The sequence below is a fragment of the Lactuca serriola genome, chromosome 5 (genome assembly GCF_051521515.1).
Source record: "Lactuca serriola cultivar US96UC23 chromosome 5, Lser_US96UC23_V15, whole genome shotgun sequence".
NCBI classification, from domain to species: Eukaryota; Viridiplantae; Streptophyta; class Magnoliopsida; order Asterales; family Asteraceae; genus Lactuca; species Lactuca serriola.
The window spans coordinates 260,540,974-260,613,062 of NC_136412.1; the positions used below are offsets into that span (position 1 = coordinate 260,540,974).

The following is a 72,089-nucleotide window of genomic DNA, read 5'->3' on the forward strand; positions in this document are numbered from 1 at the left end:
ATGAGTTAATATGATTAAAATCAATCAACTTTGGTCACTTTCCCTATGTAGTAAATGGAGGAATCATGGACATGATGCCAAATAAAGACATCATTACGATAAAAAAATAATTATCCATCATATATAGTAAGGGTAATTCCATTAAAAAGGTGTTTCATACATGTATCAGAATCTTTGTTGTCGGTGTCTGGTCATCAATAAACAAACTTGTTGAATATTGTGGAAATCCTCTTGAATAGGATATCATGTGTGTATGTATGTATATATATATATATATATATATATATATATATATATATATATATATATATATATATTTGTGTGTGTACAAGTTACAAAGGAGCCCTTATATTATACATAATGAGATATAACAACCAAAGAAAACAAATAATGTTTAACACACCCCCGTAGTTGGAGCAGGAGGTTGACGAATGTCCAAACTATGTCTAAAATCAAGAAATAGTAGTGTAAGTAGATCCTTTTGTAAATATGTAGACACATACGAATAGGCAATGGAACATGAAGAGCACACACATGTCTAATCGTAACATGGTCCCTAACAAAATGTCAATCAATTTCCACATGTTTAGTTCTTTGGTGTTGAACGAGGTTAGATAAAAGATACATGACATTGACATTGTCACAAAAGACAACAGTGGCACGAGATGACAGATAGAATAACTCGAGGTGAAAATTTTGAAGCCAAGCAGTATCAACCACCACATTGGCTACCCCCAATACTTGGCTTTAGCACTAGAACGAGAGACACCATGTTGTCGTTTGGAGGACCAAGAGACGGGATTATCACTGAGATAAACACAAAACCTATATGTGGATCGGCGTGTGTAGTAGGACAGCCGACCTAATCAGCATCATAGTAAGAAACCAGGTGATCGAAATTAGACGGTCGAATGAAAAGACTTTATGTCGGCGTACCTTTAAGGTAGAAAAGAATGTGATACAAGCTACCACACCTAAAGGAACATCTTTCAACATGCACATAGCACATTGCATTTAGATGATTTGAAATAATTTGATAATTTGCAATGCAACTTCATCATCAAATCAACCACTGGATAGATAATGTAATTTAAAGGAGAACAATCAAAAGTACAACATAAAGGGTATACCATATTGGAGACTACACATATGAAATACGTGATAATATGGTGGACGTTAACGTTAACTAGAAGAATTGGCTCGTGCATACAAGACTTGAACGATTTTGTCCACCTTTTGGTTACGTGATAGCAACATTGACATCATTAAATTATGTATAGTGTTGGAATTAGGTACTCCCTAGTTCATGTCTAAGTATTATCAAACTACATACCACAAGAGAATGTAATATATTGATATCCTGTTAAATGATATGTGATAAAATGATGATAGTTAAAATCATAAACATCAACTATGAACCACAATCGTAATCCATCACAATGAAATGGTAAAATAAATAAAATATGCACTCGATGCCAATAGAGTTGGCATACTCACCGTAATTCACCATAATTGTACATCTTCATTACTTGTAGGTATGTCAATGTCAATGTCAATGTCATAGTGTTAAGTAGGAGTATGAGAATGACTTTTTGTAGCCATTTACAAATTTAACGGTATCTAAGTTTGATTTAAATAAAATGACATAATGTTATTCATTTGTCGAGTTTTTGTTTGGTTTCAATATATTATATGGTTTTTAATTATATAAGACAAAATATACCAAAAAATAACAAAATTAAATTTTTTTTTTTTTAATAAGACGAAATGCATTATGATTTGAAAACACAAAAGCTTCTCTTTAAATTGAATGTTTTCATTCAAATAAGAAAAAAATGCACCGACTAGAGATTGAGTTGTTGCATCTACAAAACCGGGTGAAAACTTCCACGATCTAAAATGTAGATCGTAACCTTCAAAGTGAAAGAATATATGTTGCTCAACCAAATGTTGATCTTTTCCTCAATCATCTAAATGCAATTTGCTATGTGCATTCTGAAAGGTTTTCCTTCAGGCGTGGTAGACTTGTAGCAGGTGCCCTCTAATTTAAAAACACAATTACTCTTTAATTTATATTTTGGCTTTTAAATCAGGGTAGTATAAGTACAAGCAATTGTTTTCTTCATTATTTTACACATTGACAAATACATAATTTGAGCTTTAAAAAAATATAAATTAAAAGAATAACATGTTATAAACATCTGTAGCTACTCATGCATAAGGTGGGTCTTAGGATCTATATTTTTTCTTTTTTAATACAACAATTATATATAAGAAAAACATAAGTAACTACCTTATTTTTGTCAAAAGACCTACATTTTCATATTTTTTTTCCGTTTCATTTATATAAGGAATCACGTTGATGTTGATGTTGATTTTGATTCGCCACTATACATATTAAACTGATTTCAGCATTTTCTTTGAAAAGGTTAAAACGAAAATGAAAGGTTGGATAAATGATTGCAGCACTTTCACATACTTAAAAAGAAAGTACGTGCCAACTTTAGGTATTTTGATGTTTTTTTAAATACTAAATTTGGACGCTTTACTCAAAAGAGTTTAACATTTACAAGAAATCAACTCTTTTGCTTTTCTTTTTGATTCACCATAATAAACATGTTTTTATCCAGCAAAATTAATTTACTATTATAAAAATGTTATCTAACCTCCCAAATAAATTATACCTCCCTAAAATATAACGCTTCTTATATATATATATATATATATATATATATATATATATATATATATATATATATATATATATATATATATATATATATATATATATATATATATATAGGGCTTAGGGAATATGTGTTGTTATGTACTTAATATTAGGTATAGAACCATCAAAAACTACATAATATTTAACAAAATGCAAGCAAATCTCTCTACCATCTTTCTTCTATCCTCTATTTAGACTAGATGATAGGTTTTGTACATATTTTTATAGATGTTTAAAATATTTAATTTTGCACCACAAATCATATATAAAAATACACTATCGACTACCTATAAGCCTTCATATTCAAATTTGATATAAAAAACTATAATGAAAGATTGAAATTGGTCGTTAAAAACTCAAAAAAAATATCTTCCCATAACACATCAAAAAGAACCTTGCAAGTATACATATGATAGGTATCAAAAAAAAGTTATGAAACCTATTAGAGGTCTAATATAAACAATACATTCAAAATACATAAATGTTGGGGATACATTATGGAATAAGAAATAAGATGAGCTCAAAGGCAATAAGAAGAAGCTAACAATGAAAAAAAAAATATGTTTTTTAATCTAAATGAAGTTAGTTTTGATGGTTCTATACCTAATATTATATACATGACAGCCACATATTCACTTTTCTCATATATATATATATATATATATATATATATATATATATATATATATATATATATATATATATATATATATATATATATATATATATATATATAAACAAGTGCTAAACATGATAAACATTGTTTAACTTATACACAAGTCATAGTTGTCCAATTTTGAAGTCATGCATGAAATCTTGATTTCTTGTTTAAAGTCATATAACAAGAACGGAAAACTATTGCAATAAGTTACTATCTATGATAATCATTTTAAACGATTAAAATTCCAACAAAAAGTATGGAGTATACATGAGCTCTCGATTTCTTGTTTAACCTCATATATCAAGAACGGAAAACCATTTCAATAAGTTATTATCAACATGATAATCATTTTAAACAATTAAAATTCCACATAAATGCATGGGGTATACATGAACTGAACTCAATGTTGTATTTCAGACTTCACAAAGAAACAATTTGACAATTAGCATTGTGAACTAATATTGAATCGTTACCAAAATCAAAGGCAAACGAGGTCACAAATAATATTGAAAATTATATATTGAATCGTCACAATAAATAAGATTATTATTACTTTATTATCAAGTTTCATCAAAAAATCATATTGATCCTTTCACAAGCAGGTATGATTGTAACCAAGTTGGTCCTCGGGATTTAAATATTCTCAAATGTCTATGATGTGCCAGAAAAAAGGATCTTTATCGTTATTATAAGTTCATATATATATATATATATATATATATATATATATATATATATATATATATATATATATATATATATATATATATATATATATATATATATATATGGGTAAGTTCAAATGAGAACACTATTTAATGTGAGAACGTGAGAACACTACTTTATGTGACTATTCTACTATGAATTTATTATGTATAGTATTGTAGTAATTATAATATGAATATATTCAATTTTATATTGCTATTCTACTATAATATATATATATATATATATATATATATATATATATATATATATATATATATATATATATATATAGTAATTTAGTAAATTCTAATGTGAATGTTAAATATGTGATTGTTCATATATTATAATGTCATAAAGTTATACATGACAAAATTTAATGTGTGATTGTTCGTATATTTGTTGATGAATAATGCAATATCGTTGTATATACAAAATTCATAGTAGAATAGTAACATAAAGTAGTGTTCTCACATTCTCACATTAAATAATGTTCTCATTTGAACTTAACCATATATATATATATATATATATATATATATATATATATATATATATATATATATATATATAAGTTAAAATAAAAATAGTAGATAATGTGAAAACATAAAAACATAATGTTTATGTTATTATTCTGCAATGAATATTATATATGTGTATTGTTAAAGTAATTCTAATATGAATATTAACGTTTGATTATTTATATATTCATTAGAATGTTATTATTCTATTATAAATTTATATATGTGTATTTTTGTAGTAAATTCTAATTTTAGTTTTAACCCGTGAGTATTTATCTATTCATTGCTGAATAATAACATAAAGCTGTGCATACAAAATTCATTGTAGAATAATAACATAAAAGTAGTGTTTTACATTTTTCACATTATTTACAGTTTTTATTTGAACTATCCCCTATATATAGGAAGAATTCAATTGAGAAAAAAAAGTTGAGAACGAGCGAATGAATCTGGGTCACTCATTTTGAATCTGTCGTTTAAGCGTTCCAGCGTACCGAGTCGACGAAACTGATCATAATCATTTATGAATACATATGAACAAATGTATTCATATATGAATACGTATATTTATATGTGAATAAGTATAGCGGAAGTTATTATTCATATATGAATATGGCAACGGTGGGTGGTGGCGGGGATAACGATTGTTGTTGGTGGTTGGTTATGGAGGTGGTGGTAGTGGCGGAGGTCACAACGGTGGTGGTGGTTCGTAGCGGAGGGGAGGTGGTACACTTATATTTATATTTATATATGAATATCACTCATCCTCCGTCGGCCTGGTATGCCAAAGTGTTTTGCGGAAAAAATAAGCTGAGAATGATTCCCCAATTCTCAATCTATTTAATTTTATCAATTGAACTTATCTTTCTCTCTCTCTCTCTCTCTCTCTCTCTCTTATATATATATATATATATATATATATATATATATATATATATATATATAACAAAAAAAATTAGGTCATTTACACTTGTCTACTTCTTCCCCCCCCCCCCCCCCAACAGCCCCATGATTATAATATAATATATGTGGAATAATAATTTTCTGTTGTCAGACGAATTAAAATTAAAATATGATACAAAAATAAACCTAGAGAAATTATTATTACTTAATTACTAAGTTTCATCAAAAACTCATATCAATCCTTCACAATCAGGTCATATAAGTTAAATCAAGAAGTTATATCGATCCTCTACAACCGATTCAGATTGCAAGAAATGTAGAAGAATAATGTTTTGTTGTTAGACGAATTAAAATAGGATGCAAAAAGTTAAAATCTACCTGGAGATCACTCTGACTCAGCTCCCTATGATGTGACATGTATCATGCAAAGTACACCTAAATTGCAGCATTTTGCGAACCTCGCGTCATCAGTCTAACTAGGCGTAAATATGAGCTTGGCCCATCCCTTAATTTCCATTAAAGCCTCTGAGAGTTAAAGATGAGAAAAACCTTACAGACTCTTCTGTAGTTCTCTCACCCATGTTCGTGGGACAAAGGAAAATTTGTCAACTTGCAATTTAACCCTCTCTTTCCAACAGTCACCCACCAAGTTGACAAGTTTTCTTTCACTCGTAGAATTTAATGTCACGAAGATTAAACTCTCGTTTAATGTGGACAGTCAATAAGAGACGATTCAATGGTATCTTATAGATTTAACCCAAGAATTTTGTGGCATCTCCCGTTTACCCGCACACATCACCGGTCATCTTTGTGATCTCACTGAGCGTGAATATAGCCATACACTATAAAACCTTTTCATGATCTTTTACAATATAAACCACTAATCTTTATTTGAGACACTATATATCATATAGGTAAAGTTTTACTACATCTTTATTGCTTAGATGTCTCTAAAACTTTGTTAGTGTTTTAACTCAACCTCATTCTCAACAAAGTATTATCCTACCTTACATGGATCCATCATTATTAATAGCATTTTGTTTCATTAGTGACTTCATTATTATCTTTTAAAATTGAGAATTAGAAGCACAATTTTAAAGTTGGGTTTCCATATTCTATTGTGATTTTAGTAGACCTACCTCTCATGGTAGTTCCAACCAACCCATGTGATTGTGCTAATGGATTGACTAACATTTATGGTGCTTTGGGGATGTTGTAATATTGGTGCATATCACGTATCAAGATTCAAGATGTATTACGATGTTATATTAAGCAATGGAAATAACACGTTACAAAATGACCTAAATGGAACATCTTTTTTAAAAGTACAGTGACTATGCTTGTAAAAAAAACAACAATGTAAGCGGTACGAAACCAAAGATATGTTGCTATTTGATAAACTTATACCTTTCTTTTTTTATTGAAGTGGGTAAATATATTCGATTTCTCAAATTCTATCCATTTTTTTTACAAACCAAATCAATTCTTTATATCATGAACATTATTCCGTGCAACCAAAAAAACTTATTTGTTGCATTATGAGTCAAAAAAATTGTAGGTCAAGTAAAAAGTCAAAAAAGAAATTGACAACCATAGACAAAACCAATTATAATAGTAATCTTCATGCCTAAAAATAAGATCCATAATTCAAAGGTTCCTCAAAATTAGGAGTTGTACGAGGGTACCCTCTAATTTCTTTGTTATTTTTAATTCATACACCGTCCGCTTTCTTTCCAAATTTACCCTCCCCTTCTCCTACAGGTACCTTCTCTAAAATCTTTACCCAAACTATCAAACACATATTTGTTGAAATTTCATGTTATGATCATTCATACTCATATGTCTTCTAACCTTATCTTCATGATTTTCAGATATAAATTCTGGAGGAGCGGTGGGGGTTACCCAACCATTCATAGTAAATTACCAAAATGTCCTCGACGCCATCCAAGCAAGACAAGAAATCCCCATCCGCCAACAAAAACAAAAAACATGATCATAAATCAAAATTTTCACTTTTACATAAAATGCTCCCATTCTTACACGAAACAAGTATTGGAAAATCATTAGGGAGTAATGAAGATGAAGCCATCTTAGTAGGAGCCATTGCAGGGGCTGCAAGTTGTTGTTGCTGTTGTTGTCGTAGAAAGAAACGAACACACAAAAACACAAGTATATATTAACTATTAAATTTATCTGAAAACATTATCATTAACATTTAACCATGGTTAATATTGGTTATATAATTCATATATGCTAATTTTGTGGTTTGATGTAGATAATGGCGATTATTATAAACAAAAGTCGAGTGACATTCCACTAAAGATGCCACCACCACCTTCAAGTGGTTCAGAGTTTAAGCAACCACCACCAGCCATGGGATTAGGTATGAGTAGTTTCACATATGATGACATGGCGACAGCAACACACGGGTTTGATAGGTCTTTGCTTTTGGGGGAAGGTGGATTTGGGTATGTTTACAAAGGGGTGTTACCTAATGGAAAGGAGATTGCTGTGAAGAGCCTTAAGGCTAATAGTGGTCAAGGTGAACGTGAATTTCAAGCGGAGGTTGATATTATAAGTCATGTGCATCATCCCCATCTTGTATCTCTTGTTGGATATTGTGTATCTGGGAAAAAACGGTTGTTGGTTTATGAGTTTATACCTAATCGCACTCTTGAATACCATCTTCACGGTATGTGATAAACCCAAAATGGGCTGTGATTTCTTTCTTATTTACCGTTTTGCCATTGTGGTTAACGTCTAACATTCATGGTTTTATCTTTTAGACAAAGGTCGCTCGGTTATTGACTGTTCAACAAGATTAAAGATTGCTTTGGGAGCAGCCAAAGGCTCCGCTTACCTTCACGAAGATTGTAAGGACTCTCCATAAACACCATACATGACAATGACAGAACACGACAGTCTTGTATTGTGTCTGGCGTGCATTGGACTGATATTAAGACTGATGTCAATGAGACAAAATTGCAAATTTCTTGTCCTACTAAAAAAGGTGGGACAGGGGCTCTCTCTCGATATCTCGTATGTGCAAAAGACGTAAATGCCCCTTTTATTGAAAATAGCATTAGAAAGTTGGTCAAGTCCAGTCTAGTATTGTCCGATGTAACAAAAGCAACTTCAACAATTGTTGTCTAACTTTCATGGCATGTAGGCAATCCACGAATTATCCATAGAGACATTAAGGCCGCAAATATATTAATTGATAGCCAGTACGAGGCCAAGGTACTTATAGTTCTATCATATCCATTCAAGCTACAATAGAGGGTAATTATGTAATAGAGTTGCTAAATTAAATACTACTTAAACTAATCAGGTGGCAGATTTCGGTTTGGCAAAGCTTTCATCTGATGATAACACTCATGTCTCAACACGCATCATGGGCACATTCGGGTACATAACAATTATCAAACAAGATTTACCATAAAAGTAACTTCATTAACTAATACTAAAAGACTAATAAATGTGAAGGTACCTAGCACCTGAATATGCATCCATGGGTAAGTTCACAGAGAAGTCGGATGTCTTTTCCTATGGAGTTGTGCTCTTGGAACTGATTACTGGAAGAAGACCTGTGGAACCAGATAGTGATGAAGATAGCTTGATCGATTGGGTAAAACTTCTTACAATTTACAAATAGTTTCTTCTATATGCATACATTTCACATGTAACAATTATCATATTCTTGTTACTTATGATTCATCGTGTGTTGCAGGCTGGGCCTACCCTGATACAAGCGTCAGAAGGGGGAAGTTATGAAGAGATGGTCGATCCACTTTTGAGGGGTAACTATAACAGGGACGAGATGCATCGAATGGTAGCATGTGCAGCTGTTTGCCTTAGACATGCAGCAAAGAAACGCCCTAAAATGAGCCAGGTATATATATATGTATTATGCAATAGGCATGAATGACCCTATAGTCAGATAACTATCACTATCAGTATAAGCAACCTGCAAATTTCAGTCGAATGGTATGTGTATACATGACAGATTGTGCGTGTCTTACAAGGCGAGATGTCATTGGATGAATTGAACGAAAGTGGTTAAAAACGAGCAGGCCTAGACATGGGTCGAAAGGGGGGAAGCAGTGCTTATGATATGAAAGCGAAAACAGGGGGTGATACAAGATACAACTCGGGAAGTGTGTCGAGCCAAGAATTATCTAGAGGGGAATTTGGTATGTCCGGCGAATTTCCCGATACTCGCCCAAAAGACAGAAACCCTTGAATCATTAAACGGAAGGGAATGCAGGAAGAAAGAAGGGTAAAGGAACCAAAAAGAAAAAGTAAAATGGCTAGATGCAAAAGTGATAGCAATAGATCGACCTTGCATGATAGATGTCTCGGTGTATGATGCTTGTTGTGAGAATTAGCATAATTAGCATAAAGTTTGGTTTAGGCATTTTATCAAGACGTGGGAAGGCGTCTGGTTTTGGTTGGGTTATTGTTGACATTTGCTATGTAATTTATAACTAAAAGTTTCTGCATAATATTGTGGATATCTATGCCGAACACATACAACTCCTGAGAGTACCGATCTCAAGTTCGAACTTAGAAAAACAGACGGAATATGTTTGAGTGGATGTAGCTTGAATTTCTAAAACTAATTGATCCGTAAGTTCAAAGTCTAAGTGTTTTTTTATTTAAAATAACCATAGTCATTTAAAAAAAATACCATAAAATTCGCCAAAACATGAAAAAATAACCCAAATAGTCCACACTTTTGCGGTCGACTATCTGCGAAAATCTGGTTGACAGGTCAACGGAGAAAGTTTAGGCAACTGCAAAAAAGTTTTTTTTTTTTTTCAGATTTTTGTATGTCGCCTGATGCGACATGGACCTCCAGCAGCTCTCCTGGTCTTCTGCTGCGGCGGAGATTTGGTAGTCACAATCAGAGAGATGCATTAGAGCCGCCCCAGGGGTCCCTGTGCCCCGGGAGTGGACTCCGACGATCAAGTTAGATCAACTGATAGATCTGAGATGGTCCTCCATGGCTGGAGAGAACCATCTTGGTGCTGGTGGTGTATGGTGGTTGACGGCGGCGGGTGGCGGCAGAGCAACCCGGCCGGAGTATAGGGCGGCGGCTGAGCCAAGGGGAAGATCCCCTCCATGGAGGAGGTACTATTCATTATATAGGGGACAATTATGTCAATGGGAATTAGGTCAGGCCTTGGGCCAACCCAATTCAGGCCCAACTAGCAAGGAGCTGGGTGAGGCCGCCCGGACGTGCCGGTCGGGACTGGCGGGTGCGCCCCAGGCAAGGCTGGCGGGCTCGCACCTGGAAAGACTGGCAAGGGAGCGCCAGGCCGGCCGGCGGGAGAGTCCCCAGCAAGGCTGGCAAGGGAGCGCCAAGCCGGGCCGGCGAGAGAGTCCCCAGCAAGGCTGGCGAGGGAACGCCAGGCAGGGCTGGTAGGAGCACGCCAGGACAGGCTGACACGCTAGAGCAGTCTAGGCCATGCTAATGGACCATATATCATTAAGCCCCCCCAGTCTGGTATTATTGGTACGCAGCCAATGACATCGGACTGGACTAAGTCATATAAACCAACAGGAGAGTCCCCAACGAGGCTGGCAAGGGAGTCCCCGCCAAGGTTGGTAAGGGAGCACCAGGCAGGGCTGGCAGGAGCGCGGCAGGCCAGGCTGGCGCGCTGGAGCAGTCTAGGCTATGCTAGTGGACCATATATCATCATCGACGTTGTGATTATAAGAACCCAAATGATATGATGATTGTTATGAATGATGTGATATGGCCTCTGACCATCTGCTTTGAGAGTGTGCTTCTACGCCAGAGAGAATCTGTGAGGTCACAACAGACAAGGCCGTTAGAGCCGCCCTAGGGTCTATGCCTCAGAAGCAGACTTCGACGATCAAGTTAGATCAGCTGATAGATCTGAGATGGTCTTCCTTAGCTGGAGAGAACCATCTTGGTGTTGGTAATGGTGTATGGTGGCTGATGGCAGCGGGTCGCATCTGATAGGGGTGCAAACGAGCCAAGCTACTCGCGAGCTACTCGAGATCGAATCGTTAAAAGCTAGACTCGAAATCGATTTTAAACGAGCTCGAGCCGAGCTCGAGCTTAATATTAAGCTCGCTTATTAAACGAGCTCGAGCTCGAGCCTATGTCATTAAGCTCAATTAGGCTCGCGAGCCTAAACAAGCCTTTATATAGTATAATTTATTAATATTTTATTATATTAAAATAAAAACATATCATGGGAATAATGGATTTACGGTATTAGCAAACGAGCTTCTTAACGAGCTCGAGCCGAGTTTAAGCTTATTTAGACACGTTAGATAAAAAATGAGTCGAGCCCGAGCCCAAGCCGAGCTTGTATAATTCTTTACGAGCTCGAGCCGAGCTCAGTACAATAAAGCTCGAATCGAGCCGAGCTCCAGCAAGGTTGGCCAGAGTTGTCTAGACCATGCTAATGGACCATATATCATCAAAGCTTATATGTAAAATTAAAATTTCTTTTAGATTATTGTAGATCATCTTTGTTGGGAGAACTGAAATGATATGATGATCGTCATGAAGTTTGTATCGTATGTGAAAGCTATGGATTTTTTCATAATTTTCACCGAATAACCTACTTTGAGATTAAAAAAACATGACTTCCCGACATTCAAATTGTGAGTTGATGTGCCCCCGGTTGCGACCTCTATATTAGTAAAGCTGAGTAACTTCGTCTAATGATGAATTACTTACAAACAATCACAAATTTGTGAGCTGGTTGTCCAGGGTGAGTCCCGGGACAACGCTCCGATGATTAAGTTAGTAGAGACCTTGATCAAAATATGTTCTTAATCGAAATGAGTGAATGGTTATTAGTGTACCTCGCAGGAATGAGTCGGATCACCTATTTATAACTGGAGTAGAACATTCTGACCCTCCTTCCTACTGAACCGATCCAATGTCTTGTCGCATTTATGGTCGTATGCTCGAAGGTACGAAGAGAAACACTAGGAAACTGTTATACAGTTGTTCATGTTTCTTTAAGTTCATATGTACTTTGTGCACTATAGCGACATCACCTTGCTTTTTGTCACTTCTTCACCTAAGTTCGATACTTTAGGTCCAGTTGGGTATCAAGTGTGGTTCGGGGTTTACACACAATTCGGGGGTTATGCGAGGTTCATCACTTCGGTCATTCTGAGGGTATAGGGATGGGGATTAACCTTATACCCTATTAAGTCCCCCTGGTTTGGATTATTACTTGCCGTTATAAGTAGTAATTCAAACTAACGAAGTTTTCGATTATGACCGTTATAAATAGATAAGGGTGAGGCACCTGAATTGAATTCTGATGAGACGGTTTGACGACTCCTTAAGGCCATCATTGCTTATAATTATCTTTTCGTTTCTTTTCTATTTAAGGGGTGTACAGTACACAACTGTCGTTTTTTTCCCCTATTGCTATTATGCTTCCGTCTTATAAATACTTCTTTGATTCCTTTCGTTCTCTTCCATTCGAACTTCTCCCAAATCCCTTTTGTCTTATTTTCTTTTCTGTCATGGCTAACAAAGATATCTCCAACATTGAGACCGTGAAGTCCAAACTTTCCATTAAGAGTTTGGTTGCCCTCCTGAAGAAATTCCACATCGATCTCCAATTTCGTCCTCGCCTTCCAGATCCCGGATAACAGTTGTTGACACACCGGTTGGTTTTGTTGGAGTGTACAGGGTTCATTTCAAGTAAGGGATTCGTTTCCCTGCTTCTGATTTCCTGGAAGCGGTTCTCGACTATTACCAACTGCACATCACTCAAATTCTCCAAACGGGTTTCACAAGGTGATATGTTTCATGCTCTTATGCTCTGCCCTAATTATTCCTCATTCTATAACTTTGTTCCGTCATTTATATATTACTCTGTTTAATGGTGATTGGGTCTCCTTTTCTCTTTGTCGTGGCTTGGTAGAACTCTCTGATGGGCTTCCTACTTCTGTCAAATGGTGGAAAGAGGAATTCTTTTTTGTTGATGTTTCTGCTTTCTTAGGCCCCATGGTATATGGTGCTACTACTAACAGGGGTTCTGATGCTCTGCCCGACCTATCCGCTGAGGAGCAATAAATCGTTGACCGTTTGGCTCAAAACTATGTTAAGTGGGCGGATCCAGATGAGGTAACCCTAGGCATGGTTGGCTTAAGTCCTATTTGGAACAAATTGGGTAAGAAACCGGTTGAAACTGTGATCAATCGAGAAGTAAATATGCTAGACCGTTTGCATAAGAAATGGTTAGCAAACTCATCTTTAGTCACCGAGGAAGTTGTTATACCAAACTCCCCTTCTCCTTCAGAATCTAACATGCATTCCACCATGAATCCCCCATATTCAGAAACTTTGATACCACCCATCTCCTCTCTTATCAAGAAAAATGTGAAAATGGAGTCAGGCAGTAGGAAACCTCCGTCTTCCTCTACGAGGGCTGTTGTGAAAGGTTTATCCTTAAAAAGGAAAACCAGTTCAGAAAAGGTGGTTTCCTTGGAGGGCGTAATGAACCATCCTAACTTGTCAATCACCACCTCCCCTCTTAAACAAAATAGGTCTGCTCGAACTCATGAGCCGAAGTTGCAGGAGTCTATAGGATCTGGCACCCATGTCCCCCTACATTTGTTGAGTCCGAAGCTCTGGTTGTTACCGAGGTATCCCAGCCTCTGTCACGAGGTTCAGTCACCTCTATTTTGTCTGTTGCTGCTATTTTTCGCCAGAAGTTGTTTGGGGTTGGGCTTGGTCATTTTTAAGCCACTAACGCAGAAGCCATTGTTGTAAATGTGAATCCCTTAAGCTTGGAGTCTGATATTCTTGGGTTTCATCGATGTGTATAGATACTTCCTTTGTTGAGCCTCCTTCCGATCTGAATCCCCCTACGTCTGGCATAAAACGTAAGTAGCTTTTTCTTTCTGCTTATAAGTTGTGTATTTATTCTTTCCCTTTTTCTTTATATATATATATATATATATATATATATATATATATATATATATATATATATATATATATATATATATATATATATATATACTTGAGAGCTGACTTATTAGAACCTACTCCTTTTTATCCTCTATTTATCTATTGTAGTGATCCCATGTTCTGGTAAGGAGGCTTCGATTCCTACATTGGTCAAGCTTGCAGTTTCACTTCCTCAGTTTCAACGTCTTTTTACTACCACTTCCATTCATAGAAGCATTGAATTGACGAGTACTTCGATGAAGAAACCCTTGACAAAGCTTGTTCCCATCTAATTGAAGGTATGCATCTCATCAATGAGGTATCTACTCGTACCAAGGCTCGAACTGAGCTTCTTGCCCAAAATCATGTTAAGTTTGAGGAGTGCCTATAGAAACTAAAAGAGCTTGGGAAGATTCATGAATGAACTGAACATGAATCACAAGAACTCCGAGAAAAGGTGAAGGGGCTTTCTGAAAGGAATACCCTTATTGTAGGCGGCCTGAGTAAAAGTATTCATTTCCAAAATGAGATGAAGAACTTAAATGAAGATCTTCGTATTAAAGCAGATGATGCCATTAGTTGTCGCTTGACCCTCACCAAAGAGTTGGAGGAAAAGACCCATCAGTTCGAGTCCCTAAAGCTTCGATTTACTGAGAAGGTCTTTGAGCTTGAGATCTCCTATTCTGACAAGGATATATGTAGTAAGATGCTAGAGGAAGAACTTGTTGTCCAGAAGGGACTTCTTGTTGACAGGGATGCTCAAACTCTTCGGTTGAATCAAGACCAAACCTCCTTTCTTCAAAATGAATCTTGTTTTACCTTAGCAGCCGAAGTCAGAGCCTCTGAGCTTTGGTGGTTGGTACAGGAAGGCATTCCCTCTTTCGTCCATGATTTACTTAACTATGCGGATTTCAGGGATGTCAATGTTGCAGTGCAAACAATAGCTATTCAGTTCGACCTTCATCAGGCATGTGTGGAGATGAATGAAACATATGTCGATGCTTTAGAGGGTAAGAATGTCCTTTATTCTTATCCTAACACCCAACATCAAGTGTTGGATCGGTTTGCAAGCATGGTGTCCTACAAGTACTCCTTGTTCAAGCTTTTAGAAGGATATGTCGTAGATGTGAGTGTTTTTAAATTGAAATCGGGTGCTTTGGATCCCTCTTTGAATCGTGATGGTGCTTCTGGCAATGTTTAACATGTCAATATTCATGCATTTTTTCCTTTTATTTGTGTAATGTCATGTGGATACTTGTATCCCCGTGTTGTCTAAGCTAGGATGACTTAAAGATTTTACTTAATCCGCTACACTTTTTTCATATTATCTAGTTGTTACATTTGGGATAATGTTTTGATTATGAGGACTTATATCTTATCCTTGTGGTCTCACCCTCTAATTTATAAGTTATGAACTTATGACTTAGACTGAACATATGTTGATCAGACATATGTTCTTGGTGAGTTTTGATACCAGTCAGGAAGTTCTGGTTGCCTTCATAATTGATATGCAATCGTGATATTGACTCTTTTACCCCAAACTTTTCAATTTGAGATGAGGTTTTTGCAATTGCCAAAGTTATAGTTCGAGGCATTCGTATTATTTAGTCATGATGTAGTAAACCACATCGATGTTAAAAATTGTACTGAACCATAATTTCTAGAAAATAATATCAGAGTACAAGTCAGCCAAAAGAGTATCATAATGAAAATAATATTAGAGTACAAATCCCAAAATCAAATAAATGCGAAAAATATGGACAGATGCAGTGTGATCAAGCCAGACCCTTCCTTTTTGAGCTGGAAGTACCTGAAACATAAATTGAAAACCGTAGCACAAAGATTAGTGAGCCCCCAAAATACCCCACACGATACATACATAACAGTAAAAGCAATATCGGTTGTATTTCAACCCCTTCAGTCTCTTTCAACCGGTACTGGGTCTATTTCAACCCCTTCAGTTTCTTTCAACCGTTATTGGGTATAGTTCAACCCCTTTCGGTTTCTTTCAACCGATATCGGGTCTATTTCACCCCCTACAGCTAACACATATAATCATAATAGTAAGAGTCATAGAGACATCAATCATATACATGCATAACAAGTAATTGTCATGAAGACAATCATCATCCTACAAACATAATTTAGTGGTCCGACATTGGTGCATTCAACCCACGGATATAGTGAAGTAAACTCACGTCAGACTGAAGATATCAAATCACACTTGAGCTGTTGACTCGTGAAATCCTTTCACTAAATCACAAGTAATAAAACCCTAATTAAAAATTAGGTCAATAACCAAACCCGAGAGTCCAAACCCTACATCCTGAATCTAAAGGTAAAAGGTTGCTTAATCCTTGTCTTATTTAGCCTAACCCACCAAGGACCAAATACAATTATCACCAAGGCCCAAAAGATATTACATGACTAAAATGGGATAGGCCCGTCACAGAAAAGCGTGCGGCCCAACAAGGGTCCAAATTCATAAGCCCAAGGTGGCCCGAATTAAAAGCCCCAAATGCCCCTCTGGTGAGTATGCTAAGCGTACCATCAGTATGCCCGACATACTCGGGTGCTCAGCAGAATCAAGACTTCAGGTGCGTACGCACAACGTACACCTATGTACGCCCTAGTTGGTCATATGTTGCTTGTGATGTCTTAATTCGTTAAGACCTAACGTCCCACTTCAAATCTAAGCTCATTAAAGCGTATTAAGCCATAAAGTTGCAAACTTTATGCTTTTACATGTCTTAACGGGACTCAAACCATGGATTTAGCCTTAACGGGACTCAAACCATGGATTTAGCCTTCTATCTCCCTTAAGTGGTCACCAACTCATGTATGATTGAGTTCTAACCTTCAAGATCTGATTTTTATGACTCCATTCACTCCTAAGTGTTCAAAAGGATATCTCAAATGGTATGGAGTAGTCCATACTCCATAAGACCAAAGTTATGGGACCAAAACTTCTAAATCTACGAACAAAAAGAGATCCAAGCAAGGAACCATCAAGGTAAGAGCTTTTTACCTCCAAAAGCTTGCAATAAAGAAGATAGCCTTGGATCTTGAAGCTCCAACTCCAACAATTCTCCACCAACAAGTTCCTTCTTCTTCAAGATAAAAAAAAAAAAAAAAAAAAGAACACCCAAAAACTCTTAATAAGCTCAATAACACTCTCAAGATGGCTAGGGTTTCGATATTAGCTCAAAAAGGCAATGATGGCGTATAAGGTGAGGGGTTTGAAGGACTTAATGAGCTCAAATAAGGTGTCAACCCTAAAATTAGGGTTTTCCTTTGAATCACATACGCCCTGTGTACGTATGGGTACATGTGACATCCCCATTTTCACGGCCAGAAAAGACCAATTTTGTTTATGCTTTATAAAAATCAGAGTACCTCTTTTAATAAAACTGTTGATGATTTGTTCCCAGAAAAACATGATAAATACATTATCAAATCAATCCCTAAGAAATGTATTTTATTCATTTTAAAACATTTTGGATGTCATCGTCAATACAGAAACATAAGCATAAACATAACTTACATTTATTTACACTAGTGATCTACATCTCTTTAATCTCTCAGTATAATGTAACTTCATATCGACACCTGTGATACAAATAAGCTTGAGTGGGTCAGGTTAGGAAACCTGGTGAGTCAGGGATTTTAATCCCACAATTTTATATCATATATATTATTTAAAACTCACAAAATATGCAATTTCCCCATATTTATAATCAACACTTACCCCACCCCGTCAATCCTCACAACGAGACTATCATACTCTCGGACCTTAAATTTTACCTCTTACTTCCAGATCTAATCCATGTTCTCGAATCAATAATTGTGCCCATTCCATACTCTCGGATTAGAGACAAGTGTCTACGTATAAATCCATACTCCCGGATTAATGATGGATAACTATGTCTTGTCCACACTCCCAGACCAACGACAACTGACTATGTCTTAATCCATACTCCCAGATTAATGACATTTGACTATATCTTAATCCATACTCCCGGATTAATGAAAATTGACTATGTCTAATCCATACTCTCGGACTAGGAACAATGACTGTGTCTAATCCATGCTCCCGGATCAATGACATAATTTAAAGTTCTATTCTCTGTTTATAACTCACTCGTACTCATAAGAAGATACTACCCAATATTCCCCATAATAAATTTAGGCTTACTCTTTATCCTAAATCATCATATATAATCATGTATGCTCTTTAACATGTATTTCAGACAACATCAAATAACTCGCACATAAACATATATTTAATACTTCAATCAATACTTGTATTAAAATCATGTTCATGAAAGGGACTATACACTCACTCGTTAAAGCGATGATTCCAAACTCGGGCAGCGCTTCGCTTCTAACGATTCTATTTTCCTTCGACGAAACCTAGCATTATTATTGCTAAATTTTAGTCTAATCTTTATTGCGACTAATTATTAGTCTAGATTCTGATGGGTTTTGGTCATAAGAACATCCTATGTGCTCATACAAACCCTAATGCTTGGATCTAGGTTTCTCTATTGTACATGCAAGTTATCCAAGACTATAAACCCTAATTCTAGCATACAAGTAATCATATTAACATAAGAATGGGTTTAAGATATTACCTTGATTGTTATGTAGCAATAACAATCCCAAATCTCCTTGTAATGACTTTAGAAAGCTTAGAGTCACAAATGTCACTCCTCTAATGGTTCACAAACACCATAAGCAAGAGGATGAAGAGGAGAGAGGATGTAGGCTGCCCAAAAATCGTGTGAAACCCTAGAACAAGTCTTAGCCACTTTTTTGGTCCAAAAGGGATCTATATATAGTGAGGCTATTAGGGTTATCTAACAAGGAAACCCTAATTTGGATGCTTAAACCCTAAGCAACCCATGGACTCCTTTAATTAAGGCCTTGGATGATTTCCTTATGGGTTTCCCCATAGAATTCGTCCACTCCTTAATTTAAGACAATCCATAGCCCAAATTTCAATTATCTTATAATTACAATTCCAGTCCCTTAAGTTTAATTAATCTCTTTTAGTCACAAAACTAATTACAGATTAATTATTGACTAATATTAATTAAACAATATGATTTCTCCTTTAATATATTATTCTCATAATATATTAATAAATCATATTTAATCCTTTTCTCTCTATAATTCATCCTATCAAGTTGCTTTGGTGAAGGCAACCCAAAAGGACCATGCACCATCGGGTCAAGTACATACCAAAATAGTTATGGACTTAGACACTAATCCAACAGTCTCCCACTTGGATAAGTCTAATAACTATTCTACATATGACTTCAGATCCCGATCTGCAATCGTAGCTTTCCAAAGCCGCTGTCAACTCTGATCATATCAGATACGCGTGTCCTTAGATAAGGGATCATATATTCCACCATTCTAGATATCATATGAGATATGATTTCAAATCATTCTCTTTGTACTATATCTCGATTCCCGATTTATGACGACTGACTAATTGAACAAATCAAATTATCCCTAGCCTAGCCGAGCATTTACGTTTGTCATCACAAAATCATCGAGGGGCCCAAAGATATCGCTTTTATCCTACTTTGGATAAAAGGAACGGATAAACTTTGATACAATGCTTGCTTGCACTCACTCACCGAATTACACACAACAATATGTTTTATAACACCAAGTTACTAGTGCGTTTACATATTATCAATGTGCAACCGATTCGCAAGATACAACTCACACATCTCGGTTTCAAGAATATAAGATGTTATCATCTCACCAATCACTCGTGATACAATTCATGGAGTGATCCAAGTGAGCGTGGGTTTAATCCAATGCTCAAATCATATTCATAAGCACTCATGAACGTTGCAGCAGACATTTGCTTATGTCTAATGCTCTTTAGACAATCCACACACCAATTCACGACAGTCTTCATTCATATCTACTTCCAACATATGAACGACTGTGGGCCGTTCGAATAATTCGATTATTCTTAATAAATTCAATTATTCTCGAAGTCAAAACATGCAAATGTGAAACACAAGAATAATACTAATCTCATATGGCCTCAAACCTTTGAGTATAAATAAAACTCCTTTTATTTATCACCATATCGATTACTCATTATTTGTCGTTTCGGGTAATCAACTTCTTACTTGAATTATTACACTTGTCCCATGCTCTTAGCATGCACACAATGTTTACCTATGGTTCTTACTTTTGTGAAATAGATCAAATTGAACACATTTCCAATCATTCTCATTTCACAACTCCAAATCTTTTTTCATAAGTGTGAGAATATCAAATTCTTGCTACTTATAGAATATGTTAGATTCTAACATTTTATGCAATGATCCTTTCATAATGTCACTGCACCAAAGTCACAAAGACTATTGCCAATGATATTACAAAGTCTTCTATCGGAGATTGTTACAATACAATTCCTTAGATATAATGTCTCTCACTCAAAGAACATTCCTTTGAACATCCTTTTGCATAAAAGTTTCTAATCTAGTCATAGATTTTCAATATTCAATTCCCAATATGGATACATTTCCATATTTTCCATATGACAACTCATTCTTAATAGAATCTCATCTATTCGTAATGATGACGATATGGTCCATCCAATATGGACACATTTCCATATTTTCCATATGACAACTAATTCTTAATAGAATCTTTTCTATTCATAATAATGTCGATATGGTCCATTCAATACCATGCTTCCAACTACTCACAAGCGACCAATCCTCGTCAAACTTTGGATTGTCCTTTGATAGTTGTTTAATTATTTTAGTCAAAACCATTTCTAGTCCCTTTTCCCTCTAAATGCGCTCGACATTTGGAAAATTTTAGAACGGTCAAACATTAAAGCATTTGCAATCGATCATATACCCGAAGCGTATGGGACACGACGCATAATGTTTTATTTGCTATGTTCTCAAATTTCGAATTGTGAAGAGGAATGTCGTAATCATAATCGAAATTTTAAGATCACACTATGTACCCTTGACTAAATTTATTAACATTCCATAACCTAAGCCTTTAGATTTGAAATGAAGTATAATATTCTCTCCCTTAATTATAGCAAAACAACTATTCCATCCTTACAACTTTGCAAAGAATGACTCTTGTTTTCTATAATTAATATTGCCAACTTGCAATACTTTACTTAATAATCATACAATCATAACATTTATGCTCCCACTATCATGATGATTATTATAAATATAACACTTATGCTCCCACTAGCTTTTACATGTATTCAGAAACAGCTAAACAATACTTATTGAATTTCTTAAATTCATGTTTCTAATACTTAATGCTTTGATAATCTTTTATCAAGGCTTATAGAACTTATACACCTTTGCCTTCGATAGTTCATATGTGTGTCTAAACAATTAAGACTAATTGCCAAACCTCACAATTCAAATTATGGAAAGGGATACCGTAACCATAATCGAATTTGAGAATGCAATTTTGCAATCACTATCTTTTTAAAATATTTCTTAGTGAAAGCATTTCCTCACAATCATTTTCATGAAGGAGGAAATCTTATGACACTTAGATTTAAACGGTGTATTTGTTCCTATCCATGTGAATTTGTCAAAAACCAAAGTTTACGACAAATTCAAACTCATATGGACCGAACTTACTTAATCTTGATTTCTTGCCTTTATGGTAGCACAGCTGCCCACCATGTCTTCCAAGTAGTTAAGCAGCTCACCTTTTCTTATCAATGTACTTTCCATTGATCAATGTCCTTGCCTTTTATGCATTCAAATGAGAACTCATAGGACTCACATGCATAATTAACTCGATTGGATTGGCACAGAAACAAAATGATGTCAAGACGATAGGTTGTAAACCTCAACTCGTGTGCTAGTGATGATCGATAATGTTTATTTGATTTGTTCTTGAAACCTTTCAAGACCATTAAGACTCCCACTGACTCCTTGACATATAAGATTCTCTTGTCAAAACATTTCTTGACAAACAAATATTCAAGAGTTAGTGTAGCTTTTATCAAAACACTTCATAAATGGGTCCTAGTTGGTCTTTGTCTTATCCAAGACATCACAACTTTCCACATTTGATGAATGTTATAAACATTCTTAATACTTATCACTCAATGTCACACTCTTAACATTAATACTTGTTTTGGAACGAAGTATGATTGACTTATTGATTTAACCATTTCTTCAATCCTTGATTCCTCTTCTTAGACATACAATTGTACTAAGACTCGCTTAGAGGATCAATTGAGATATGGTTCTTAATCATTAAGACCTATCATAAAGCATAAAAGCTACTCTCCCTTCTTCTTAGAATGGAGAAACTTTTATCTTTCTGCCTACTTGATTCTTCTTATTCTTTTTGCTATTGATTTAAACCCTTTTAATCAATTCATAATTACACTTAATCTTGTAAGTATAATCACATTTACTAAACTTTTAGTAAAACATGACGAATATCTTTGTTACTCTTATGGTGGACTTGATCAACATGCAACTTTGTGTATCCGATCTCCAAGTCCTTCACTTGGCACTTTGTCAATGAATTAGTCTAATTTCCAAATATGAAATTTCTCATTCATCGTGCAACCAAGTTGCATGATTCCAAGTTTCTGTCCAATTGAAACTTGGGTGATGAGAAACTCTCCCTATTTGGTAAACTCTTGACTTTCCATAAATAACATAATAAGAACCAAATCCATTATTGCTAATAATAGAAATATTCAAACATCAATTTTCATATACGCCATTGCAAGGATAAATAAATAATATAAAATCAAAATATATTTTATTGCGGAAAAATTTTGTCCTTACAATCCAATTCATTGAAAAACTATGCTAATACATCTTTCTTAGCAATCCTATTCTAACTCCAAGTAGTAGCTCAAGAATCTAATCTTCGAGAAATGCGATCGAAATCCATTCCTTCACGGTTAGATTCTGCTCACTTCTTCCCTTAAGCTTCCTTTCTTTTCTTCGATCCTACAAAACATCAATTGTAATCTTATCACATTATGTATTAAGAATCTAGAATAGAAGCTTAAAAGAGTTAGTTAATGGATTTTACCTATATTAGAGCCATACGTTTCGACTCTCCCATCTCTTAGATCTCTTAGGTAAATGGGGCAGCTTCGTCTCCAATGCCCTTTCTCTTGGCAATAAAAGCAAATTGACTCTTTTGGAACATGACATGGAACTACTTCAGACATTGCCTTTCTCTTATGATCAAACTTTTCGATCATAGCATGTCTTTCGTTGCCATTGTCTATATCCATAGAGGTCTTGAAGGCAGATTCAGCAATCAACTTTGCTTTTCTATTGCGCCAAACCATTGCTGAGTTGACATATATGTGGTATGTGGTATTTTGGGGAACTCACTAAGCTTCGTACTTACATTTTTTCAGTTTATGTTTTAGGTACTTCCGGATCGAAGGGGAAGAGCTCGGGATGATCGCATTGCACGCACCATGACTTTTCACTTATTTGACTCTGATATGTTTTGGATGGTTATGAATATATTATGATTTCCCTTGGTTTTGACTTTTGATAAACACATTTGGTTGATGTTTTATTTAATATTAAAACAAAAATGTTTGGTTTATGAATTTTAGGACGTTACAATACATACAATTGGCCCCGCCCGATACAGATATGTTAGTAACATACGATGGGTCCCGTCCAACACATTCATCAGGCCCTACCCCGTATACATACAAACACGTACAATACATGCAAGAGTCACACATACAACTAGCATCCTATAAACATAAATAAAGGGTCCCGCGTTGGTGCCTTCGAGCCGCAAACACTATAAGAAGACCCACCTCAATCTGATGATAAACAATCATACACACAAGCTGCTTCTATGATGGCTCCTCAAACTGAACACATTCAAACTAACCCTAATTGATATTTAGGGTAATTATCCACACACAAAGGTCCAATTCATAATCCATCATAACAAGGGTAGAAAACCATTTTACCTTTCTCATACTTGGCCCAACCATTATGGACCAAGACCCAATATGACCCAAGGCCCAATATGGCCCAAAAGCCCTTCTAGTGAGTACTCCAAGTATACCACCCTATTATGCCTAATGTACAAGACTAACACAACTAAGGAAAACATAGTCGAACACGCTACGCTAAGCGTACATGGAGGGTACGCCCAACGTACTCCCCTAATGATGAAAAGTCCTTATCAAGCACTTAATGCCTAAAGTTTAGACGTCCAAATCACAGATCTAGCTCTTGAGAATGTCTTAATTTATAAAGTCATAAACTTGATGCCTTTGCATGGCTCAAAGAGGTCCAAATTCAAACTCTAACTTTCTAACTTCACATTATGAACCAAAACTCATGCATGGTTGAATCAAAGCCATCAAGATACATTTTTATGCTCAGAGGACCTCAAAACATCAAGAAATGTTAACCCAAACTTCTAGAGTAGCTTTTACTCACATGAATCAACCCATGGGACCAAAATATGCCAAAAACCATAAGCTAACTAGATCTAAGAAATGAATCATCAAGGTTGAGACTTTATACCTCTAGAAGGATGATTAATATGAACAAGGTCTGGATCTACAAGCTTCAAACCAACCAATGCTTGTCAAAAAGAGCTCATCTTTCTTCAATAAGTACCAAAAACACACCAAATCACTCAAAAGGCTCAATACTCTCTCAAAATGAGCTAGGGTTTCAACGGAACTATTTTGGGACAATGGAGGTTGGTGATTAGAGAGACCTTGTAATGCCCACAGATTTGGGCTAGTCAATTTAGAGACAATGAGCGTCAAAAATTACTTTTTGATTGAAGATTATTTAGGAGTAATCTTAACCAAGTTATATTATATGTCACAAGGGTTTCATACATATAAATAACGTCGAAAATCGAGTTATAACGAATAAGTTATGACCCGTCGAAGTTTTACGGCAAACCCGGTACGACACCGGGAATCGTAAAAAATGAATTTATGATAAAATACTTTCTAGCCTTAGAGATATAAACGAAAGTTGTAGTATATGTTAAACCGGGAGTATGCATAAAAAGAACGTCCAAATATGACTTTGTATGAGGAAGTTATGATTTTTCTAAGATTTAGCATAACAATACACAACCTGAAATTCGAATTTTAGATAGGTCAATTTTTAACCAAAAAAGTCTAAACGAGAAATGAAGATATCGTTAATAGGAGCTCAAATATAAAAAGGCAGTAAAAAACGGAGCTCGTATGCGAGAGATATGGACGAAACTTAGTCCTTACTCTTCGAGCGCGGCGAATTCGATACAATTTTGTAAATCTAAGATAGAGTGAGAATTAGCCGACGAGATCTAAATGAAAGTTGTAGTACTCGTAAATACCAATGCATGGATATAAAGAAAGTCGATAATAGAGCTCGTATGCGAAAGATATGGATGAAACTTAGTCCTTACTCTTCGAGCGCGATAAATTCGATACAATTCTGCAAATCGGAGATAGAATGAGAATTAGCCGACGAGGTCTAAATGAAAGTTGTAGTACTTGTAAATACCATCACGTGGTTATAAAGAATGTATAAAACAGAGCTCGTACGCGGAAGATACAGACGAAACTTAGGGCCTACTCTACGATAAAACCCCTATAAATAAGAGATGAACTCTTCATATTTTCTTCACACCACAAACCTTTCTTTCTCTCTCTAACTTCTCTATAGAGTCCCTAAACCCCCTAAAGCCTAGGAAACTTCCCCAGCGCTAGAAGAAAGCCCCGGAGCGCACGAAGGCTTCGAGAAAAAAGAGTTTTTCGACTCAGAAGCTCTGCTCCAGCGGAGCCCAGTTTTTAATAAAACTCATTGTAAGTGAAATAAGCCTACCATACTTTAAATATAACTTATATTTAAATATAATATCGTTATTATGAACCTAGAAATAAGATTTATCAACGATTCAAAGTCGTTATACTGATTGATCTACTTACGAGAATGATGTCTAGGCTGTGATTTAGTGAGATGTTTAAAGTGTGATTTCCAAACAATATACTTTGTATACCAAACAGACCTTACTTCCGATATGATCCTACCTAGTTGTTCCTTACTTGATAGATCATTAAGTAGACTTTGAGTTAACGATGAATCTAGACTAATAATTAGTCGCAATAAAGATTAGACTAAAACTTAGCGATAATAATGCTAGGTTTCATCGAAGGAAAATAGAATCGTTAAAAGCGAAGCACTGCCTGAGTTTGGAATCATCACTTTAACAAATGAGTGCATAGTTACTTTCATCTTGCACATAGATATGAAGTATTTAATATAAATTACGTGTTGTGAGTACATAGTTACTTTCATTTTACACATAAATATGAAGTATTTTATATAAATTACGTGTTATGCATGCATATTATTTGAATACTTGCTTTCTATGTTGGATGAACGATTTTATACATGTTTTAAATGATTTAAACTGTATATGTATTTTATATCTACGAATATGTTGGGTAAAACATGGGTAGATGAACGATGAGAGATGGTATGAGAAAACATTGGCAGCTATAGACTTAATGCCTAATAAATAACATCGACAACTACAGACTTAGTGGTAGCTATGAACTTAGTACCTATTAGAGAAACGATGGTAGCTATGGACTTATTACCTATTAGATAAACGTTGGTAGCTATGGACTTAGTACCTGTTAGATAAACATAGGTAGCTATGTACTTAGTACCTATTAGATAAACACTGGTAGCTATGGATTTAGTACCCGATGAATGAACCTTAGCAACTATGAAATTAGTGCTTTACAAACGAGCATTGACAGCTATGGACTTAGTGCCTGTCGTATAAACTCTGGAAGCAATGGACTTCGGATTGAATGCATGTAAGATAAATGATGCTTAGGGTAGACCCTTAAGAATAACAAAGATAATGAGAATGGGTAATTGGGTTAATTGTTTGATGATTAAACATAATAATTATATTATTGTGGGTTGAAAACCCTATGTACTCAGGTTTCCCAACCTGACCCACTTAGTTTATTTGTATCACAGGTGTCGATATGAAGTCACATTACACTAAGAGATTAATGAGGTGTAAATCAATAGTGATAATGAATGTAAGTTCTGTTTATGCTTATATTTCTGTATTGACGATGACATCCCAATGTTTTAGAAATGAATAAAATACATTTCTTCGGAAATGCTTGATAACGTATTTATCATGTTTTTCTGGGAACAAATTCCGCAAAACTTTTCTTTAAAAGGTTACCCTGATTTTCAAAATAAAGCATAAACAAATCGGTCTTTTCTGGCCGTGAAAATGGAGATGTCACAGACCTTGAGGTTATAAAATGTTTAAATAGGGTCTAAAACTTAAAATTTAGGGTTTGCACTCTGCATGAGTAAGCTAAGCGCACTCATACGTATGCCCATCGTATGAGAAAGCACCCACGTTCACTTTTAGTAGGCTACGCTCAACATAATCGACAATTACGCTTAGTGTAATGTTTTTTCATGCACTACACAATTATTTAAAAACAAAAGGAATTTACCTAGGAACCGGGCGTTACAATTATGATTCAAAGCGCAACCCTTTCTTCTGTATGATGATGGTGTTGGTGGTGATTTATATGGCGGTGATGCTTGCTAGCGACATAATGGTTTGAAAATAGGAGTTATTATGGTGACGTTTTCGTTGTGATAATGACTAAGGGCATAAGCTAATGAATAATGTAGATGACGACTAATTATAGTGGCTATAATGGATAAATAAGGGTGGTAGTGAGGTTACAGTGAAGACGATGAAGGTCGATGGATATGGGTACTTAGTGATGCTATATGATGGAAATATAGGGTAGAGGTGATTGCATGATGACTGGTTAAGATGAATGTATAAATAAATAGGGTTCAACCTCTTTCATTTAAATACAAGAACAAAGGTTATTCTCTTCCTTCTTCTTCCTCCTATATTTATGAACAAAGGTTTAAGGATATTCTTATGTCTGGTCTTGTTCACACATGTATGAACTGAATAAAGTGGTTAGACATTACTCTCTCTTTTTTATTGCTTCTTTCCATATTTGTGTAATCTCAATTGTAGGCTTTTGTAAAAATATATGATATCCTTTTATTAATGTCATGCTTTTTTATATAGCCTTAGTTATGGTGCCAAGGTATATCCCATTCACAATTGTAAGAATATTTTGGTTGTAAGCTTTCATAAGAAAAAAATAATTCAAGAAAGCTTATGAACCCATATTTAAGCTTCCATAAGCAAAAAAGTCTTTTAATCAATACGAACCCAAAAATCGAGCTTTCAACTACATTAGCCAAGTTGAAGGCAGAGGTTGTTACAAAACTAATAGTGACGATCAATCAATAATAGTTGTTGTAGCTGTCGGTGAATGTATGAAAACTACTTTGGCGAAAATGCTATGCCATGCTCCGGTGAGGAGTTCATCACAAAAAACTATCTAGGATAAGTCAAAGGAGGGAGAGAGAGAGAGAGAGACAAAGAGAAAGTATCGGGTGGCGAATAAGGGGTGTAGTGGACCTTTTTTTTTTTCTTAAATTAAGAATGTATTAAAATAATATGTGTTGATGGGAGAGCCAATTGAAAAGATGAAATATCCTTTTTTTTGGGTAGATAACATTTGGTTCTAACACCCGTTCCCGAGTTCAACTTAACGAGAGAAAGGAAAGAAAATGAGTGGAAATGAGAAGAAAATAAAAGAGATTGATGTTCTCGAGTTTCATTAAAGGATGGAAGTGGAGGGAAATGGGAGGATCACTTTCCCTCCTAACTTTCCTTCCGATTTGGAAGGATTTGGAAAGAAAGAACAAAATGATTTATTTTTCTTCCACTTCTCTCCAACTCGGGAACACGAAAGAAAATTTTGTTTTCTTTTCCTTTCTCTTCTTTTCTCTCGTGACTTTCTTTTGTCTTTTTTTTTTTTTTATTTTGTTAAACTCGGAAACTAGGCGTAACGTTTGATAAGGGACAAAACTAATAAAAAAAAAAATCTAATTTTAGACTATTAGCGCCCCATCAAATATTTTTGAATCAAAACTATATTTTTCTGTAAGAATAAGGATCATTTTTGTAAATTTGTCAAAAATTAATTATTTTATGTAAAGCATTAATACCACATTTTATAGTATTTGCAGATTGCAACCCTCCGTCAAAAAATTCTCTTGTAAGGATAGAAGGAGAGAGACGAGAGGAGATCTGCTCGTAAACTTCCAGTTGGGCTCACAATCCCACTCATACCGACACAGAAGACGAAGATCTGATTCATTTTTGCAATCGATTGGACATCTAGGTTTATAATTCTTATTCTTTCACTCTAATGGCGCAGTACGTGAAGAAAGACGATGATCGCGACGAGGAAGGTAAGACTTCGAATTTCTACCTCGTTTTTTTGAATTATCTGATAATATTTGTCATTTTCGTCGATTTGGCCCGTTATTGCTGTTCGTCAGTATCACTGTGATTTAAGTGATCTCCGATTTCAATTTAGATCTGCATTGTGGTTAAATAGGTCGTGAATGTAAATTTAGCAAATCTGATTTGCAAGCTCTTGAAATCATTATATCGGTCGATCTCATTGTTACTAATGGTATTGGTGTTGCGAAATCCAGTTGACTTGACTGTGTATTACGGAGGTTTGGCCTGTTACTGCTATTCTTCGTTGTTATTGTGTGATTTAGATGATTTCTATTTTCATTATAGATCTACATTGTGGTTAAACAGGTAGTGAAAATAATTTAGTTAAGCTGAGTTGTAAGCTGTTGAGAGATTACTATATCAGTCGATCTGATTATTTCTGCTGATAATGGTGTTTGTGAAATCAGGTTGGCTTGACTGTGTGTTTAATGAGATTTGATGGAACTAAAATAGAATATGTTATTTACCGAGATTTCTAACAATCATATGAGATATTCTCTAGGAATGAAAAAAGCCTAAAATGTATCCTTCCTACATTTTCTTAAATACCGAATTGGCGAATCACATCTGATTAAATGGAGAAGCCTTTATCTTATAGAAATTGTCAAAAAACGAGTACTGCATAGTTTGGTTATTGTATAAAGGTAAGTCTTGTTTCTAAGGTGGCTTCAACAAATTATATGCTTTTGATCCGTTGATGGTAATCTTGATCAGTGTATTTTTGTAAATTGAGCACAACAGATCTGGTTTGGTAATTAAAAGAAATATGATAAGGCTGTGTGTGGAATTTCACAAATTGTTGTAAAATACAATAACCTGCAGATTCTGTTGTAGTTCCATCAGCTCCCCACACTGATAACCAAACAAAAGAATTCAAAAAATGAGCGTAGGAATTCATAGGCATGTTATTTGTTTGTCATGATCATGCCGCTGAGTATCAGCGTCTCTAGTATCATCTCTAGTGTTATATTGAGATTCAATTCATTTCCATTTCATTGCTAGATCTACTTTGTGTTTGAATAGGTCCAAGTGTCCAACCTATAATTTCAGCTAATCTGATAGGCAAGCTTGAAGTTTACAAAGACTCAAAGAGCTGATGGAACAATGATATAATCTATAGGCTGTGTGATTGACCTCACTTAATGAAATATTCTTGAGTAATCTCAACCCCTTAAGTACAACCAGTCAATTCCTTCTAATTAATCGAAGAGCATATCTAACTGATAATAGCTGATTCCAGCTTCTGAGTACTGCACATTTGGTTATTAATGCATGGAAAGGTCCTGCATCTTTTGTAGCATCGATTCATCGACCAGTGTTTATACTTTATACTTTAGATTGGTTGTAGATGATAGTATGATTCATATCAGTGTATCTTTGTAACTTCATTGTTACTGAACTTGGTCTACTCTTGTTGTAAATAATTAAAATGAGGTCTCTTTGTATTGTGCAGCAGAGTACTCCCCCTTTTCTGGAATCGAGAAAGGAGCAGTTCTTCAGGAAGCCAGGGTCTTCAATGATCCTCAGTTAGATTCAAGGAGGTGTTCTCAGGTGCTTCTTTTTATGTCAACACCTGATTTGTGGTGCATAATTTGTTGTATCATCCTCTTACATGAACATGATCTAATATATAATATTTCTTCTTTGGTTGCCAGGTTATTACCAAGCTGCTTTATCTTCTGAATCAAGGTGATACCTTCACAAAGGTCAGATCTTTGACTGGTCAAAGAGTCAACACCCGACTTTTATCTATCTTGGTTACATCATCTTAATATTTAATATATTATCGTTGCTCTTTATCTGTAGGTTGAAGCCACAGAAGTTTTCTTTTCAGTAACAAAACTTTTCCAGTCTAAAGATATTGGATTAAGAAGAATGGTTTATTTGATCATAAAGGAGCTCTCTCCCTCTGCAGATGAGGTATCAGATAATTAATTTTATATTCCTTATTTGTGTATCAGATTTTATGCTGTTATATTTGAATGACATGCTACATTTCCTTGTGGTATGAAGGTCATTATTGTCACAAGTTCCCTTATGAAAGACATGAATAGCAAGACTGATGTGTATCGGGCAAATGCTATTCGTGTTCTCTGTCGCATCACAGATGGGACACTTCTGACTCAGATTGAAAGATACTTAAAACAAGCTATTGTTGACAAAAACCCTGTAGTTGCCAGTGCAGCCCTAGTCAGTGGTATCCATTTGCTCCAGGTACGACTTAACTAGTGTTTGGTGTGATGGAATCATGGATGGAATGGAATGGTTTATTCCACTGTAATGATAAAAAAAATGTTTGTTTTTCCTGATGGAATGGATTGCAAATGGAATTAAAAGTTGCAATATAACCTATTTTTTATTTATGTAATTTTTAATGACTAAAACTCATTATCTTAATTATTTTATATTTTATTATTTGAATATAACTAAAAAATTTTGTTGTTATTATAACTTCTTTTGGTTTTTTTTTTTTTGAGATTTTATTATCTTTAGTTTTCAGTTTTCATAAATAAAAGTTTTAATTATAATTAAATAATGAATAGAGGTAAAATTTAATTATATAAAAATCATCATTGCATTCCTACAAGCCAACCAAACATGATCATGGAATGTAACGATTCATTCCATTGCCTTGCTTGTTCCATTATTCTGTCCATTCCATTCCATCAAACCAATCTTACAATCAGTGATTGAGAAATTGCAGTAGCTTGTGTTATTATTATTATTTATTTACCTCTACTTATCTTATATCCTTCTATCTTAGACAAACCCAGAGATTGTGAAAAGATGGAGCAATGAGGTACAAGAAGCTGTTCAATCTAGGGCTGCACTTGTACAGTTTCACGCCCTTGGTTTGCTCCACCAGGTACTGTTACAAATGGGCCTCAATGTGAAATTTTTTGTATTGCATACCAATACCATTCACTAAAAAAAATCGGATATATTTCCAGATAAGACAAAACGACCGCTTAGCTGTCAGCAAATTAGTTACCAGCTTAACAAAGGGTACTGTTCGTTCACCTTTAGCCCAATGCCTACTCATCCGTTACACTAGTCAGGTACTTCTGTAGTTTTGTTCACTTTGTTCTTTTTGATTTTTTTTTTCTGTAAAATAAATATCTGAATATAATTAAATAATTGTTTTCAGGTTATTAGGGAGTCAAGCATGAACAGTCAACCTGGGGACCGCCCATTTTATGACTATTTGGAAAGTTGTCTCCGCCACAAATCAGAGATGGTTATTTTTGAAGCTGCAAGGGCAATAACGGAATTAAGTGGTGTTACTAGCAGAGAATTGACCCCTGCAATAACTGTTCTACAGCTCTTCTTAAGTTCCTCTAAGCCAGTACTTCGATTTGCTGCTGTCCGCACATTAAACAAGGTCATTTTTCTCACCCTCTATAGTGAATCTAATTGTTGTTCTTTGGTATAACAGTAGTCAAAGCAGGAATGGAATTGAGCATCATGAATTGATGAAAAAACAGTGTCTGTTTGCCAATGGAATAGAGCACTCCTCATGGAAGTGATTCTTTCTCCTGGGATGATTGTCCTTCCATGGGGAAGCGTTTTTTTTCCATTCCTTGATGGAATAGAATGATACATTATAAATTCTAAATTATTTTAATTTTTATAATCTTCAATAATAATAATCTTTTTAAAAAAAAATCAAACCTTCAATTATTTTTTTTGTTATTTTTTGAAAATAACTAAAATTATCTTTTAATTATAGTTTTTTTTTTAAAAATAATTTTGTAAGCAATTTTTTTAATCAATATATGATATACTGTATACGTATAGAATATATTTGTTCGAACGGCATGGAATATGTTTATATTTAGATTATTTAATGATATATCCTTATTTGATTATTTTTATTTATTTATCAGTTTAACTTAATTCAGTTTTTTAATTGTACATAACAAACATCATTGAATAACTTAGTCCATTCCTTCAACTCAACCAAACATGAAAATAGAACATAATAACCCATTCTTTTCATCATACCAAACAAAACCCATATTATCTTTCCCCTTATCTATATCCTGATAGATAACATTGGGTGTCATCATGTACAGGTGGCGATGACTCAACCAATGGCAGTAACTACCTGCAACATAGATATGGAGAGTCTAATTTCAGACCAAAACAGAAGTATCGCTACCCTTGCCATTACCACACTTCTGAAAACAGGAAATGAATCAGGTGTTGATCGTTTGATGAAACAAATTACAAACTTCATGTCTGACATTGCTGACGAGTTCAAAATTGTTGTGGTTGATGCCATTCGATCATTATGTTTGAAGTTCCCCTTGAAATTCAGAACATTGTGAGTCTCTTCAACTTCATTTTTTCTCAAAATTCAACATGTAATATAACCAAAATATAATTGTCTACTTTCTTTATCAGGATGAATTTCTTAAGCAATATATTGAGAGAGGAAGGTGGGTTTGAGTACAAAAAAGCAATCGTTGATTCAATTGTTACTATTATTAGAGATATCCCAGATGCAAAAGAGGGCGGCCTCCTTCACCTCTGTGAATTCATCGAGGATTGTGAATTCACATACCTTTCAACACAGGTTATCATTTCTTTCTGCTATTTTCTTTTTAACATTACAGTAAATTACAAAACTGGTCCCTGTGCTTCGTGCTTTTTACTGTGTTTAGTCCAAATTTGAAAAAGGTTTCATATCGACTTGGTCTCTGTAACCTTGAAATAAGGAGAAAAATCAGAAAGTCTTGAGGGCCAAATCGATATGAAACCTTGAAATAAGGACCAAAATTGAAAATATTTCAATTCTGGACTAAACATAATAAAATCAGATAGCTCAGGGACCATTTTTGTAGTTTACTATAAATTTTATCTAGCTTTTATCGTTTTTAACTTTTTATATTTCCATTGGTCATTTATTTTACTGAACTTTTTTACTTCATTTTAGATTCTTCATTTTCTTGGAATTGAGGGACCAAAAACAGCAGACCCTAGCAAATTCATACGCTATATATATAACCGTGTCATACTTGAGAACGCAACTGTTCGAGCCAGTGCAGTTAGCACTTTGGCAAAGTTTGGAGCTATGGTTGACTCCCTCAAGGTAAGTTTGGTGCTATCTTCAAAATTTATTCTAGTAAGTCGCAAATATATAGTGTATTCAGCTTTTTTTTTTTTTTTTTCATGTATCTATTTAAAGTTTTTGTGATTTTTATAAAAAATAACTTCAAGCCAATATCATATACCATATACATTGAATCTGTTTCTCTAAACTATTTATAAAGATTAGCTCATGAATATAAAGATAAGCCTAATAATATCTTAATATACAACATGTTGGTGGGTGAGGAACAAAATGGTCATTTTAAATGTTAAATAATTTGAAAACTTATACTTATTAAGACAAATACAAATAAATATGTTATATTTTAGAAAGTAGTTTAATAATAAAATCAAGAGAAAATTATGAAAATTACAGATTTGGTCCTTGTGGCATACTGTCTTTTTATTATTTAGTTTTGGTCCAAGGGCAAACTGGTCATTTAAAAAAAACTAACAACTGAGTAGTAGTTAGATTTAACGATTCAAGGACCAAAATTGTTATAAAACATCAAAATAAGGACCAGATTTGCAAACTGATTCCTTTTGAGACCAAAACTGAAAAAAGTGTTAAGCTCAGTGTCCAAAATGCGAAATTGAAACTTATTTTTTTTTATTAATATTGAAGTACTTGATTGTCTCAACTAACATGAATTCATAATATTTGCAGCCTCGTATATTTGTTCTGTTGAGGCGCTGTTTATATGATAATGATGATGAGGTTAGTTGTATTCATAAGCAGTATGTAACGTTTGACTTTAAATCTATAGTTCAAAAACATTTGACTACTTTTTGTGTGTCATGTGTAGGTTCGTGACAGGGCTACACTATATCTGAATACCCTTGGAGGCGATGGTTCTGTTGTTGAAACTGATAAAGATGTAAAGGAATTTCTCTTTGGGTCACTTGATCTCCCATTGGTCAACCTCGAGACTAGTTTGAAAAACTACGTAAGTCACCACACAAAATTTTGTCACTTTTTGCATTTCCTACAATAATTATTTTTTAAAATTTGCGAATACAGGAACCATCAGACGAACCCTTTGATATCAATTCTGTATCAAGGGAAGTCAAATCTCAGCCATTTGCTGAGAAAAAAGCTCAGGCTAAAAAGCCCACTGGTCTCGGTGCTCCGCCAGCTGGCCCCACTTCAACAGTTGATACTTATGAAAAGTTACTCTTATCAATCCCAGAGTTTTCAAGTTTTGGACAGCTTTTTAAGGTTCTTTCACATAAATATTCCTTCCTTAACTTACTGATATGTGTTATCCATGGTTTTCTTTTTTTAACTTATCCTGATTAAAGTTTTGTGTTTCTGTAACCAGTCATCTGCACCAGTGGAGCTGACTGAAGCTGAAACGGAGTATGCGGTTAATGTTGTCAAACACATATTCGATAAGTACGTTGTGTTCCAGTACAACTGTACCAATACGATCCCTGAGCAGTTATTGGAAAATGTAAGCTCTAATACATAAGATGTTTTTTTAGTAAATTAAAACTAACAATATTGAAATTTTAGGTCACGATTGTTGTGGATGCTTCAGAAGCAGAAGAATTTGAAGAATTAGCAACCAAGCCATTAAAATCCCTGCCATATGATACACCAGGACAAACATTTGTCGCATTTGAAAAACCAGAAGGTGTTCCTTCTATTGGCAAATTTTCCAATGTCTTGAGGTTCATTGTTAAAGAGGTATCCAAATATCCAATCTTGTTTTTCTTGTTCAACTTTGTGATCTACACTACTATAAATTGATAGTGGAATGTAATGATCCATTTCATTACGTTGTCCTTTGTGGTTCCATTCCATGATTGATGATACCAAAGAAACTCTTGTATATAAATTCCAGGTTGATCCCTCAACCGGTGAGGCTGAGGAAGATGGTGTGGAAGATGAATATCAACTAGAGGAATTTGAGGTGGTTGCATCAGACTACATGCTTAAAGTCGGGGTCTCAAATTTCCGAAATGCATGGGAAAGCTTATCCCCAGATTTCGAGCGTGTTGATGAATATGGCCTTGGTCCAAGGGAAAGCTTAAAGGAAGCCGTCAACACTGTTATCAACCTTCTTGGCATGCAGCCTTGTGAAGTAAGTAAATTAAATCCATATGGTTATGTTTAAATAAATATAAAAATGACTAAAATTCATATGCTGTATTTCAGGGGACAGAAGTGGTTGCAGCCAATTCAAGATCACACACGTGTTTGTTATCAGGTGTGTACATAGGCAATGTGAAGGTGCTTGTTCGCTTATCGTTTGGGGTTGATGGTGCCAAGGAGGTTGCAATGAAACTTGCTGTCAGATCTGAGGATGAACTTGTAAGTGATGCTATTCATGAACTTGTAGCCAACTAGTCCGTTTTTTCTTTTCTTTTTATTTTTTTGGAGTTTTTGATTTACAAAATTATGAGACTGTTGGTTGAGTTTGAGGGGATATAAAAATTGTTCTTTTTGTCTAGTCAATAAGGGATTTATTTCAAGATAGTTTTGTGAAGATGCTAAGACATACATGTGGTTGATATTTTGTGGTGTAAACAAGAAGAAATAGTATATGTATTTTGCTTTAACTTCTTGCTATTATTAGTGTCATATAACAGTGTGTTTCTTACATCTAACACAACCAGTCCATCAAACCTATACAAAATGTCCTTACATGATAGCATAATATACAATTCTTTCTTAAAAGCTTTTTTATTCGGGGGCACATTATGTTCGATGCATTTTAATTGTAAACCACATAAATATATACTATTAAAATCATAAATATTAATATTGTTATATGATAATTTATTTCATGTCTAAAAGATCTTTTAATATGGATACGATAAAGATAACCAACAAGTAAATTGTAATCAAAACTAGATTGGGCAAAAGCCATCCAACCACGAACCGTCAAATCAACCCAAATTTAATGGGTTGAATTTAAAATTTTCAACTTGTTTAATTAAATTAGTCAACTTGACCAACCAAATTGGGTGGGTTAGACTTCAAATTTCTAATCTTATGCTAGCATGTTTATCTAATATAATGGGTTGTGTGGAAATCAATACCGAGTTCATCTGTTTTAAACATACAAAACAAACCAGTTACCACTTACCAAAAAGCTTGTAGTCCAGAGTAATAAGGTGTGTTGTCTTCTTTTTTAAGGTCAAAAGTTCAACTCTTGTATAAATTAAAAATAGATTAGGTTTGTCATTCCAAAAAATGGATCAAGTTGAGGTCAATCTATTTATGAGATATATTGGGTTAAGTGGAAATCATAACCGTTTAATTAAAGCATTTGGATTTTGTTGAAATTATCAATCCGTTTAAATACATAGATCAACTTGAACCCAACTATTACCGGTCCTTATGAAGTTATACATTTTTAATATCGCAACAACGTTGAATTTATGGAGAATGCAAAAAGAATGTGGGATTGTTTTTTCAAAGTACCATTTTTCCTAAATTAGATTATTCCAACCTCTCGACTTTCAATCAACATTTTATTAGATCTATTTCGAATGTTAAGAAGGCTAAATTTGAGCACGAAAAAAGCACTCCATTAAACTTGAAATTGATGGGAAAATTTATATCTAGATCATTGGATTGTTAAAGCTATCTATTATGTCATTTTAATATATTAACAGTAAAGAAGAATGTGATTTGAATTTCTCTATATCTTATTTCATTTGTTTACATGTATTTATATACAAATAGAAATTGAGTTGTCACTCAACGATATCTCCACATAATCTGGTACTATCTACACGTGTATAACAAAGACTAAAGACTAGGACTATTTGACCAAGTTACAAAGACTAATTCATGATTTGTTTATTAGTTGTTATCACCCCCTACAAGCTCAAGTGGAGGTTGAACTTGAAGCTTGGACCTTACTGAGAAACTCGATCTTTTCCTAATGGTTTAGTAAAAATGTCAGCTAACTGATCCAGAGAGGATACTTGACAGATTTGAAGGGCACCGGCATCAACTTGTTCTTTGACAAAGTGAAAGTCAAGAGCAATGTGTTTGGAGCGTGTACTAATAACTGGATTTTTGCACATGAAAGTGGCGCCAACATTGTCACAGAGTAGTATAGGTGGTTTTGGAAGATGAACATGAAGATCACGAAGAAGATGCTGAATCCATAATAATTCAGCAGTGGTGTACGCAAGAGCACGATACTCAGCTTCGGTACTGGACCGGGCCACAACTTTTTGCTTACGGGAAGTCCAACTAATTAAATTTGGACCATAAAATATGGCAAAGCCATATTGAGATCTACTGTCATCTTTGTCGGACAGCCATCCTGAATCTGAGTAAGCTAAGAGTGAGGTGGCAGAGTGTGGTTTGAAATGAAGACAGTGATGTAAGGTTCCTTTTAGATACTGTAAAATACGCTTAACAGCTTGCCAATAGATAGTAGTCGGAGCATGCATGAACTGACAGACCCGGTTGACTATATAAGTGATGTCCGGTCTTGTAATTGTGGCATATTGAAGAGACCCAACTGTTTGTCTGTAGAGTTTTGGATCAGGAAATGGGTCACCACAAGTCACGAGTGGAACCGATGGATCAGCTGGTGTTGATACAGGCTTGGATTCAAGCATTTTATTTTTTGTGAGCAGATCTTGAATGTATTTCTGCTGGGAAAGTTGTAAACCTTCAGCTGATTTGAAAATCTGTACGCCAAGAAAGTAAGTGAGAGTACCTAGATCTTTGAGTGCAAAAGTTTAATGTAGTTGATGAATAAGCTTTTGAATGATATGTGGATTTGTGCCTATTATTATCAGATCATCAACATAGACTAAAATATATATTGTGGCAGTAGATGATGAGTGAACAAATAAAGATGTATCCGAATGGCAGGCTCGAAAACCATGTCGGATCAGATGCTGTTTTAATTGATTGAACCAGGCCCTAGGAGCTTGTTTTAAGCCATAAATGGCCTTGTGTAATTTGCAAACAACATTTGGACGAGACGGATCTTCGAAGCCATGAGGTTGATCCATATATACTTCTTCTGATAATACACCATTTAAGAAGGCATTGTTTATATCCAGTTGTCGTATCGTCCAACCTTGAGAAAGAGCAATAGAGATAACCAATCTAATTGTTGTGGGTTTAATAACAGGGCTGAAAGTTTCAAAAAAATCAACGCCTGCTTCTTGACTAAACCCTTTAGCAACTAGGCGGGCTTTATAGCGTTCAATGGTGCCATCAGAATGTCTCTTGATTCTGAAAATCCACTTGCTACCAACAACATTAGTGTTAGTGGGACGGGGGACAAGAGTCCAAGTCTTATTTCTCATCAAAGCATTAAATTCATGTGTCATTGCATTTAACCAATACGGATTTTTAAGTGCTTGCGGGATGTTTTTAGGTTCGGTAATTGGTGGTGAGTCTGTGGAGGTTATGAAGGTCTTGGGTTTTAGAGAATTCGTTTGGGCACGGGTGATCATTTTATGTTGAGTATGAGGAGATGGGCGTAGAAAACGCAGAGAAGATTGTTTTGCGTGAGAACTGATGGTGGGACGCTGATGGGATGGACAGGAAGGTGGTGAAGATAGAGGGGTGGTAGAGGGAGTGGATGGAGATGTAGTGGAAGAGGTTTCAGTTGAGGAATTATTGTAGCTGGTAGGGACAGATAAAGAATGTGCATGATTAAGAAGGGATGTTGAAGAGAGTGAGGGAGCGGGGGTAGGTAAGGAGAGGGAAGATTGATTTTGAGGAGTTGCAAAAGGATACTCATCTTCATTGAAGACAACATGGCGGGAGATATAAATACGGGATGACGGGCGATGAAGACACAGGTAACCTTTGTGAGAGGCGCTATAGCCTAAGAAGACACAAGGGAGAGACCGAAAATCCATCTTATGAGGTTGATAGGGACGTAAGAAAGGATAGCAAAGGCACCCAAAAGTACGCGTGAATGCATAGTTGGGTGTCTTGTTGTAGAGAATAGAATAGGGAGATTGATATTTGAGGGTAGGTGTTATAGTACGATTGTGAATGTAGGTTGCAGTTTTGAACGCATGTTCCCAGTATTCGTGTGGAAGAGAGGACTAAGCAAGAAGAGATAAGCCTTTTTCAACAATGACACGATGTCGGCGTTCTACAGCACCGTTTTGTGCGGAGGTGTGGGGACATGTAACACGATGGTTGATGCCATGTTTGTGAAGATAAGTTGAGACATTTCGATATTCTCCGCCCCAATCCGATTGAAATTTTTTTATATCACAAGCAAATTGAGTTTTGATCATTGTGTGAAAATGTATAAAGGTTTGAAGTACTTGGGATTTGTTTGACAAGAAATAAATCCACACAAATTTGGAGAAATCATCAATAAATAACACAAAATATCTACTTCCATTTATTGAGAACATAGGGGATGTCCCCAAACATCAGAATACATGAGCTCAAAAGGCTTAGAACAAGAAACATGATGAGATGGTAGATGGAATCGATGACTTTTGCCTAATTGGCATGGTCCACAAACAGGAGACAGATTACTAGAAGAAACTGGTAATTGAAAAGTAGAAACTAAGCGTCGAAGAATGCCTTCATGTGGGTGACCAAGTCTATTGTGCCAACCAGATAAAGAGGTGCGCACAGTGGAGAGAGCCATGGTAGATGATGCTTTATTAGATGGAAGATTCAAGCGATAAAGACCCTTTTCAACGTGGCCTTGTAGAATTGGTTTGCCCTGTAAGGCCTTAACAAAACAACGATCATGCCAAAATTCCATAAAAACATTGTTATCCTGTGTAAGTTGGGAAACACTCAGAATATTTTTAGTTAAACGAGGGACAATAAAGACTTTTGGTAAATGCAATGAAGACAATGAAGATGAGCCCAAATGAGTAATAAGTAACTGATTACCGTTTCCAACTTGCAATTTGTCTTCCCCAGTGTATGGTTCAATGATCTGCAGTTTGGTTAAGTCAGGAGTAACGTGATCCGTAGCTCCGGTATCAAAATACCAAGAAGGGTCCATGACAGTGGATGGACTGGGATGATGGGCAAGGTTAGCTTAACGTGGTTGATCACGATTAGGGGGGCATCGAGAGGGATAATCAGTTTGGTTCCCACGTTGCCAGCAATTTATGGCTTCATGGCCAGGCTTGTTGCACAATTGGCAGTGAAGATGGCGACGTCGACTGGTGCCATCGGAACCCCGGTAGTTAGAGCCTTGGCCGGGAGAGTACGGAGGTGGTCGAGAAGTGTTGTGGTTGCGGTTGACTTGATTTGCCAGAGGGAAGGATGAGACAGGTGGAGTAGAGGCTGGAACAGGAAGCTGTGTGACAGCCTGCCTTGCAAGATCGTGTTCAAGACGTGCCTCCTCTTGAAGAAGCAATCCAACGAGGTCATAAACAGTGGTTGTGTCGGATGTCATCAGAAACGCGGAGGCAAAGGGGCTATAGGAGGAATCGAGCCCTTGAAGCATGTACGTAATTAGGTCATCATCATGGACTGGAGTGAGGTTTTCAGCCAAAGAATCAGCGATCTGACGTTTTTTTCTCCAGATAATCGATCATTGAAAGAGAACCTTTGGTTATGGTTTGTAATTGGGTTTTGAGGGCCAAGCGTTGGGCTCTTGTTTGGGCTTGAAAGGTGCGTTCCAGAATGTGCCAGGCCTGTTGTGAAGAGGTTGACCTAGCGACTAGAGCAAGTGATTTGTCAGAGAGGGTGGACTTTATCCAAAGCAAAACAAAACGATCCTTCTTTTTCCAAGTTACAAAATCGGGATTCGGAATAGGAACAGGGTTCGGTGATGATGCCCCATTTTCTCCAACAGTAGGAGGGAGGCTCTCAGCAGGAGGAGAGGGATTTAAGACGAAAGAATCAAGGTCAAAACATTCAAGGGATGAGACAATTGTTGTGCGCCAGAGAACGTAGTTGTGTCGATCAAGTTTTATGCTGAGGGAGGGAAATTGGAAATTGAGATTAGTTGAGGCAATTTGGGCGGCAGCAAGGAGTTGCTGGTTTGTAGGTTGCGACATGGTGGAATTGCACAACTCGGATGAAGAAGAAGAAAAAAAATGTTATAGCTCTGATACCATAACAGTAAAGAAGAATATGATTTGAATTTCTCTGTATCTTATTTCATCTGTTTACATGTATTTATATACAAATAGAAATTGAGCTGTCACTCAACGATATCTCGACATAATCTGGTACTATCTACACGTGTATAACAAAGACTAAAGACTAGGACTATTTGACCAAGTTACAAAGACTAATTCATGATTTGTTCATTAGTTGTTATCATATATAATCGCTAAGACTTGTGCATTGTTGTTGATAAGCTTAAATAAAACAACATTTTCATTAGGTAACAAGCAATGTGGTATCTCGTACGACATACTATTGTATATAATAATAATTGGACAACAATGTCTATCGATCTAATGCATTATTAGATGCATTTTACTTGAATAAATTACCCCACATGGCCTACGATAAAGATTGACAATAAGAATCAACATCAAACTTGCAATCTTAACACTTTAAGGTGCAAATCCGTGTTTAGTTTGCCATGCCAATTGTTTTTCTATTTTCCAAACCCTAGGGATTATAGTTGCTTTGACTTTTCACAACTTTAATTGGTCATATTTTGTTTCAACTTTAAAGTGCTATATTTTGTTTCAACTTTAAAGTGCTATATTTTGTTTCAACTTTAAAGTGCTAGAGGATCCATCAAATAACGAACGAGACTTGTTTACTTAAATAAATAATAATGAAATTAGTACAAAAGAATTTCTCAAATCTAAAGAAACCAAACAAACAATTTTTAGTTTTTAAAGTCTTTTGAGAGCGGGAGTTGGCCGTGTCCTTTTCGGGGGTTTCAATGTTGCCCAAATGGTATTGTTGGAAGTAAAAAGATTTCACGTATGATATCTCATCTCAAGAGCTTACACCTCCATACAGATGAACGCAGAGCTGTGTTACGGGAGGCTATTACTTCTGACCATGGATTATTTATGGCGGTGACATCAACTTTGAAGGAGTTTGGGCAATGGATATGTGGGAATTGCATGAAGCTTCATGCCCTGAGTCGTTCATGTCACCACCCGGATGGCCTGATCAAGTTTAATGACGGGGCTGATGACATGAGCGGGCATATTGTTGGCATTCCAAAGCCGACTCCCAATGAACCGGAAGCCGACCTCAACGGTGGGTTGGTGATGGATGCTCAACTACTTGATCGTGTTTTTAAACTACCTATCACCACCGTCAAAAGCATCCCTCATAGTTGTCGCATGGCTTTCTCTCAAGCTTTTAAAGCATCCCTTTCCAAGGTGGTTGCTCATCCCGGGTCCGTTGAAGCGTGGGTTGCTTTGTTAATTCTACCTAGGTGTACTCTTTAGGTGTTTAAGCCCAAGGATAGGCAAGAAAGGAGGTCTGGCAACAAGAAGACTTTGCAACATCGTAATATTTTGAGCGCTTTAGCCACTTGGGGGACTGAAGACGGTATCGCCAAGCTAGTTAAAAACTTAGTTGACAATGCAAGGTTGGAGCAACAAGGCAAAAAAGAAGAGTGCATTCAGGATGGAAGAACACCGGGCAACGCCAATGTCAGACAATGTCTTCGTAAGGTTGCCGATGGACATTTTACAGCAGCAGTGAAAGTTTTATGTTCTTTGGGGGTTGCTCCATTTGGGGGTGATACCAGGAAGGCATTGGAGGATAAGCATCCATACAAGCCACCACCTTCCATGCCCAACACCATATTTTCAGAACCTCCCCTTGTAGTGGATGTCGATAATGTCCTTGGGGGAATTAAATCCTTCCCTAAAGGTACCTCGTGCGGGAGAGACGGGTTGAGAGCTCAACATATTTTGGATGCCCTTTGTGGGGAAGGTTCGGCTATAGCCAACGACCTCCTGCGTGCTATTACATCTGTGGTTAATCTATGGATTGGGGGGAGATGCCCTTCGAGTTTAGCAGAATTTGTTGCCTCTGCTCCTCTCACGCCGCTCTTAAAACCTGACAAAGGAATACGACCTATTGCTGTGGGTAATATATGGAGACGTTTGGTTTCCAAGTTGGCTATGAAAGGTGTTGGTAAGGAAATGACCAAGTATCTCAATGATTTTCAGTTCCGGGTCGAGGTGTCGGGTGGTGCTGAGGCCATATTACATAGCGCCAATAGGGTGTTGGGCAAGCGCCATGATGACGGATCTCTCTCCATGCTTACCGTGGATTTCTCTAATGCCTTTAACCTTGTCCACAGATCTGCATTGCTTCATAAGGTCAGATTGAGATGTCCTTCTATATCCTTGTGGGTAGAATTCCTCTATGGTCAAGCAGCAAGGTTGTATCTAGACAACACGCATATTTGGTCCACTACTGGGGTTCAGCAAGGAGACCCCTTGGGACCACTTCTCTTTGCTCTTGTGTTACACCCGCTCTTGCATAATATTAGCAACAATTGCAAGCTTCTTCTCCATGCATGGTACCTTGATGATGGCACACTTATTGGAGATTCCGAGGAGGTGGCCAAAGCGTTGGACATCATTACGGTGATTGGCCCAAAATTGGGCCTTCAACTAAATATCAAGAAAACCGAGCTCTTTTGGCCCTCGTGCTACGGTAGGAAGCTACGTGAGGGTCTATTCCCGGCTGACATCGGGAGGCCACATTTGGGGGTGAAAATTCTTGGGGGAGCTATTAGTAGAGATGCTAGTTTCATTAGCAGCTTAGCCATAAAGAGAGCCGAAAACGCTGTGAATTTGATACGCCTTCTTCCTCAATTGTCTGACCCTCAGAGTGAGCTCCTTCTGCTTCGGTCTTGTATGGGTATTGCTAAGATTTTCTTTGGGCTGAGGACGTGTCAACCTGTTCCCATGGAGGAGGCGGCAATATTATTTGACAATGGGTTGCGCGGGGCCATTGAGGACATTGTGGTCTGTGGTGGCCCTTTCTTTGGTGACATACAATGGCACATTGCTTCCTTACCCATCAGGTTTGGTGGTTTGGGTTTATACTCGGCAGTAGAGGCTACTTCATATGCTTTTGTTGCCTCAAGGGCCCAAACTTGGGTATTGCAAGACCACATCTTACGGGATAGCGGCATATATGGTATGGATTCTGATTATGATGGTGCCTTGGCTTCTCTTCGTAACAAGCTTCCAGATTCTGACCTTAGCAGTTTTACTACTAAAGACACCGCCCCCTAAATCCCAGAGTACGTTGGCGAGTGCCCTTTTTCGTAAAATTGTCAAAGATATGGAAGTTCATCTCGACATGACGGCCCGTCAGAAAGCGGTTTTCCAGTGCTTACGTGCACCACATGCCCAATATTTTCTTCTTGCTATCCCTATAGATGGGATTGGCCAACATATGTCTCCTGTGGAGTATCGTACTATCCTCAAATATCGACTCATGATTCCAATATTCCCAGCTGACGAGATATGTACGGTGTGTCGCAAGGCATGTTTGGACTCCTTTGGAGAGCATGCAGTTCACTGTAAAGAACTCCCGGGGTTCAAATACAGGCAAGATATGGTCAGAGATGTTTTGTTCGATATATTTAAGCGTGCAGGAGTTTCCGCTAAGAAAGAGACATCTGTGAATTTCTTGACTGACTCGACAGAAGGAAGGTCAACCCTTAGACCGGCTGACATATTGATTTTTGGATGGGTCGGAGGGAAACATGTATGTGTGGATCTTACAGGGGTAACCCCTCTCGTGGGCTTGAGGGCGGGGGGGCTTCACGACAGGACTGGCTGCTTTAAAAGCTGCTACTGGCAAAGTCGACAAACATGAGAAATCGTACATGGAAAATCAACACGTGTTCATACCATTTGCGTTTGATACGTTTGGTTTCCTCGCACTGGATGCGATAGAGCTTCTTAATAGAGTACAACGGATTATGCATTGCAATGGTATATCCCCTAGTTCTATGAATGTAGTCTTTAAAAGATTGAGCTTTGCTATACAAAAAGGCTTAGCGGCGCAACTTGTTGCCCGTTTGCCATCTCACTTGTTGTACGATGATAATTAAATCTAAGAGACTTATGATTAAAAAAAAATAAAAAAAATAATAGGACTTCAACCTCAACCTCTTAAAACAAGTCTTTTTAAATAGAGACTTTTCTATTTAGGATGTTTTTGATTGAAATAAACTTTCTTATTGTAATTTAACGTTTGATAAAACCATAAAAATAGTTTATCATAAATTATAAAGTAACTTATAAGTTGGTTTTTTGATAAGTTAGCTTATAAGTAAGGACGATTTCAACATTTTCTTTTATGGGTGACATTTATTGAATTTAAGAAAAAACATAAAGGGCTTTACATATAAATTTTAAAATCATTGCAATATTTATATATAAATTTTTTTAGCCATTAGGAGCATGTGCCCCACTCCACTCCTAAGACCATCCACAACCCCTATTGCAAAACAATACCACATAAGTTGCAAATTGTAAAAGACTTTCATCTTTAGCTTTAATATTATTTTAATAGAACCATTATATATAAGACTAAACATATATATATATATATATATATATATATATATATATATATATATATATATATATATATATATATATATATCGATGTTTTAAAAACCGGTTTCAATCGGCTGGTCGAACCGGTTGGAGCGGCAAACGGAGACGAAAGTGGTTTAATAAAAACAGATTTTACGTCATTTTTTAAACTGGATCGAACCAGACGATTTCTTAAAAACCTGTTTGATTCGATTTATTATATTTGTATAGTTGAATTTTATTTAGCCCATTAAAAACACAACACATTTCTAAAGAAAATTGAAAATTTTCAAAGTGCACATAACTCGCACACCACATAAGATATAGAGAATTTTCTTGATTGAATCAGCGGTCGAAGTAGTTGAACCGACAGTCGAACCGACAGTCGAACCGAGAACAGGTCATCAGACCAATTCAACTAAAAATCAGTTTTCTAATATATATATATATATATATATATATATATATGTCCAGATTCTAATAAAAGAATATTTTTATTCTCCTTTTGACATGTGTCACCATATTAGGCCTCATAATTAATGCATTTTTTTTGTCATATGTCACTTTATTATGTCTCTTAATTAATACATGCCATTTGTCAACCTATTCATTCTCCATTTCAAATTTCAAAATTTAAATTTCTCACTATAATTACATTAAATTATTAATATTAACATTAGAATAAAAAATATAAATAAAATTAATACAAATTATAAAGTGATATAATTTTACATATTTATTTATATCAATAATTGTAATTTTATATAACTAAAAAAATCTCTTAATAATTTATTTAAATTAAGTGATTAATAATTTAAAGTTTTTAATATTAGAATTTAATTAATTTTGTAATCATGGTTCCCACGGGTTATAAACTAATATATATATATATATATATATATATATATATATATATATATATATATATATATATATATATATATATATATAGGGAAATGATCAAATAAGAACACCTAAAAGGTTGAGAACGCGATTACAGGTATATTCATTTGTGATTACATGTATTCATTTGTAGAGAAATGATAAATTTTTACGCACAATCAACATGAATATGTTTTTTCTCTTCAATTGAAATTAAAGGCGTAAAAATTTATCATTTATCCACAAATGAATACATGGAATCAAAAATGAAGATATTTTGTTCTCGCGTTCTTAACTTTTTTGGTGTTCTTATTTGATCATATATATATATATATATATATATATATATATATATATATATATATATATATATATATATATATATATATTAGTGTTCCAATTTGTCTCTAAGTTCATCCCCTTACCAGATCGAAATCACCATCTCCGTCGAGAGCAAGCATCCACCTTTGACGGAGCCTCCACCGGTAACAACTAAGTTTCGCTCCTCTCCACCATTTCTTCTTCTTCTTCTTCTTCTTCTTCTTCTTCTTCTTCTTCTTTTGCCTAATCTAACACTTTGATCTCTACCATTTGACTAGGGGCATTAGGGACCAGATAAAGATGATGAAGAATTACATGCAAATCAGTGGTGGGTATGGCAGTGCATAGAGTCGGAGATGTAGCAATGTGGAACAAATCAATTATCCATCAGTGAGATGCGATTCCATCGAGGATTAATCTGTTAATGGTGCTAGGAAGAAGAATCGATCAAAACATGTTACAGGTTCTTGATTTTTGTGTGCTCATCGATGATGGAGGGTTGGGTCATTGCTTCTGCTTCCCTAGTGAAGGAATAATACCATATCGGAATCCACAAAACTCAAACACAATGCATCAAATTTCAAACCTAAACTCACCTCTGTTCCTATTCTCGGTTACAAATCCAGACCTGCGTACACGATTAGGGCTGATCTTCACTCAAGAACATATTAGAGTTTTTACTATCACCAAATTGTCACAACTCTAAACCCATTTTATCAACACCACTAGACCACTACCATCAAAGAAATTAGGGTTCTTAAGAAGAAAGGGGCGATGAACAACATAAATCGAAGCAGATCTCCATACACAATCGAAGTTTTGAGATCTATGTTGAATACACACACGAAACTGAAAAAACACACTCTCAAAGGAGATGAAAATTATAAACCCAGTTGAAGAAATATGAAATTTTGTGAGTTTTATATCTGATTTGTAGGTCTAGTTTAGGAGTGTGGCGGTAGACGATGAGAATGATGTTGTGAACGGGGTGTTGGTTGTCGATGAACTGTAACAAATATGATGTTGTAGGTGGTGTGTCGATGGTGAAAAGATGATACTCAGGTGGGTTTTTTTTGGTCTGAGAGAGATAGATAGATAGAGAGAGAGGTGAGTCCTATATTTTTTATTAATAAAACTTTAAATTAAATAGAAAAAAACATAAAAAGGTATATCAAAAGGGTATTTTAATCTTTTCAGTTTATCGAATGACCAAAATCACAAGCAAATTATCTCAAAAAGACCACCAATCCAAAAAAATCATGGTTTGGACTAAAATCCTCCAAAAATACATACCACAGTGACCATTTTTGCAATTTTGTCTAAATTAAATTGTTAAAAAAAGATGACATCACTCCTTCGCTGTGGAAAAGAACCATACTATTACTTTTATATTAAAAAGTGATATGACGCCTATGTGATAATGAAGAGAATGTAGTTTTTGTGATAACACTTCCTTTATCTTAATACTCCTAAATCTTATTTATGTATCAAAGTATATTGTAGGTTTTTTTAATCCGTATGTGCAACAAACTCTTTAGATCGTTTATTATCATTCATTCCAAAGAAAAATCTTCTAATCTCCAGAGCAACGTTTTCTTCTTGTACCCCTTTTATTGAAGGTTTTTCGAGGTTCAATAAAAGAGTAGTTTCATAGTACATTTTCCCAAATTTTATTTCCACTTTACGTCTTGGTGTCAGATAGTGTTTGATATATGCGATTTAAAAAAAAAAAACACAAACAAAAGACCCATTGGGAAATTTCCTGCAATTGTAGTTCCCCTCCTCTGGACAAGCTCTTTGCTAACCGATTAGTTCTCTATCTCATTTAAAATATTAATGTGTCGTTGTCTACATGATTTACTATTGGGATTTAACCTTTTTGGGGTTTTAGATAAAAGAGAAGTTGATATCTTTTTATTGAATCTAGTAGCAATTTTGTATAAATGAAAAATATCAAATATAATGTTCTTTATATATATATCACATTTATGTAAAAGCTCACACGTATGAACCAAATAAACAAGTTTTCTACTCAAGAGAACAAACATAACCCATTTTCCATTTCCCTCGATAATGTCTTTTGCCATTTGGTAAATCCGTATTAGGGCTTCCTATTGCTCTCGAAATGCAAGAGAGCAAAATATTTAAATAAGTATATGAAATAAAGATGATCCTTTCTATACGCCAATTGGATAATTTTTAGTTTAAAATCCACATTTTCATTGATCGATTTCAATGTAATCCACAAATTGAAGGCGGATCATCCTGTGGTCTCTGAAACTTTAGTTCCACTTACGAACTAAAAGATTATCCTCTTTCTCTATACCAATTGCATAAACTACATTTCCATTGATCGTTGAATATGCTCTGAATTTTAGTTCCAGTTACGAGCCCTAACCTCAAGCGATCGCCCAGGCAATCAACGGCAACCGGAGACTGCAAAGGTACATACTCGAAGCGTAGTTTATCTCCTCCATCATCTCTATAAGAACTGGCGCCATTAACCACCGCAACAGAAGCAAAATCATCAAAGCGTTGACTTCTTTCTCCACCGAGCTCCCTCCTATTCTGATCGAAAACCACAATTGCGTCCTACTTCCATCGTTATGAACAAAGAACGTTGCTGCCTGAACGAGAAGTACGATCCGACGATTTCGACCTACTCGGAAACTCAGATCTAGCCTTCGAAGACTGAATCTCCGTTGGGGGAGATTTGTACGGTATTCGCGGTGGACGCGGTTGGGATTCTCGGATGTATTGGAGGTTGGAGGGAGGAATCTCCGGCAGACGAAGACGAGAGAACCGAAAGCTAGAGTTCCGGCGGCGACTAGGAGCAAAGAGGAGGAAGATGATACCGAGGGAGTAGGCATTGGAATAGGGAGGACATGCTAATTTGTGTCAGAATTTTTATATTGTACGACCGCCGTTGGCCGGTGTTTGGACACTCGAGTATTGATTTGCGACCCAAACAAAATATATAATAGTTTTTAATATATATATATATATATATATATATATATATATATATATATATATATATATATATATATATATATATATAATAATTTTCGAATTTATTAAATATATATACTAAAGTTTTTTTTTTTTTTTTTTTTTAAAAAAAAAAATAAAATTAATGATTAAACCGAATTATTGGGTCTTCTAGGTACGTGTATGTGTTTATTGCTGTCAAAAAATGAAGCATATCTGTTATATATTTGTGTGTATTACGATCAGGAAGGAAAAAAAAGAAACACACACCTCTATTGTGTGCGTGTGTTTTAAGGAAGAGACAGAGTTCGATTAGCTAGGAACAAGGGAGGAAGAAGGCAGCACCCTTTGGTGGTGACAGAAGGCGGCTTGAAATCTTGATCTTCCAAACTTTAGCACCTCCGATTTCTTATGATTTTTACAAGATTAAAGGTATTTTCTAAACCAAGTATTTTGATATATGAGAGAGATGAAATTTCTTTGAGATATATATTAGGATTTAGGATTACTAATGGATTGGAGCTTACAAGTAATACAAACCAAAACATGAACTAGTTTCATTTTTTAAGAGGTTGAAGATGATGAGTGGAGCATAGAATTTTCAGAAAATGAATAACAACCCATGTTTGAGGCTATAAAACTCTAGCATAAATAAAGCAAATGAGTGTATAAGAATTATGCAAATCCAATTTAATATGAATGAGATATGTTTGTTCAAAGTTAGTAAAAACATTTTGCACAAGTTGTAATCCAGAAGTTTTCGAAGTCTTGAAAAATTAAAGTTTCCAAGTACCCATTTTTAGGGCTGAATAACTTGAGCTATACATATCCAAATCAGTTGATTCTGGAGCCTAACATGTAGTCGGGACAGAGAGGAAGATGAAAAAAAGAGAATAAACTAAGTGGAGATCATACGTGAGAGTTACTTGGGTTTAAAGTTGACTAAAAACCTACACCAAAATGATGTCAAAGTTGACTTTTTTTAAAAGTTGGGATTTGACTTTTTGTAAACTTTGGGATTTTAAGATAAATTGAATAAAATCCACATATAATGAGTTATAACCTAACAATGTTAAAGGTTACTCAAAAGGGATTTGACTTTTTGTAAACTTTGGGATTTTAAGATAAATTGAATAAAATCCACTTATAATGAGTTATAACCTAACAATGTTAAAGGTTACTCAAAAGGCTAAAGTTTTATAAAGTTGTAGTTAAACGGCTAAACTAAAATGCTATGGTTTTAGCATATACGAGCAGATATACAAGTGTGGAATAAAAATTGTAACAACAGTTATGTAAAGTTGGGTGGAATTGGCAGCAACATATGTTGAAAAAAATAGAATGTAAAATAATTTTTATCTTTAGAGAATTTGTTGGCTCAATTCGCCAAATTCTGCAAAAATGACCAAAATGAGAGATGTTTTAACATCTAAGTATTTGTATTGCCTTATAAACATGTTAAGACCTGAAAGTTACAGAAACGACAACATAAAATTCAAAAAAAAAAGGCAAAATATGATGCCTAAATGAGAAAAATGTCAAATAGTGCCAAAATGGAATTTAGTTTAAAAAGTCTTATAAACTTTGTTACATGTTTAAAATATGGCTGGTACGTGTTTGGGACTTTATAACATAGAGTTAACACGTTTTTGGAAGAAAATATGAACTTGGAAAAAAAGAAAATGAGACAAAAGGGCAAAATGTCCAAGATGGGTATTTTGCACTTATGAAACATGTTTCGCTACCGGAATGAATCCGGAATAACATTATAATGACTAGAACATAATAGTCATAGTATAGTTGTGGAACTAATGGAAAAAGATGTGAAAATAAACAAATGCAGCCAAATAGTAAAAAGTATAAATATAGGAAAAAAATGTCAAAAATGGGTTTAAAGTTTAATGATGTGTGTCTGGCCATCGAAACAAGTTTGGAATAATGTTAGAATGACTACAATAAAATAGTCGTTACATGATTATGAAAATTAGATGTCGATCACTATTTCAATAAAAATAAAGTAACTTATTATCTATGAAAAATGAGACGTAAATGATATGTGAATCTTGAAAACCTTTACGATGTAAATAGTTTAGTAATAAGTTAGACACTAAACTATATGAGAGGCACTTAGCTAAAGTATAATACCATATTTGAAAGTAAGATGTGAAAAACTTATACTATGTGATAAGTAAAGGGTTGAAAAATGGATACTTTAGGTAACGAAAAACCTAAAGAATGTTGTAGAATGCTTATAGAAAATTTCAACGATGGTATTTAATAGGCATGAATCAAGAACTGGATTTGTAAAACTATTGGATTAGAGACTAGATACTACCTAGTCTCCCAGGTGAGTACTTGGTGAACTTTTCCCTGACTGGGATATATGACAACTGTATTTAAATAATAATAAAATTCCAAGGTTGTTTTAGTATTTGTTATATAAATGAGATATGGTAAGTCAAATATAACTTTCATATAAAAGTTAATATATAAGTGTATCATGACAATTGTGTGCTTGAGGAGTCAAAAGAAAAGTGATGCCCATGCATACATTGAATGTGTCTACATGAGATTTAAGAACATGTCCGGACAGAAATCCTAGAAAGGGGATTAAGATTCTAATGGGGTGGTACTTCCCTTCGCGAACTAGATTTTTTTGCTATTATATGTTGATTTGTTCTTTCTATTTTGGGTAAATACCACGCTAGAGTGGTATGTCACACTAGGGTGACAAAAATGATAAATGGAGCAAGCCGTCAGTATACGTTTTCGGTTGTGCATTTCATGTATAATATTGCATGTATATAAATTATAAAAGACAATTTTTGCAAACGAGAATATGAATTTTATTGTGTCTAAAACCCAAGTATCTCACTAGACATTTTTGTCTTACGTATTTTTTTATACCATATATCTCAGGTGTAGGAGCTTCAAGTGAAAAATAAATAAAATTTAAAGAATAAACGTCTGAGGCCCCATGTAAGTTACTCTACTCAACTATGGTTTTGTATTCAGTTTGTAAAACGCTAAATTATTGTAAACGTTATAAACACTTATGGACTTTTGAAAAAGATAAGTTTTGTATACATGGCTACACGTTGTGTTTTGTAATACAAATAAGTTTGTAAAAGTTCTATAAAGTTGGGGTGTTACACGTAGAGAGCTCGGTATGGGCATAATAACGTCGTTGGGAGGCTGACATGACCCCCCTCAACGACATGAAGCCAATTAAAACACCTCCCTCTTCGACACAATGTTGCTTCTCGTTGCTTGCTTGACCCATCTCAACGCAAAAAAATGGTCCTTTAACTATTTGACATCTGTCTACTTAAATAATAATAGTAATAATAATAAAATAAATTACCTATTAAAGTGGTATAAAAGGTATTTCCATCAAAAAATGGTGTGGTTTGGAGATGAAGTTGAAATATCTTGTATGTCTAAGAGTCATTATATAATGATATTGTAAATAACATATTGATCATATATGATCACACCTTATAGCAAGTTATCACTAACTGATTATTTATTAGTATAGTTTGATTATTAACAAATATATCAACACTTGTATTTAACTGAAAAACATTATTTTATGAAAATAATATTTTCTAACATATTGAGAATTATTGTTTCTAAAAAATAATAATAAAGAGAACAAAACTAGCTTAATATCATATTGTATGATTATTTATATCATGTACAAATAAGTGGGCACTTTGAGACTTTGAGTAACCACTTAGTCAATATATGAAACTAGCTAGTTGCATAAAGTAAAAATCATATAGATTTTAACCCTTTTGACATATATTATTGAATTTTTACGAGGGATGGTCTCTTAGATTCATTTTTTATTTATTTAATGCATTCATCATGCTTGTAAGAAGGTGTCTTACTTTTGCTTTATGTTCTAACATTTTCCTTACATGTGATGATATATAAAATGAAGACTAAAAGCAAGTGAATGAGTTAGTTCTTGGCACTTCTATTCTTTTTCTTTTGGTGACTATAACCGTGGGCAAGAGCTCTTTTATGGGCTGCCAAAAATTTGAAGTCGTGAAGCCCCTCTCCCTTCTTCCTTTCTTGCAAACGATGCTAGAGTTGAAGACATATAACTTGTTTTCTATTAAGACTTATTTGGATATTTCATAATATCTTAAAAGTGACTTATTAACAAGTGTATACTAGCATATTTTAGTGGTTCTAATCTTGCTCGGTGGATACATTATAAATAGCTTATTTTAGAGCTTAATGCCATACTTCATCAACTTTCAGTCTCACATGAGAATCAAAGTCAAAGTCTTCAAAGGCTGTAACACTTAACTTTATATGGTTGTTTTAATCTTTCTAAGTTCTAGGAAAATGATCATTGGTGAGTTAAAATTGTTTTAGTTTATTCAAACAAAAAATTTCTTCTGTTGCTAAACTCGTAGTTTTGAGTATTTATTTAGAACTGTTTTTGAATAAAAACCCAACAATTGGTATCAGAGTTATTTTTACGAACTTGGTTAGATTATTTGTTAAGTTGATAAAATCTTTGTTCTTTTGAAAACATTGATTGTTTTCTCTTTGTAAGAAAAATTCATACATATATCTTTAACAACTTTATAATTGTTATTTTTTGGTGATAAAAGTTTACATGCATTTTTATTACAATAATTGTTTTAGAAAAACAAATAGTTGTTATATATATATATATATATATATATATATATATATATATATATATATATATATATATATATATATATATATATATATGATGTACATAAACTAGTCATCGACCCTTGTGGTGTTGTTGGTGTTGATTTGTTTAAACGGTTCTAATTTTAATTTATTCATATGGTATTTAATAATTAAATATATTAGTTTTCATTTTATTTATTTTTGTAAGTTATAGGTTATAGATTAGTTTTAGAAATAATTTATTTTGTACAACAATGTAACAAGAAATGAAGATGGAACCAATTTTGAAGATGGAAAAGGGTTGTTTTTGCTATTTTTTTTAATAGCAGGTGCAAATGCAACATTTTTCTGAAAGTGTTACTAAAAGTGTTGTTTTTGGAAAAGTATTGCATCAAATTCCATAAGGTGCAGGTCTTGAGACAACCTTTTCTGGAAGTGTTGCATGTTGTTGAAATAACACCTTTCAAGAAGTTTTCAAATTTTTTTTGCAAGGATTGGATTTTTTCTTAAGTGGGAGTGTAACACATTTTTTCCAAAATGGTTCAGTTTTGGGCATTATGGAGTCAAAAGCATGGTTTTTTGGAAAACCGAGTATCTCGACATGACAAGCCAAGTGAAGATCGTGCATCTGAAGAGTGATCGGGACATGACACGTATGTGGTCACAGCGTGAGGGTGGCTGTAACACAAGCCCATGATCTTTTAGGTTTCCTCCATATTTAAACTCCATTAACTCGAATCTAGGGTTCATTATCAGCCTCCATCTCCCTCAAACCTCAGAAAAACCCTAACCCTAATCCCTCTTGGTGTTTTGGCTCAATTTTGGTGGTTTTTGTGCTATTTGAAGGAAGTAGAAGGAGAATTGGTGCAAGGATCAATCAAACAACATCTTCTCATCTTTGATATCAACTTCTTGACCATTTGTAAGGATTTAAGCTTCCACCTTTATTGTTTATTCTCTTATATCTAAGTTGTTTAAGTTCCTTTTGGGTCACGGTTTTGATTTGAGTGTAAGGATGGATTAAAGTTGGCAACTTTATGGTCCTCTTATAACACCCCATTTTTGCCTTATAGTATGATCGACTAATCACGTAAATAAACATTCTTGCTAGAGGAATATTTAGGATAAATAGTCTTGACGAAAGTCATAGTAATCGCAAAACTAAGAGCGTGCGTATATAGACCGTCAAAATCTGACTTCATAAGAGGAAGTTATGATTTTTAGAAGTTACAGCGTAGCAGTGTATGACACAAAAATGCAATAGAGATTGGTCGATTGTTAGGAAAAACAATCTAAACGAGAGTTGAAAATCTCGTCCATATGATTTTGTCGATATAAAGACAGTCGAGAACGAAATTCATATGAGAGAGTTATGATTTTTATACGGGCTTTAACAGTCAAAGACTGTTAAAAATATAGCTTTAAAAATAAATTCAAAATTAGTCGACGGAGTCTAAATGAAACTTGTAGATCTAATTGATAGCTATGCATGGATATAAAGAACGTAAAAAACAGAGCTCATATGAAGAAGATATGATTTTTGGAAGAATCTGAAAATTCGCACGCAGGCGCGCGCACTGCACGGCACGTAAAGACAGTCTGATGCGGCCCACCAGTTTTGGGACATGTTTGGTGAGACTAGCTTGGAAAGGGTAAAATGGTATGTTACCCTAGAGACAAAGTATTTTATGGACCAGCAGCTTAGGTGTGAGTGTTATCTGTTATCGATTGAGGTAAGTCTTCTCATTATATTGTAGGACACTAGGTGTCGTATATGCTTGATGTCTTTGTGACTCTTGTGTTCCTGAATGTTATATGTATGTGGGGTGAAATAGACTCGTTCGTTTGAAAAATATTGATTCAGTCGGAAGGGACTCTGGGGTGAAATAGACTCGTTCGTTTGAAAAACACTGATTGAGTCGGAAGGGACTCAATGGTGAAATAGACCCATTATAGCCTTGTGCTGATATGTATGTATGGTATGTGATATTTTGAGAAACTCACTAAGCTTTGTGCTTACGGTATATGTTTAAAATGTTTTCCAGGTACCTCTGGTTCAAAGGGGAAGGGTCCGACATGATCGTACAACATTAACCAGTGTTCTACATTCTATGATTTGATTGTACTATGATAACTATTTTCTACATTGTCACACTTGAATGTTTTTGAAATGAATAATTGATGGTATTGGTTGACTTAAAATAAATTTTTTTTGTAACATCCAAAAATTCAAGGCCAAATATTTCATTTTTAATTAGGTTATTATAACACCAACAGTATAACAAAAACATTTATAATAACATATCATGTCCAATCGGTACGTCAATAATCAAACATGTTATCATAAAGTAATATCAAAGTGAAATCCCAAGGATCTCTTGTGTGGAAAACATAGTGTGATGCGCTGCGATCGAGCCGACTCCTTTCCTTTGAAAACGAAGTACCTGAAACCAAAACTGAAAACCGTAAGCACGAAGCTTAGTGAGTTCCCCCATCATACCACATACCATACAATCACATATTGTCAGGCATATCTGGGTGCCCGACCTACCCCTTCGGTATCTTTCAACCGGTAATCGGGAACTTGCCTCCCATTCGGTATCTTTCAACCGGTAACCGGGGACTATTTCACCCCCTTCCACTACCACATAAAAGCATAGCATAAACATATAAATCACATATTGCCTAGCCTATCTGGGTGCTAGTCTACCCCTTCGGTCATGTCGACCGGTAACTGGGGACTATTTCACCCCTACTACTACCACATAATATCATATCATAAACATATAAATCACATATTGCCTAGCCTATCTGGGTGCTGGCCTACCCCTTCGGTCATGTCGACCGGTAACTGTGGACTATTTCACCCCTACTACTACCACATAATATCATATCATATATATCATAATCTGTCTAGCATATTTGGGTACTAATCTACCCCGTCGGTCCTATCGACCAGTAATCGGGGACTATTTCACCCCCTATTACTACTATCACATAACATCATATCATGTTAGCACATAAACATAACAGGTAGCAACAACCTAGATGAATATCACAAAGACAATCATCTAACATACAACTCCTACTGGTGGGCCGACATTGTGGCCGTATACCCACCGCTACTGGAAGGTAACTCACCTCACACCACTGAAATCCCGTAGACACAAACCCCAACTGTTGGATAATAGATTCCCGAACTGTTAATATCAAAACATCACCCAATTAATAATTAAGTTCCAACACATAACCATAAATACATACTTGGAGGTAAATAACTAAATACTACTTTACCCCTAGCTTAGCTTTATTCAAGCCCAAGGCCCAAAAGTCAACTATGAGTTAAAGCCCAACATACGGCCCAATTTTCCAAATTGGGCCCAAACCTTTATAAGGTCTTACCATAAGGCCCAACAGGCGACAGGATAAATAGAAGAAAAAGAAGAAGAATAGCATCGATTTGGAACAGCTACAACAGCTGTGGTGGTTGATTTGTGACCTCATCAACAACAGTGGCACCGGAGGTGATGGGTTTTAGCCATAAGAACTTTCCTATGTGCGCATGCAAAACCCTAATGCTTGGATCTAGGCTTTCTAATAAACATGCTTTGAATCCAAGACTTCTAATTACTAATTAGGTTAAATAACAACATTAAAACAGATCTAGAATCATACCTTTGAGTTCCTTGTTGATCTTGAGGTCTTGGAGCTTCTAGAGTCACAAATGTCACTCCTCTGATGGCTTACAAACACCAAAGCAAGGAGGATGATTTGGGAGAGAGGAGAGGGGAGGAATTTCGACCAGAGTTCTCTTACTTAATCAGAGGTCTCGAATTCCCTATGCCATGGGGTCTATTTATACTTGTAGACTCCTTAAGGGTTACAACCTAAACCCTAATTGGATAATCTTCTCTTAAGGCTATCCAAATCCATTCCATAGATAAGCCTTTGAACGATTTTAGGCTATCCTAATACTCTTAGAATTCGTCCATAGTATATCCAAATGGATTTACAGTCTAAAGTTTAACTATCAAACAATTGACAGTTTATACCCCTTTATTTAATTAATCTCTTTAAGTCACCAAATTAATTCTAATTAATTCTATGACTTATATTAATCAAATAACAATATATATTATTCATTATATTATTCCCCATAATATATTAATAATATTTATTCTCTCTTAATAAATCATCCTATCAAGCTGCTATGGTGAAGGCAACCCAAAAGGACCATGCACAACCGGATATAGTTACAGCCTTAGACACTATTCCAACAGTCTCCCACTTGGATAAGTCTAGTAACTATACAAGTACAATTCGGTTTGCAATCGTAGCTCTCAAAGACGCTGTCAACTCTGATCTAATCAATCTTGTCCTTTAGATAAGGGAACGTACAGTCCTCTGTTAGATATCATGCTGACAATCCTATGGAATGGTTAGTCAAGCATTTAGGTTTCTCGATCTCTGATTTATTTGACATAGAACTTAATCGAACACATCAATTCAGTTCTGACCGGGCCCGGCACATAAGTCAAATCAAATCATCGAGCGGCCGAGATATCGCTTTTACCTTCTTAGATAAAAGTTACAGATAAACTTCGACTTATATGCATTTACTTATTCATTTACCAACTATACACAACAATACGTTTTATAACATCAAGTTACTGATGCGTTTTCGTATTATCAATGCACAATCAATTAACAAATAATAAACCATATATCTAGGTTTTAAGACTATATGATATTATCGTCTTGCGATCACCTTTTATATCTTATTCCATAAGGTGATTCCAGCAAGCGCGGGTTTATTCCAATGCTCAAAACTAGTTCATAAGCACTCATGAACGTTGCAGCAATCCTTTGCTATGTCTAACACCATTTAGACATTCTACACACCAATTCATGACAATCTTCTTTCATATCTACTTCCAATATATGAATGATTGTGGACCATTTGAACAATTCTAATATTCCTAATAATTTTAATTATTCTGGAAGTCAAAACATGCAAAGTGAAACAATAGCTAAACAATTAACATAAGATAGTAACATTACTCATAAATAAAACTCCTTTATTTAATCATCAAATGTCAATTACATTTATCTATTACACGTTTCTAATACTATCTAATCTATGCTAATATCATCCTTCAGCCCAATACTCCTAGCATGCTGCAAGTGCTTAACCCTACTCAGTCCCTTCGTAAGCGGATCTGCTGGGTTATCTTCTGATGATATCCTCTTAACTACGAGTTGTCCTTCTTCTACACGATGTCTAATAAAGTGATACTTTCTGTCGATATGTCTTGATCTACCATGATCCCTCGGTTCCTTGGTTAAGGCAACCGCACCTTCGTTATCACAGAAAATCTCCATTGGCTCCTTTATGGCAGGTACGACTCCAAGATCACCGATGAAGTTCCTTAGCCATATTGCCTCCTTCGACGCTTCGCTCGCTGCAATGTACTCTGATTCGCACGTTGAATCAGCTACGGTTTCCTGCTTGGAACTTTTCCATGTCACTGCTCCTCCATTTAGGGTAAAGACCCAACCCGACTGTGAACGGTAGTTGTCCCTGTCGGTTTGAAAACTGGCGTCACTATACCCTCGCACCTTCAAGTCATCACTTCCTCCGAGGACTAAGAACCATTCCTTCGTCCTCCGAAGGTACTTAAGGATATTCTTCACCGCAATCCAATGTGCTTTGCCAGGATTCCCTTGATATCTGCTAACCATGCTCAAAGCGAAGGCTACATCAGGTCGAGTACAAGTCATAGCGTACATGATTGAGCCAACTGCGGAAGCGTATGGTACTCGGCTCATTTCTGCTATCTCAGCTTCGGTACTCGGACTTTGAGTCTTACTCAATTTGGCATTACTTTGTATCGGTAGTTCTCCCTTCTTTGAGTTTTCCATACTAAAACGTTTTAGTACCTTCTCTAAGTAAGTATTCTGACTAAGTCCAATTAGTCTCTTACTTCTTTCTCTTACTATCCTTATTCCCAAAATGTAAGAAGCCTCTCCGAGGTCCTTCATAGCGAAACACTTCCCGAGCCAGGACTTTACCTCCTGCAGAGTCGGGATGTCGTTTCCTATGAGTAATATGTCATCGACATATAGAACGAGGAAGCTTACTATACTCCCACTGGCTTTGACATATACACAAGATTCGTCTTCGCTTCGTACAAATCCAAACTCTTTGACTTTCTCATCAAAACAAAGATTCCATCTGCGAGATGCTTGCTTAAGTCCATAAATGGACTTCTCAAGCTTACACACTCTATCCGGATGCTTCGGATCCACAAACCCCTCTGGCTGAGCCATGTAAACATCCTCAGCCAACTTTCCGTTAAGGAAAGCGGTCTTGACATCCATTTGCCAAATCTCATAATCATGAAATGCGGCAATTGCTAACATCACTCTAATAGATTTAATCTTCGCAACTGGTGAGAAGGTCTCATCATAGTCAACTCCGGGAGTTTGAGTAAAGCCCTTCGCGACCAATCGCGCTTTATATGTGTGTACGTTCCCATCCACGTCGGTCTTCTTCTTGAAGATCCATTTGCACCCAACGGTCTTACGTCCGGGCACGTAATCAACCAAATTCCAAACTTGGTTATCATACATGGATTGGATCTCGCTATCCATTGCCTCTTTCCACTTTAAAGACTCCGGGCCTGCCATGGCTTCCTTGTAGCTATTAGGTTCATCAAGATTTACTAGTGTACCATCACTAATATACGTGTCCCCTTCGGTAGTAATATGAAAGCCATAAAACTGGGGATGAACTCTAACTCTATCGGAACGTCTAAGAGGTAAGGATTCGTCAATTGGTTCAACCGGAGTTTCCTCCTCGGGTTGAGTGCCAGCGGTAGAGGTTCCTTCATCCATCGACTCTTGAATCTCTTCAAGTTCGATTTGCCTCCCACTGTCTCCTTGGCTTATGAGTTCTCGCTCTCGGAAAACTCCTCTCCTCGCAACGAAGACAACATTTTCCTTCGGTCTATAGAAGAGATATCCAAAGGATGTCTGCGGGTAGCCGATGAAAATACATCGCTCACTTCGAGGTTCAAGCTTGTCGTGAGTATCTCGTCTTACGAAAGCCTCGCAACCCCAAACCTTGATATGTGCCAACGAGGGAGCTTTCCCTGTCCACATCTCGTGAGGTGTTTTGGCAACCTTCTTAGTAGGGACTCGGTTAAGGATATGGGCGGCAGTCTCTAAGGCATACCCCCAAAAAGAGATTGGTAGTGAAGCACGACTCATCATAGAGCGAACCATATCCAATAAGGTTCGATTACGCCTTTCTGCCACACCATTCAACTGCGGTGTCCTAGGAGGCGTCAATTGCGAAACTATTCCACACTCCTTGAGATAATCGTGGAATTCAAGACTTAGGTACTCTCCTCCTCGATCGGATCGAAGCATCTTGATTTTCCTGCCCAATTGATTCTCCACTTCATTCTTGAACTCTTTGAACTTTTCAAAGGTGTCTGACTTTTGCTTGATTAAGTAGATATACCCATATCTACTATAGTCATCGGTAAAAGTCACATAGAAGCGGTTCCCATCCTTCGTGGTTGATCTAAACGGTCCACATACATCGGTATGTATTAGGTCCAATAGACCCTCGCCCCTTTCACAAGTACTCGTGAAGGGCGACTTAGTCATCTTTCCAAGCAAACAAGACTCGCATGTGTCATCTTCCCTAAGGTCGAATGACTCCAACACTCCATCCTTTTGGAGTTGGGCTATGCGTTTCTTGTTGACATGTCCAAGACGACAATGCCACAAGGATGCTTTATCCATACTAGTGGAAGAATCAATATTCAAAACATCATTTCCAAAGTCATCAACAATCATAACAGTTTCATATATTCCATTACATGGTATAGCTTCAAAGTAAAAGACACCATTTAGATAAGCCAAAATAGAACCATTCTCATTATTAAAAGAAAATCTAAAACCTTGTCTAAATAAACCATGAAATGAAATGATGTTTCTTGCCATTTCTGGCGAATAGCAACAATTGTTCAAATCTAAAACTAAACTATTCCTAAGCACTAAGGAATACACTCCAATCTTGGTCACAGGCGACGATCTTCTGTTCCCCATGATTAGATTGATCCTTCCTTGCTCCACATCCCTACTTCTTCTTAGTCCCTGCACATTAGAACAAATGTGATAACCACAACCGGTATCAAGAACCCAAGAAATAGCATGATCAGAATCGTTAGATTTGATTGTATATATACCTGCGAAAGATGGCTTGATCTTTCCTTCTTTAATTGCTTGCAGGTAATCCGGGCAGCTTCTCTTCCAATGTCCTATCTTGTGGCAGTGGTGGCACTCTGCCTCCTTCGGGTTAGAGCAGGGCTTGGCGGGATCAACTTTGGTCCCACTAGAAGAGGCACCATCTCGGGCTTTCACCTTGCGATAGTTCTTCGATGAAGCTTTCCTCTTCTTTCCCTTCCCTTGTCCAATAGCCAAGACAGGAGCAGCGGGCGGATTAGGAGTAAGTGCAACAGACTTGTCTTTGAAGTTGCTCTCAGCAACCCTCAAGAGACCTTGGAGCTTGCTTAGGGTGACCTCTTCTTTGTTCATGTGGTAGGTCATCCTAAATTGGTTGTACATCGGAGGTAAAGAGTGAAGCACCATGTCGATTGCCAAGTCCTCACCGAAGTCAACATTTAACTTGCGAAGGCGGTCGACATACCTTTGCATCTTTTGCAAGTGCACGGTAAGAGATTTTCCATGACCCATCTTCGCGGAAATCATGTTAGTGAAAATCTCGTACCTCTCTTGTCTCGCGTTTTGGTGATACCTCTCCAATAAGTCTTGGTGCATCTCGTACGGGTACATGTCCTCGTAGGACTTTTGGAATTCGGAGTTCATGGTGGCGATCATGATGCAATGTACCTTTGTTGCATCTCGCTCATGAGTTTCAAATGCGGTGATTTCGGCTGGAGTAGCGATTTCGGTGTTGATTTTCTCGAGCTTCTCATCAAGGACATACTCTTTGTCCTCATAGCGAGCAATGGTGCGAATGTATCTTATCCATTCGCTAAAGTTCGTTCCATCGAAGGTGACCTTTTGGCAAAGGCTCATCAACGTGAAAGAACTAGCAGCAGCGTTGTTTGCGTTTGACATCTATAATTAGAAAAGGACAAAGATAGATTAGAATAAGAATCCCTAATTATCACCCAATAAGAAAATTAGGGCTAGGATCCAACAATAACATTTACATACTAGAAAAGGGATGTCGTAATCTAACATGCAAATAAATTGAAGGTAAGTGAATGACGATTCACTAATTCTCCATCACGAAACTTAAACTATTAGTCCTAAGTGTTTTTGAGAATTCCTAGGTTCGGATGAGATTCATTGAAACTATTCAATGGCATGTTTAAATCTCGATATGCCCCTCTTGTTTGTGACTGGGATGCCGAGGATCACAAAGCGGGTGTGAATTACCATGCAAATTCACATGGCGCCTTCATTGTAACAATCACCTATTCGATGTGCCGGTAAACCACACACGCTCCATTGAACTATGATAAACAACGAATCACCCTTTGCCACCTTCGCTTAGAACCAATTAGTGTGCCGGTAAACCACACACGCTCCACCAACATCTTAGCAAGGTGCAAAGTGTAATTTCATGGGATTGCATCAATTCACTTTTCTTAAAGTAACTAGGATTGGGAAATTTTTTAAAAAAAATGTGTAGTTACTTTATATTTCTTATTATACTTTTAATGAGAGGATGAGGTTGCCCTATCCTACCCGTTCGGCTAACGACCCTCCACCAATCAAGCAAGCGGTAGGTGTGAGTGTACACCCATTAAGTGCCATTTTATAGGCTGCAACCTTATACCCACCTTATAGATCGGCTTCGTGAATGAGGCCTACTAACGGTAAGACTAGCATTTAGTTATACATATATATATATTATTCTAGTAATATCATATTAGTATAGGGTTGTATTTTAAAACTTTTAAAATCTAGGGTTTGAAATTTAAGTTGTCTAAATTAAAACTTTTAATCACAAAAGTAAATTTCAAAACATGAGGGTAGGTTTTAAACATTTAAAACATGGAGGATCAAATAACAAATAATTCCAATTAACAATTAATATCCTAATTATCTATATTTGATTTATTCAAGATTTCTTTTTAAGATAATTACCAAAATAATCAAAATAATTAATTAATTATCATATAAGGAAATTAAATATTTAATTAGTTGATAATTACCTTTAACTAGATCAAGATAATAGTTATATTTATCATAAAAACGAATTAGTATTGATCTAATTAGTTTATGGTAAGTTAAGATAAGATAAACACAAAGAAATCCCGAATCTGGCCATTCCTGACGCCTGGACTCGCCGAGTGCACAAAGGGACTCGCCGAGTCAGGCCTACTCGCCGAGTCCACTTTGAGACTCGCCGAGTCCATGACTCAGAAACTAAAAAATCGAATTTTTTGCAGGTTTGTTTCAGTTAATCAAGCAACAATTTACAGAAAACCAAGCTAGGCTCTGATACCACTGATGGGTTTTAGCCATAAGAACTTTCCTATGTGCGCATGCAAAACCCTAATGCTTGGATCTAGGCTTTCTAATAAACATGCTTTGAATCCAAGACTTCTAATTACTAATTAGGTTAAATAACAACATTAAAACAGATCTAGAATCATACCTTTGAGTTCCTTGTTGATCTTGAGGTCTTGGAGCTTCTAGAGTCACAAATGTCACTCCTCTGATGGCTTACAAACACCAAAGCAAGGAGGATGATTTGGGAGAGAGGAGAGGGGAGGAATTTCGACCAGAGTTCTCTTACTTAATCAGAGGTCTCGAATTCCCTATGCCATGGGGTCTATTTATACTTGTAGACTCCTTAAGGGTTACAACCTAAACCCTAATTGGATAATCTTCTCTTAAGGCTATCCAAATCCATTCCATAGATAAGCCTTTGAACGATTTTAGGCTATCCTAATACTCTTAGAATTCGTCCATAGTATATCCAAATGGATTTACAGTCTAAAGTTTAACTATCAAACAATTGACAGTTTATACCCCTTTATTTAATTAATCTCTTTAAGTCACCAAATTAATTCTAATTAATTCTATGACTTATATTAATCAAATAACAATATATATTATTCATTATATTATTCCCCATAATATATTAATAATATTTATTCTCTCTTAATAAATCATCCTATCAAGCTGCTATGGTGAAGGCAACCCAAAAGGACCATGCACAACCGGATATAGTTACAGCCTTAGACACTATTCCAACAGGAGGAAAGCAAGATTGCGACTTCGTCGATCATTACAGCCACCGACGACGGCAGTTGAGGTTGCTTGGCAGTTGGTTCGCGACTCCGACCATGGCTATGAGGTCTTTAGCATGCTTTGGGTTTGCTAGCACTCGTCGACATTCCTCGGGGGGAAACATCTTTGGTGGCACACGACTCCGACGATGGGAGGTGTGGCGGCGCCGGCTAAGGGTGATGGGTTTTAGGTAAAACAAATAAACTAGAAAACAATTCCTAAGTTCACATGCAACCTACTTTGGATCTATGTTTTAACTATTGAACATATAACTTTTAATTGCAAACAAGAACCCTAGAGGAGAGAGGCTATTTTCGAAATTGATTAACTAGGGTTTAAGAGTTACATACCTTTCAATTGTTATAGTAAACAATTGATAATCCTCTTGAACTTGATCTTCTTGGAAGCCTAGAACCACAAATATAATGCCTCTAATGGAATCACACCCAAGAACTAGCAAGAAGGAAACTTGAAGGAGAGAGAGGGTAGAGTATGCAAAAGTCAGCCTAGGGTTTCTTCCAAGGTAGGAGTGGCCGATTTTAGGAGCTGGGAGGCTCCTTATATAGCTGAGGGATCTAGGGTTTTGGGAAAACCCTAATACTCCTTTGCTTGGGGCCTAAGCTAATCCAAAGGCCTTATCCAAAGCCCCTTGGACAAAATCCTTAGGGTTTCCCCTATAGATTTCATCCACCTCCTTCCAAGGAGGTTCTGGAGCCTTCCACTCAACTATCTGATAATTGCAAACTAGTCCCTGCACTTTATAATTAATACTTTTAACCCGAAAATTAATTCTAATTAATTTCTGGCTAACTATTAATTAAAAATTATGATTTCTAATCAATATATTAATCTTTTAACATATTAATAAATCATTTATATTAATTTATTAATCTTATAATAAATTAATATCTCTCCTTTCATAATTTCCTTGTCTGGTTGCTAGGTTTGAGGGCAACCCAAAAGGACTGTGCTGCTATCAATTCAAGTACATACTAATTATAGTTATAGGCTTAAACACCTAATCCAACAAAGGGGTCATACGGGTGGCGGTTGGTGAAGAAACGATTAAGGTTAGGGTTTTGAAGTCACATACCCTTAAAAATGGGAGACGAGGACTACCGGGTTTAAGTCCCGTCCCCATTCAAAATTATACTCTTTTTCCCTCTTTAGTCCCTCCCCATAAAGTCTCTTTCAAAACAGCTCCAGCATTTACCAATTACACCCCTATTATTATAATTCTTTTCAACACAAGTCCAAATAAATTGCCAATCAGCCCCTAGCATCAGAATTCCTTTCGTAATTGGTCCGAAAGTTACATTTTAACCCCCATTTCCAGATTTGAATACATTTAAGTCCCGATAACGAAAACTCATATCAACTTACTATCACCTTAGTGCTAAATTAAAATAATATAAAATACATCTCGGGGTTTTACGACCATTTTTATTCATTTTATTTGTTTATTTAATTAATAAACAAATAGGGTGTTACAATTTTATTTAGTATTTTGGGACGTTACACATTTATTAATAATGGATGCACATTAGACATCCATATGTTGATGGTGAATTTCAAGTAAATAAGAGAAACAACAAGCTGAGTACAATGCTAAAAAACATATAACAAAAAACAAAAATAACAATACCTTAAACTTAAAGAATAATATACATCAAGATAAATAATGGATTTATATCTATAACAACTTACAATCATAATATTGTAACAACTAAAACGAACTCATTTTCATTTCTTAAGTATCTTTATATTTTTATAATCTTTATCTTAATAAATCGTATAATAAAGGTCATTCAAATTACCATAATTCAAGATAAGTCAATGAGTCGAGAGTTTATAGTTGATGTGCACCTATTTTAATACAAAACTCTTCAAATTTCAAATAATTAACAACTACATTCAAAAAAAAATTAACTGATACTTAGTTCTAACCTATTTTCTTAACAATATAGATTTTATGATTTATCAATTTCGTATCATCCCTAAACGTAAGTTAGTTATGTTATATGAATTTAGATATATGTGTATTGATTTAGTAAAACAATATTTAATACATTTTTCATTAACTTTTTTTTTAGATTTACAATCATTAAAATTAGTCATTGTCAGTTAGTTGAGAGTTTATAGCTGATGTGCACCTATTTTAATACAAAATTCTTCAAATTTCAACTAATTAACAACTACATCCAAAAGTTTTTTTAACTAATGGTATTTAATTGATACTTAGTTCTAACATATTTTCTTAACAACACAAATTTTATAGTTTATCCATTTGGTATCATCCCTAAATGTAAGTTAGTTATGTTATATGAATTTAGATATATGTGTATTGATTTAGTAAAACAATATTTAATACATTTTTCATTAATTTTTTTTTGTGTTTTAGAATTACAATCATTAAAATTAGTCATTGTCAGTGAGTTGAGAGTTTATAGCTAATATACACCTATTTTAATATAAAACTCTTCAAATTTCAACTAATTAAAAACTACATTCAAAAGTTGGACTGTTTATATATAATTGACTTCAAAAAGTGATTGTCAATGAGAGTTTATAGCCGATGTGCACCTATGTACATCGTTAAATCTATATATCTAAAAAATTGATTTTATGTTTTTTTATTAAGCATTCGCCCGTTGTTTCGTTTGTAGAATCTTTTTAGAATTAACGTTATCCTGTAAAAAAATTGATATGAAAGATATGATGTTATTATCAAGTTAGTAATTTAGCATTTATTTTTTTATTATTTTTTTGTAAATACAACATAAATAAACACATAAGTGGTAAAACATTTAATAAAAATTAAATACTACCATTTAACAAAAGTGAAACTTGGTTATCATTTAATAATAACTAGGAGAAGCTCCGCACTTTAGTACGGGCAAGGGAGGTTAGTGTACGTATGGAATAATGTTTACCAACACAACCATTTTATAATTTTTATAAAGAAAATTTGCATACATACCTTCAGAGTAGGAAGTCATAAAGAGTAGGAGCCAGAAGAGACAAATCTCAAAAATATGGGGCCAAACACACCAATTTAGTAAAGAGTAGGGACCAGAACCGGCAAATCTTGAAAATATGGTGGCAAATTTCTAAAACAACAATATTATACTGCTCCTCAATGTTATGGGAATTAATTGTATGTATAATGATTACTAAAATTAATATAAAACTTTGATAAAACATGTTAGAAATCTACATCAATATTTTTAACTTTTGTGTTATTATTAGTACGTTTCTTTTTTTTTTTTTTTTGTTTATATTTCAAATTTTGAGATTTTATAGGTAATGTGTTCTCTTATATGAGGTCTATATATAATTGATTTTAAAAAGTGATCATGTTATATTTTTGAGTTTTGGATGAATATTCGACAAAACTGTAAATTTAGTCCTTGTGGTTTGCAAAAAACTTTGGATAGGATCCAAAAACTTTTCGACTTGCATGGAATGTCCAAAATCAAAGTTTTTCTGTGTTTTTAGTCCAAAAAAAACTTGAAATGACGGTTATACCCTTTCACTTTCTTTTTTATTATTTTTTTCATTTTTTAAATACTATTTTAATTTAAAAAAGAAAATAAAATAATTCTCTCTCTCTCTCTCTCTCTCTCTCTCTCCACCTCCCAGCCAAAAGGTTAACTCCGAATTCTCCTTAAAGATTTAGTGTGTGGGTCTGAAAATCAAACAAAATCTAGCCACAAATTGGAAATACATTAACCAAATCGAATCACCATAGGAAATACATTAAACAAATTGTATCAAATGGAGACGAAATCAAACAAATATGAACACAGTTTTAGAGGACGATGGTGGTGAGTCCGATGAACTTTATCGTCCCCTCTAGATCCATAAATCCAGAATTTGAATATGGTTCTAGAAATTGTTCATCTTTTTTAGGGGGTCACGAGACAAAGATACATATACATGGATGGAACAAGATTAAAGCATATAGAATCCAATCTCGTTCAAAGCATTATCAAAACAAATCAAGAGCCAAGCATCACAAAAATCGAAGTAGTATAAAATCAGAATTTCTGTTATTACCACCCACTGTTAATGTCTTGGTGGTGGTGATTTTCGATTAGTGGTGGCCGGTGGCGGCAACCACCATCTCTGTGGCTCGATTTTTGGTGGTCTCTCTTTCTTCGTCAAATGTTGCTAGGGTTTGCAGCACCGTCTTTCTTCGTCAAATGTTGCTAGGGTTTGCAGCATCGTCTTCGATGATCCTTCTTCTCCGGTGTCACTGATATGACATCGAATCCTGCCACGGTCATCAACCTTTGTATATAGATCTTTGGTTGAAATTTTCTTAGCAACTTTAAACCTAAACGCCCTTTCCTCTCGTTGCAATCA

General features: G+C 35.5%; 2 protein-coding genes and 1 long non-coding RNA gene across 4 annotated transcripts; all 3 read left to right on the forward strand.

Moving 5' to 3' along the window:
• The first annotated feature begins 7,239 nt into the window (after positions 1-7,239).
• LOC145054141 (proline-rich receptor-like protein kinase PERK1) lies at positions 7,240-10,023 on the forward strand. Its single transcript, XM_079002285.1, has 9 exons — positions 7,240-7,279; positions 7,390-7,687; positions 7,794-8,210; positions 8,305-8,391; positions 8,688-8,758; positions 8,850-8,926; positions 9,005-9,146; positions 9,249-9,410; positions 9,525-10,023. The coding sequence occupies exons 2-9, from the start codon at positions 7,447-7,449 to the stop codon at positions 9,579-9,581; spliced, it is 1,254 nt and encodes a 417-aa protein (XP_078858411.1). The 5' UTR covers positions 7,240-7,279; positions 7,390-7,446; the 3' UTR covers positions 9,582-10,023.
• A 2,824-nt stretch (positions 10,024-12,847) lies between these two features.
• LOC145054142 (uncharacterized) lies at positions 12,848-15,830 on the forward strand. Its single transcript, XR_013684705.1, has 2 exons — positions 12,848-14,413; positions 14,610-15,830. It is a non-coding gene; the product is annotated as an uncharacterized LOC145054142 (long non-coding RNA).
• Positions 15,831-29,632: 13,802 nt separating this feature from the next.
• LOC145054143 (coatomer subunit gamma-2-like) lies at positions 29,633-37,593 on the forward strand. Of its 2 annotated transcripts, none has more exons than XM_079002286.1 (18): positions 29,633-29,869; positions 31,378-31,475; positions 31,580-31,630; positions 31,731-31,844; positions 31,938-32,138; positions 32,689-32,790; positions 32,876-32,983; positions 33,073-33,306; positions 34,001-34,251; positions 34,332-34,503; positions 34,864-35,019; positions 35,686-35,736; positions 35,825-35,965; positions 36,040-36,237; positions 36,341-36,472; positions 36,535-36,708; positions 36,866-37,105; positions 37,180-37,593. In XM_079002286.1, the coding sequence occupies exons 1-18, from the start codon at positions 29,827-29,829 to the stop codon at positions 37,369-37,371; spliced, it is 2,658 nt and encodes an 885-aa protein (XP_078858412.1). In that variant the 5' UTR covers positions 29,633-29,826; the 3' UTR covers positions 37,372-37,593. The 2 variants fall into 2 exon arrangements, with proteins under 2 accessions (XP_078858412.1, XP_078858413.1); XM_079002287.1 differs by having other exon boundaries at positions 31,381-31,475.
• The last annotated feature ends 34,496 nt before the right edge of the window (positions 37,594-72,089 follow it).

Coding starts and splice junctions, on each gene's coding strand:
- LOC145054141 (XM_079002285.1), top strand. CDS start 7,447: ATGTCCTCGACGCCATCCAAGCAAGACAAGAAATCCCCATCCGCCAAC. Junction 7,688..7,793: donor ACGAACACACAAAAACACAA/GTATATATTAAC, acceptor GGTTTGATGTAG/ATAATGGCGATTATTATAAA. Junction 9,411..9,524: donor AACGCCCTAAAATGAGCCAG/GTATATATATAT, acceptor TATACATGACAG/ATTGTGCGTGTCTTACAAGG.
- LOC145054143 (XM_079002286.1), top strand. CDS start 29,827: ATGGCGCAGTACGTGAAGAAAGACGATGATCGCGACGAGGAAG. Junction 31,845..31,937: donor TCTCTCCCTCTGCAGATGAG/GTATCAGATAAT, acceptor TGTGGTATGAAG/GTCATTATTGTCACAAGTTC. Junction 34,504..34,863: donor TCACATACCTTTCAACACAG/GTTATCATTTCT, acceptor ACTTCATTTTAG/ATTCTTCATTTTCTTGGAAT.